Source organism: Nicotiana tabacum, chromosome 23, assembly GCF_000715075.1.
Source record: "Nicotiana tabacum cultivar K326 chromosome 23, ASM71507v2, whole genome shotgun sequence".
NCBI lineage: Eukaryota > Viridiplantae > Streptophyta > Magnoliopsida > Solanales > Solanaceae > Nicotiana > Nicotiana tabacum.
Genome location: NC_134102.1, coordinates 20,333,771 through 20,405,859, shown reverse-complemented (window position 1 = coordinate 20,405,859; position 72,089 = coordinate 20,333,771). Strand labels below are relative to the sequence as shown.

Below are 72,089 nucleotides of genomic sequence, written 5' to 3'. Positions count from 1 at the left end.
ATAGAGAGGGAGTAGCTCTTTCATGTATCACGAAATATTGACAAGATTGTGATTTGACAATGGCAGGGCGTAATTCCATTGGAAAAGCAGCTGGAATATTTCAAAGAATATAAAAGGAAGCTTGAAAATGCAATAGGGAATGAAAAGACAACTTTGCTAATAAAGCAAAGCAACATTTATTATAAGTGCAGGGACAAATGATTTCGTTGTAAACTATTATAATACCCCATATCGAAGACAAACCTATAAAATCTCTGCCTACCAGCAAATTTTACTGCAATTGGTGCAGCAATTTGTCCAGGTAAGTCTTTTTCTCATAAATTAAAGCCATGTAATTGTTTTAAATTTGAATTTAATATATATATATATATATATATATACTCCATATATTATTTTCAAAATTACAATAAGTTTAATATTAAAAACTGTGAAGATTGAACCCATCAAATATAAATTTGTGGCCCAAAGAACTTACTAATTTTAGACTAATTTGATATTTATATTTATAATTTGTAGTATAAATGAACTTTATGTAAATTGTTCTAGGGTTTGATGAACGAGGGAGCTCGAACGATCGTCGTCGCGGGAGTTCCGCCATTCGGGTGCTTGCCGGTGGTCATCACGATAGATTCCGCCGCCGCACTTCAACCCCGCTGCCGCCAATGTGTTGAGTCGTACTCTGCTGTTGCAAGAGAGTACAATTCGCTTCTTCAACATTTACTAAAGACTGCAAATTCATAACACAAAATTATTCTACCTCGATATCTACAATCCTTTAAACGACATGATACGAAATCTAGCTAAATACGGTGAGCGCCCAAAATTTTAATTTAATCGGTCGTAGCAAGTTGTCCTGAATTACTAATTTCACTTTTTATAAGCAGAGTTGCATAAGGAACCGACGGATGTAGAATGTAATTATTGAGTTCATCCGAACGCATTATACATTACGTAGTTTTTGCTTGAACCTATATACGTATTAAATTTTTTATTAAATAATATAAATAATCGACTTCGAACCCAATAAATCAAATGAGTTTTGGTAGAATTTCGAACTCAAACCCATAAAGGTCAAATTCTAAATCCCCTTAATTTGATCGGATAGTGTAAAATTCTTAGACACTGTAAATGTATATAAACTAGACTCTTCCTAATTAAGACCATACCTATAATTTTTGTAGGTTTTACTGAAGTTACAACGGGCTGTTGTGGAAGTGGATTTATTGAAGCTTCAATCCTCTGCAATCCAAAGTCAATTGTTTGCAATAATCCTTCACAACATATGTTTTGGGATTCAGTCCACCCAAGTCAAGTTACTTATCACAGTTTGTTCCAGGCCTTGCGTCCTACACTTGATTTTGCAATCAAGCAATAAATAATATCTTTGTGAAGAATTAGAAAGAAAAAAAAAACAAGTGATTGAAAATTGTTTTGAAACATGTATTTACAAGTTTGGATTATTATTGTGAACATACTAATTTCTGATTCTTCTCCCTTTTGTTTCCTTTATTTATTTCCTCCTTTGTAATTTTATGGAATATATTGCTCACAATAAAATCCTGAAGTAGATAAGTAATAAATACTTGCTCCGCAACTTTAAAGTTTTTTATCTCCTCGTTGAAGTTAGGTCCCATATGAGATAGCAAAAATTGGATAACATATTAAAATATAAGTTGACGGGATAGTACTATTCTGTCTTATACCATTATCATTTATATACATATCTATCTATACTATATTAAAAGCACAAAAGTCTTTAGCGAAATATTGTTCGCCCTTTTTACCCCTTAATCCGAGTCAAACCGAGAAAAAAAAAAGTCGACTATGGTTTGGTTTGATTTGGTTAGGTGTTGGAAAAAAACTCCGACCATAGTTGGATTGGTTTGGTTTTAACTAAAAAAAAGTCAAATCGAAACCAAACCAACCCGACATTATATGTATAGAAGTTTTAAATATATTTAATACATAAAAATATTTATGGTAGAGTAGTTTATAAATATTTCTTAAGCTTTTTCATAGTTTTATCTTTTAACGTATGGCTAACCCAATAACGAAAGTTTTATTAGGGGACTGGAGAAGGCTACCATGAGACAAAAGATCTTCTTTCTAAAGAGATTCGATTCGGAACTCTTCTATGTCCAAGGTTCAATATTGAAAAGCTTTTTCATAGTTTTATCTTTTAACGTATTATTTCAATCCCGGGCTTACAATTTTTGGATGTTCCAATAAGTTTTATAGTCCATAAATGTTAGTAACTCAAATAAATCCTAAGTCAAAATCAAATCAATACTAATGCTAATAAAAGACATTCAATTCAATTGTACTATGAATGAAAATAGTGTTGGATATCTATTTTTTTAGTTTTTCCATGGTTTAGATAAAATGTATAACTTATTTTTCTTTTAGTGGTTAGTCATGTAAATAATAGTACTTATTAGTCGTAATTTAAATTATATTTATTTTCATTATGGCTTATTAATAATATTTATTTTATGCGATTTTATTATCTTTATTGTTGAATATTTTAGTACAATGCCATGACTCATCTCATATTTATGTTATTTTATTGAAAAATACTTTACACTACTAGAATTTGAATTTAATTGACCGACCAAAGTTGATCGGTAATTTCTGACCAACTTTGGTCGGTATTCCTTTCCGACCCCTAAAATACCGTCCACACGTAAATGGTCGCGTTTTGGTCGGTTATTGGCCATTACCGATCAACTTTGGTCGGTTTTTTTGGTCGGTTTTTACCGGATTTCTAATAGTGTTATATAGCTCTGTCTTACTAGGATTAAAGAAATATTTGGAGCACAAATTTTATGTTTTGTACTATGAAGACTTTGTGGGAAAAAAATCAAAAAAACCCAAAAATCCGAAAAAAATCGAGATTAAAAAACTCGACTTTAATTGGTTTGGTTTGGTATTTAGATTTAATAACCCGATATAATTGGTTTGGTTTGATAATTAAAAAATGCGAACCAACCCGACATATGTACACCCCTATCTACAATACTGGAACTAATGGAATAGATGTTTACTGGAAGGTAGAAACTTGTCATATGTATTTCTCTTGAGATTGATATGCTTTCAAGGTGTTTTATCTATATACTATTTCTTTCTTAGAATAATATTTATTTGTTCTCTATTATGCAATTGTTTCTTCTCTTTCTTGGTTTATGTCAAAGTTATAAAGTTTTATAATAATTTATCAGAGCCTTTTGGCAAACTCAGATAAGATCTTGATTTCCAATCATATATAAATTTCTAAAATTTATAAGGGTTTGGGACAAGTTTAGTGGGTATTCAATTATAATTATTATAATAATAATAATTATTATTATTATTGTACTTATTTTTTCTCAAGAAATTTTGGAAGATTTGTTGGATGCTAGGAATTCTTTGTCCCGTTCTAAACTCATAGATATTTGATATTATTAGCAATACGTATTAAACTCAAAAAAAGGACACAAACTGTAATGACTCGATCGGTCGTTTTGAGCTCTAGCATGTCGTTCAGATGTCTGAGGCCTTGAGTAGCTTCACTTCAGGTATTATGACTTGTACATGTGGTCAGAATTGAATTTCGGGAAGTTCAGAGTTGATTTGGAAAAAAAAGTCTAATTTTGGAAGCTTTAAGTTGGAGGAATTGACTAAGGTTTGACTTTTGAGTAAATGATCTCGGAATCAGGATTTGAAGGTTTCAATAGGTTCGTATGGTGATTTTGAACTTAGGAGCGTATCCGGATTGCGATTTAATGATCCGTAGTGGAATTAGGCTTCAAATGGAGAAAGATAAATTTTTGGGAAGCTTGATCGGGAGTGGACTTTTTGATATAGGGGTCGGATTCCGATTCCAAAAGTTGGAGTAGGTCTATGGTGTCATTTGTGACTTGTGTTAATTTGGGGCCAATCGGATTTGATTTGATAGGTTTCAGCGTCATTTGTAGAAATTGGGAGTTCAAAGTTCATTAGGCTTGAATCTTTGTGCGATTCATGTTTTCGATGTTGTTTGAGGTGATTTGAGGGTTCGACTAAGTTCGCATGATATTTTGGGACTTGACGGTATGTTTGGTTGAGGTCCCGGGGGCCTCGGGGTAAGTTTCGGATGGTTAGCAGATCATTTTTGGACTCGACATGTTGGCTGAAGACTGTTGGTGTTTGTTGTTCTGTTTCCTCTTATGCGTTCACGAGAAAGGTCTCACATTCGCGAAGTGCATCTGAAGGCTGCTAAAGAATTGTTCTTCGCGTTTGCGAAGGTTTGGGCAGAGAGTGCATCGCGAACGCGAGAAAGGTGTCGCGTTCACGAAGAAGGGAGGAGGCAGCAGGGGACCCCATGCAATTGGTATATGCGTTCGTGGAGGGGAGGTCGCTGATAAGTAGGAATTTTGACCGCTTATTTGCTCTTCTTTACTTACGTTTTAGCTCAAAAATGCTTAAAGATATTCCCGAGAACTAATGAAATGTGCTTTCTTGCAGGAATATTGAAAAACGAGCCAAAGAAGTGAAGATCAAATCAAAAAAGAGTAAAATTGGACAAGAACCAAAACAAGGCAAAAAGGCTACAGTGCGGACCGCACAATACTGTGTGCGGCCGCAAACTCTGAAGATGCACTGATAGAATTTCTTAAAAGAGTGCGGACCGCACAATTATTGCGCGGGAAGACTAGATTCGGAGACTTTGGTTTGGGAGCTTAAAGATGTGCGGACCGCACTATTACTGTGCGGCCATAGGATGCCAAAATGCGGCCGCACTCATAAATGTGTGGTCCGCAGAATGAAGCTCAGATCCAGTCCAAGAGCAAGAGTGCGGCCGCACTCAGAAATGTGCGGTCCGCACAATTAGAGAAAGTGCGGACCGCATCTCACTTTTATGCGACCGCAGAAAGCCAACTTGACCAGTCAATCTCAAAGTGCGGACCACACACATAATTATTCGGCCGCACAACCTTCGCAGGGGCAATTTTGTCAGATATTTTCAACTGGGTATAAATAGATCTTTTTATCATTTTTAGGTTAAGTTGGGTACACTTGAACACTTAAAGCCATTTTTATTTACTGTATTGGATAACTTTGTGCTAGTTTAGCATTTAAATATTAGATTTTCTTTCCTTAATCAATTATTATGTATTTTGTCTTAGTTTCTTCTTTAATTTCTTCATTTTTTACGAGTATCTAAACCATTAGCTAGGGTTGTGACTCAATCCTAGTATGGGTACTTAATGGATGATTGATTTAGGGCTTATTTATGATTGGGTATATGATATTTAGCCTAGTTCTTGCTTGAATTTGAGAATTTATGGTTGCAAATGTTGATTCATGCCTAATTGACTTAGTTTTTACTTGAGAAAGTGAGACTAAGTCTAGGAAAACTTGGCTAACAAGAATTTGGGGTGAACTCAAGAAATTGATAGCCCTAATTAAAGGGTTGAATCTAGAGATAGTAAGACCCGACTTGAGCATTTATCACTTGTTTTGTGAGATACCCATTTGGACTTGAGAAAGCCAAATTGGGCAAAATCACTCAAACTACCGAGAGGTATAGAGTGAGTAACTGAGTGTGATTGCTATATTGTAGCCAGATCAACCAAACATGCCCTAAAGCTCTAAATCTGTTAGGTAACCAACTAGGCGGAAGTACCAACCTTAGATCTTTTATAACTTGAAAAACAACCAAAACCAAAAACACTGTCTCTTAGCTTTACAATTACAAGCATTAGCGTAAAAGTAGAAGTAGAAACAACAATTGAAAATGTGGAAGTGTAATTTTAGGCATGTCGTACATTCACAATAGGTATATACCTAATCCCACATCAAGCTCCCTGTGGAATGACCCCGACTCGCGTTGGATTTTTATTATTGCATCGACCACCTCGCAACCTAAATTAGTGGTGTGAGTTTGGGCGACATCAATGTTTGGCGCCGTTGCTGGAAAGCAAAATGGATTTAGCTATATATTTAGTTTTGTGTGTGACTTGTCTTCTTTTCCTTCCGGGTTACTAAACTTTTTGTGAATAGATTGTAGGTAAAAAAATGGCTCTCAACAATGATCCTCTCGGAAACATGACGTTGGGGGATGTGGACGTGGAAGATGACCCAGTTGAAGAGGTTCTTCTTGAACCTCAAGCAAATAGACGAGTCCGGCCGCCTCAAGACAACATTCCCGTTCCTCCCCTACATCCACCAAGTGCGACTGCACACCGGGTATTGCCGAATGAAGGGTACACAAGTTCCATAGTCCCGCACCGTATTAGGGCGGGCAACTTTCAAATCACAAATGTTATGCTTACATTGCTTGAGCAACGAGGATTCTTCACCCGGGCTCCGAATCAAAATGCGTACAAGAACTTGAAAGGATTTGTGGACACCTGCTGGGGGAGTAAACATACCAACATTTCTGAGGATGCTTTAAGGTTGAGACTATTTCCCTTTTCTCTACGGGGGAAAGCCTTGGACTGGTTAGAAAGATTGCCAAACCATTCTATCCATACATGGGATGAATTGGCGGAAACATTCATTGCCAAGTTCTTTTCTCCCGGGCATATGGCTACTCTTAGAGACGAGATTCTAGCACTCAAACAAGAATCCAATGAGCCTTTGCACGAGATATGGGAGAGGTACTGCACTATGGTGAAAGAGTGCCCGAATAATGACATGACCGAGGCTATGATTCAACAAACCTTCTACATGGGGATCAATACTACCAATCAATGCGTGGTCAACCAACTTACCGGTGGAAATTTCATGACAACACCATATGCCGAAGCTTGTGAAATCTTAGATGAAATGGCGGATACTTCATCGGCATGGCAAAGTTGAGCAAATGTTACTCAAGGTGATCCAAATGTGATTCACCTACATAAAGAACTGCACGATCATGGGCAAGCAATTGCCGAGTTGACCACTATAATGAATCAATTGGCCAAAGCTCACCTTCAACAGGTTCAAAGTCCTAAGCAAGTAAATACAATGGAAGGTGTCAATATGATGGTGAACAAGCGAAGGCAAAAGGGTCAACAAGTGCAAAACCGTGTAGAACAATTTGTGCAAGATGATAGTGGGTTTGACCAAGACGAATCATACAATGAGCAAGAGAAAGAAGTGCAATATGTGAATAACTACCAAGGGCAAAGGAACAACTCTCAAGGCCCGAATCATCAGAAATGGCGGTCTCAAGGAAATCAAGAAAATTGGAACAATCAAAACCACCAAGGCAATTGGAGTGATGGTACCAACAATCAAAGTAATTGGAACAATAACAATAATCAAGGAAATTGGAACAATCAAGGCAACCAAGGCAATTGGGGTGGCAACAATCATGGATATTGGGGAGGCAACAACCAAGGGGGTTGGAACGGTAACCAAGGGAATCGGGGGTAGGGCTCTCAAAGGCCCCCGATGTATCAACAACCAAACAACCCGCCTCCTTATTCGTCTCAAGGTTCTAGTTCTTCCAATAATGAGATAGACGGATTGAAAATATGTTCAAACAAATGATGGAGAAAAATGCCGACTCCGATGCTCAATTAGCCTCTCACAACACTTCAATCCACAATTTGGAAGTTCAATTGGGGCAAATCCCGCAAGCTTTAAACACTCATCCTAAGGGGGCACTACCTAGTGATACGGTGGTGAACCCGAAGGGTGGGAACAACACGGGACATGCCATAGCCGTAACAATAAGGAGTGGAAGAGGTAGAGATGCAACCATCTCAAATCAAAGAGGAATTGTGGATGATGATGTAGTGGTTCAAGAAGATGAGATTCCAAGCAATGTGGTTTAAGCAAATGAAGAAGTGAGAATTTTATTGATGAGAATGTGGAGGAGACCCAAGAAGAAGTGAACCCGTGTAGGGAATACGTGATTGACATACCGGAACTGGTAGTGCAAAAGGCCAAGGACTCCTCCTCCATACCCTCAAAGGCTCGCCAAGCAAAATAGTGAGAACCAATTCAAGAAGTTTATTGACATGATGAAGAGCTTATCCATTAATGTGCCATTGGTTGAGGCATTGGAACAAATGCCCGGTTATGCAGAGTTCATGAAAGATTTGGTGACAAAGAAAAGATCGATGAATTGTTAGACTATCAAGATGACACATCAAGTGAGTGCTATTGTGCACTCAATGGCTCCGAAATTGGAAGATCCCGACGCTTTCACAATCCCTTGCACTATTGGAAGCACCGACTTTGCCAAAGCTCTATGTGATCTGGGGGCGAGTATCAACTTGATGCCCTACTCGGTGTTCAAAACTTTAGGAATTGGGAACCAAGACCCACATCTATGAGGTTACAAATGGCGGATCGTACTATGAAGAGACCATTGGGTATTATTGATGATGTGTTGGTTCACATTGATAAGTTCATCCTTCCGGTGGACTTTGTGATTCTTGATTGCGAAGTGGACTATAAGGTGCCTATTATCTTGGGTAGACCTTTCCTTGCTACGGGGAAGGCTCTTATTGATGTGGAAGCCGGCGAGCTCACCTTTCGGGTGGGCGATAAAAAGGTGGTTTTCCATGTGTGCAAATCTATGAGGCAACCGAATAGCAACGAAGTTTGTTCGTTTGTGGACTTAGTGACCGAGGTAATTGTTGATGATGCTAGTGCAATGATGAATTTTGATGATACTTTGGAAGCCGTATTACTTATTCATGATGATGATGAGAAGAATGGCTATGTGGAATGTGTAAATGCATTACAACGAATTGAGTCGTATACTTATGAACCCCAAAAATTGTCCTTAGATATTGAGAACCGGAAGACTCCTCCAACAAAGCCCTCAATCGAGGAGCCTCCCACTTTGGAGTTAAAGCCATTGCCTTCACATCTCAGGTATGAGTTTCTTGGCCCATGTTCTACTTTACCTGCTATTCTTTCCTCTTGCTTAACTAACGTGCAGGTAGATTCTACTTTGGCGATGCTCCAAAAGAGGAAGAAAGCTATAGGATGGACATTGGCAGACATTCGGGGTATAAGCCCCACGTTGTTCATGCACAAGATTATTTTGGAGGAGGACGCCAAACCCTCCATTGAACATCAAAGAAGATTAAATGAAGCAATGCAGCAATAGGTAGTGAAGAAGGAGATCATTAATGGTTGGATGTCGTGGTTGTCTGCCCCATTTCCGATAGCTCGTGGACCTCTCCGATGCAATGTGTCCCAAAGAAAGGGGGCATGACTGTGCTAACAAATAATAAGAACAATTTGATCCCTACAAGGATGGTCACCGGATGGAGAGTTTGCATGGACTATAGGAAGCTCAACAAAGTCACTCGGAAAGATCATTTTCCACTTCCATTTCTTGATCAAATGCTTGATCGGTCGGTCGGACGTACTTTTTATTATTTCCTTGATGGATACTCTGTCTACAATCAAATTCTTATTGCTCTGGAGAACCAAGAGAATACTACTTTCACTTGTCCCTATGGTACTTTCGCATTCTCGCGGATGCCATTTGGGTTATGCAATGCACCGGCAACTATTCAACGGTGTATGATGGCCATATTCACCGATATGGTGGAGGATTTTCTTGAGGTTTTCATGGATGACTTTTCCGTGGTGGGGAATTCTTTTGATGAGTGCTTGGACAAGGTATTGGCAAGATGTGAGGAAACAAACTTGGTTTTGAATTGGGAGAAATGTCATTTCATGGTCGAGGAAGGCATAGTCCTCGGCCACAAAATTTCAAAGCATGGTATTGAGGTCGATAAGGCCAAAATTGAGGTGATCTCCAAACTCCCTCCCCCTACATTCGTGAAGGGAGTGAGGAGCTTTTTGGCTCATACGGGGTTCTATCGCCGATTCATCAAGGACTTTTCTAAGGTGGTAAACCCCTTGTGCAAACTTTTGGAGAAGGATTCCAAGTTCCATTTCAACGAAGATTGTGTGAAGGCATTCGAATTACTCAAATTTAAGTTGACTACTACTCCTATTATCACCGCATCAGATTGGAGCTTACCTTTTGAGCTCATGTGTGATGCAAGTGATATGGAGGTTGGAGCGGTGTTAGGGCAACATATCAATAAAATATTCCATCCGGTCTACTATGCTAGTAAGACTATGAATGATGCCCAAGTCAACTATACAGTGACCGAAAAAGAGCTCCTTGCTATACAGTCAACTATCACCTTGATGGGTACAAAGGTGATAGTTCATACCGACCACGCGACACTTAGATATTTGATGAGCAAGAAAGATTCTAAAGCAAGACTAATGTGGTGGGTGCTTCTTTTGCAAGAGTTTGATCTAGAGATTTAAGACCACAAAGGTAGTGAAAACCAAGTGGCGGACCACTTGTCTCGCTTGGAGGAGGAGGGGAGGCCACATGATGGCCTTGAGATAATGATTCATTTCCCGACGAGCAACTTCTAGCCATTTCTATGACCGGGATGCCATGGTTCGCCGACTTAGCCAATTATCTTGTGAGTGGCATTGTACCGAATGAGTTCTCTTCAAACCAAAGGAAGAAGCTCAAACGAGGATTGTCTTGACTATTATTGGGATGAGCCTTATCTCTTTCAGATTTGTACCGATGGTGTGATCCGACGATGTGTACCGGAGGAGGAACAAATGGAAATTCTTGAGGCTTGCCACTCTTCGCCATATGGTGGTCACCATGGTGGAGCTAGAACGGCAACAAAATTGTTGAGTTATGGATTCTATTGGCCTACTCTTTACAAGGACGCTAGCGATCTCATCAAGCGTTGTGATGAATGTCAAAGGGCCGGTGGGATTTCTAAGAAGAATGAGATGCCCCTCACCACCATCTTGGAGATTGACATTTTTGATGTGTGGGGCATTGATTTCATGGGTCCGTTCGTGATCTCTTATGGGAAAACTTACATATTGGTAGCTGTGGATTATGTGTCAAAGTGGGTGGAAGCCGTGGCTTTGCCCAGCAATGAAGCTCGGAGTGTAGTGACATTTTTGAAAAAGAACATCTTCACGAGATTTGGTACTCCAAGGGCCATTATTAGTGATGGGGGATCACATTTTTGTAATAAATCTTTTGATACCTTACTCACAAAGTATGGTGTCAATCACAAAGTGTCGACTCCCTATCATCCTCAAGCAAGTGGGCAAGTCGAAGTCTCCAACCGGGAGATCAAGAGTATTTTGTCGAAGACTGTGAATGCCAACCGGACGGATTGGTCAAAGAAACTTAATGATGCTCTTTGGGCTTATAGGACGGCTTACAAAACACCAATAGGTATGTCTCTGTATCGGTTAGTGTTCGGGAAAGCTTGTTACCTACCAGTGGAACTTGAGCACAAGGCTATGTGGGCATTGAAGAAGCTTAATCTTGAATGGGATATTGCTGCCAACTTAAGGGTGGCACAATTGAATGAGCTTGATGAATTCCGGTTCTATGCATATTCAAGTTCGTCCTTGAACAAGGACAAGATAAAGTACCTCCATGACAAGTACATCCGGAAAAAGGAGTTCAAAGAAGGCGATCTTGTGCTATTGTTTAATTTTCGGTTGCAAATGTTTCTGGGAAAGTTGAAATCCAAGTGGAGTGGTCCATTTGAGGTTGTGCGTGTGACACCCTTTGGTGCATTAGACTTGAAGAACAAGAATGATGAAGTGTTTCGAGTCAATGGTCACCGGGTGAAACATTATCTTGGCAAAGTTGATGATGGCCACGTTGTGGCGTTAATTCATTTCAAGTGATTGATGGTAACTGCGTCGTGCCGCGACATGCAACCCATGTGTCTTTTTCTTTTTCTTTCTTACTAGATAGGCTTTGTTTTGTCCTAACTAGTTTTTAAGTGTATGCAGGAAAGGATGTGCATTGCAGGGACTGTGCCAAAATTTGGCTAAGTGTTGAAAAAGTGCGGACCACACATTAATTGTGCGGACAGCACAATTCTAAAGGCAGTAGCAGAAATCACTCTGCGGCCACACAATTCTGTGTGCGGTCGCATAAGCTGGAAGACCAAAATTGCAAGTTCTCTGAAGTAGGCCTGTCAAAATTTATAGCCGATCTGTGGCCGCACTCACTTATATGCGGACCGTAGAGTTGCTTCAAGGTCCAGGTAAAGAGTGCGGTCCGCACTCGCCTTAGGTTTGGGGCGACTTGGTCAACCTATAAATAAAACCTCAAGGCACTATTCACAACTTTACCACTCTGAGTTCTTGAACCCTAAGCAAACACAGCGCACGATCAATTAGTCCACAATCTTCCTTCATTTCATCAGTGTAGATTCATACCTGCATATTTCATAACTTGTATGTTTATCACATCTTTAGATTTTGCAATTTCTTTTAGTTTTTGTTCTTTTGTGGTAGAGTTATTATTAGACCTAAAATATCAATTGTTAGTCATGGGTGCTTAAAATCATGTGGGTAGTTTCATATATGTTCATTAGGGACTGGGTAAACCATTAATCATGTTAATTTGTGCATGTCATGTCTAAATTGTGAAAAATTGCATGAACCCTAACCTTACTGTCGTAAATGCTCAAATTGTGCAGCCGCACACAAATTTGTGCGGTCCGCAGACCACTTGAATAGGACAAATATTATGCTTGAAAAGTGCGGACCGCAGTCAAAATTGTGCGGTCCGCAGAAAAATTGTGCGGCCGCATAAAAATTTAACTTCAGAGAGTCAGTATCTCAGGATTGGTCTTGTGCGGCTGCATTCAAAATTGTGCGGTCCGTACATCAGGATGTGCAGCCGCACTCAGAATTATACTGTCTGGACTTCAGGGGGTGCGACCGCACTTCAAAATTATGCGGTTCGCACTAGACAGCCTGCGGTCGCACTCAGAATTGTGCGGTCCACAGTGTCTCCTATGATGACTGTTGTGCTACAATTGTTCTGCAAATATTTGAATTGTTTTGAACTCAACTGACCTATGTACCTTGTATTGCAGACAATGGTTAGATCACGTGGTGGAGGCGATATATCAAAAGGGAGAGGTGAATCCTCCCGAGGCAGAGGAAAAGGCACTCGCCCTCTGCAAGTACAATCGAAGCCTATTGCTAAAAAGCCGACCACCGGGAGAGGAAGGGCCATAGATCCCTCAGAATCCAGTTCTTATGCCCCATCCAGGGAAGCCTCCGAGGGTCATTCAATGGAGGTCCAACCTGAGGCCCAGACCCAACTATCCCAACCTACTGGGCATTATCAATTGCGCGACGAAGCTACATCTAGTTCTTCTGGGGGTTCTGATGCAAGAAGCCAGGGTTTCGAGCCCTCCTCTACACCTACTCCTCCGGCACCAGTAGCTATTGATGTCGATGATGATGATGTCCCGGATGATGGTAGGGGGGGGGCACTCAAATGGGCGGACTTGAGAGGTCGAAGAGAAAGGAAATATGGGAGGATAGGTTCTTGAGCTTGACAACCTTCAATAGGTTTCGGGAATTGTGGCCCTAGAGGTCGCTCACACTTGAGCGACAATTCTTAATGAAGGGTTTGGATATTAATAATCCAAATTTCCTTAGACAGTTTCACGAGCGCAAGGGGTGGAAGTGGTTCAGCCACAGTGTTATCGATGCAAATGAGCACTTGGTCAGGTAATTCTATGCCAATGTGGCTCACATCAAGAAGGGGACAAAAGTGACAAAGGTGAGAAATTTGAAAGTCCGCTTCGACGCTTGCTCTTTGAACACTTATGTGGGATTCGAAGAAGTGGAGACAGTCCAGTACCTAGAGAAGTTGGCTCTGGGTGATGCAGCTCGCCCTTGACTAGCTGAGATTTTGGCTGCCCGAGGACCATCGCCACCATGGATTACAGCAGGAGTTCCTATCCTCCGGGCCACCCTCAATTTTGAATCTAAAGGGTGGAAAACCTTTGTGTGTAGCCGGATTGATCCGAGTTTGAATAAGAACAACCTCCCACTTCCCCGCGCAGTTCTGGTGGCTTATATTATGGTGGGATACCCGATCAATGTGGGTGCCATCATGTCAACCAAAATCATATTGGCGGTCCGAAAAAGTGAAAAGTCCTACCCTTATCCAAACACCCTCACAGAGTATTTCAATGATGCCAAGGTGGAGCCGAGGCCATATGACACAAAAGTAAAGGCCAAGAAGCCTTTTTCATGGTACCACTTGCAGGGTGCTGACAACCTAAAGTTCAAGGGTAAGGTCGCTACCACCGTTGGCCAGACTGATGAGCCATCGGTGGTGGGTTCTGAGGCTGCTGCTGAACCATCTATAGCTCCCATGCCTTCCACAGCAGTCGGGCCTTCCACCGGGACAGCCGAAATGCCACCACATTCATCTTCTAGGCCATCAGTTGCAGTACCAATGCTAGCCTCATCCACTTATCCTCTCGCTGCGCTGCGAGCCTCCCAAACTTTGGCGAGCCTCAACAACTGGATGCAGACAGCCACTTATAAGCTATGTGACATATCCAACATTGTTGTAGTACAGTTTTTTACCCCAGCAGCACCACAGGTCCCTCTGTCAGTGGAGGAAATATTGAAGAAGATTCTGGACAACCAGAAGACTACTATGGATACACTAGTGGCTCACGGGGGTGCTATTGAGGAGTTGACCAAGCAGGTGAAGAAGATTAGGAAATCCCAAGCTTCAAAGAAAGCAATGGAGAGTTTGAGAAAGGAGGTGATGAAAGCAGCAGCAGGTGATTTGCCGTTTGACCTACTGATGGAGACAGATCCATCAGTACGTGCTGGCCCAGCGGCACCATCAGTAGAGGTACCAGCTGGCTAGTCTGACGAGCCAGATCTCACTGCCCCCACTCCTGAGGAGATGCTTCAGATGCTCACCAACCCTGTTGTCCCGCAGCCCGGTGATGATGAGATACAGTTGGAGGAAACTGAGGGTGGTGATGTTGCCAGTCACCCTCAGACCACATAGGGAGTTTTCTTTACTCTCTATCCTCTTTTGTTTTGACTGTGCTAAGCATTGAGGACAATGCTTGTTCTTATTCTGGGGGGTGGTCTATTTTGGTTCATTTTGGATGACTATGATACATTTTGATGACATTTGATTACTTTTAGGCCTGTAATAACTTTAATACTCTTTTTCTTTTATTTTTTATTTTCTCCCTCATTATGTATATATTCATCCCTCATGTATATATTCTATTCCTCTCGGTTTGTATATTCATTTGCCTTACTTTCAGTAGTTTATTTCATAACTTTTTCATTTTGTTTTCTTAATAGTATAGCTTCTTAGTTACTTTATTAGCTTCTTTTTGATTTGTTAGCTTCTTTTTCTGTTTTAGTGAACAATAAGCCTTTAGTTTTCTTAATGCTACAGTTCTTTCCAAAGGTGGGTCTTGTATGAACTGGGTGACTCTTCCCAACGATGGATGGCGTGACAACCTTCTTAAGGGATCGAGTCAGTTTTTGATGATTAGGTAGAAACAAGTAGTATTAATGAATAAATAAGGGTCAAGAATGCTTCACTTGGTACCAACACACTTAACTACGCACTTATAATTAAAAATAAGTTTTTGTAAAGAAATAGCCCTAGTAGTGACCTTGTGACTCTTGTGTTGACTTAGACAATCATTGGGTGATTTAGTTGAACCATTAGCAATTTTTAATCTTGAATGCGATTGTTGTGGGCCCTCGACTCTATTCTCTTTGACAATCTGGTTGTGTGAGAGGTGAGGTATTTTGTTACAAGTCCAAGTACCCGTGCGAGTGGTCTAGAACTTGCCCCGAATGTGTTTCTAGACGAAATTTTAAGTTAGCCTGGCTTGAGAAGTGATTGTAGGCTTTCCTTGACCCGTTTTGAAACCTTCCATGGCCCACCAATGACATCATCCTTAGTAAACCCTTTTGAGCCTAAAGCCTTTTTATTCAATAACCGTATTACAAGCCTTTACCCGTTTTATAGTGACTCTCTCTTGGCACCCGAACTTTCTTTAGCACTCATGTGATTCAGATGGCAAAAATATAATTTTGGGGGAGAGACGAGGAGTTTAAAGATGGTCTCAAGGCACAAAAAGAGAAAAAAAAAATGAAGAATAGGAAAGGCAAAGAAAAAAAAAGGAAGAACAAAATAAAAACACAAAAAGAAAGTGAATAATGTAAAAGGATTGAAAAGATGCAAAAGAAAACAAAAGTTCAGAGCATGAATATAACAAAGAAGGAAAGTATGAATAGAATGTCAAAGAAATAGTGATGTCAAGTCTCTCTAATCCCCCTAAGGGAAAAGAAAATGACTCAAAGAGTCGGCAGAGTAAGAGCCAAAAAGAGAATATGAAGTGCTAAAGGAAAGATGAACCAATTCCATTCTAATATTTCCCTCCTTAGTCCAAAAGCCTTCATTACATGCTGAAAAAGCCCTACGTGATTTCAAGCCGAGCGAGCTTACATTAGTGGTGATCTACATGAGGGGCAAGCATATGGTACTTAGAGCCGGGCTTGTGACATTCTTTTGAGAGTGATGAGTGAATCTGTCTCGAGTCATTGAATTGTATTTTTCATTCGTGAGTGAGATGAGCTTCCGAAGAGTATAGGAGGAGGAGTTTGGGATCCACAGTGACCTACATGAAAGTGCGAGCTTCCTTGATGAACAAAGTTAACCTTTCATGCTCAAGTGTCACATTAGAGCCATTTGTGCTTTAACATTCAAATCATAAGCTTGATAATGATTCATGAGCGTGTGGGTAATTGTTGGTCCAATTGATTTGTGTTTGATTCAACTTAGGCCAGCTGAAATAGCCCTTTTTTCTAGTGGAGGTGGGAAATTGCCTTAATTGCTTGAGGACAAGCAAAAGCTTAAGTTTGGGGGAATTGATAAGTAGGGATTTTGACCGCTTATTTTCTCTCTTTTACTTATATTTTAGCTCAAAAATGCTTAAAGGTATTCCCGAGAACTAATAAAATATACTTTCTTACAGGAATATTGGGAAACAAGCCAAAGAAGTGAAGATCAACTCAAAAAGGAGTAAAATTGGACAAGAACAAAAATAAGGCAAAAAGGCTACAGTGCAGACCGCACAATATTGTGTGCGGCCGCAAACTCTGAAGATGCACTGATATAATTTCTTCACAGAGTGCGGAACGCACAATTATTGTGCGGCTGCAAAAGACTAGATTCAGAGACTTTGGTTTGGGATCTTAAAGATGTGCGGACTGCACTACTATTGTGCGGCCGCACTCATAAATGTGCAGTCCGCAGAATGAAGCTCAGATCCAGTCCAAGAGCAAGAGTGTGGCCGTACTCAGAAATGTGTGGTCCGCACAATTAGAGGAAGTGCGACCGCATCTCACTTTTATGCGACCGCAGAAAGCCAACTTGACCAGTCAATCTCAAAGTGCGGACCGCACACATAATTGTGCGGCCACACAACCTTCGCAGGGAAAATTTTGTCAGATATTTTCAACTGGGTATAAATAGATCTTTTTGTTATTTTTAGGTTAAGTTGGGTGCACCTGAACACTTAGAGCCGTTTTTATTTACTGTATTGGGTAACGTTGTGCTAGTTTAGCATTTAAACATTAGATTTTCTTTCCTTAATCAATTATTATCCATTTTATCTTAGTTTCTTCTTTAATTTCTTCATTTTCCATGAGTAGCTAAACCCTTAGCTAGGGTTGTGACTCAATCCTAGTATGGGTACTTAATGGATGATTGATTTAGGGCTTATTTATGATTGGGTATATGATATTTAGCCTAGTTCTTGCTTGAATTTAAGAATTGATGGTTGCAAACGTTGATTCATGCCTAATTGACTTAGTTTTTACTTGAAAAAGTAAGACTAAGTCTAGGAAAACTTGGCTAACAAGAATTTGGGGTGAACTCAAGAAATTGATAGCCCTAATTAAAGGGTCGAATCTAGAGATAGTAAGACCCGACTTGAGCATTTATCACTTGTTTCGTGAGATACCCATTTGGACTTGAGAAAGCCAAATTGGGCAAAATCACTCAAATTACCGAGAGATATAGAGTGAGTAACTGAGTGTGATTGCTATATTGTAGCCAGATCAACCAAACATGCCCTAAAGCTCTAAATCCGTTAGGTAACCAACTAGGCGGAAGTCGCAACCCTAGATCTTTTATAACTTGAAAAACAACCAAAATCAAAAACACTGTCTCTTAGCTTTACAATTACAAGAATTAGCGTAAAAGTAGAAGTAGAAACAACAATTAAAAATGTGGAAGTGTAATCTTAGGCACGTCATACATTCACAATAGGTATATATCTAATCTCACATCAAGCTCCCTATGAAATCGACCCCGACTCGAGTTGGGTTTTTATTATTGCATCGACCGCCTCGCAACTTAAATTAGTGGTGTGAGTTTGGGCGACATCAGTCATGTTCGCGAAGTGAGGGGTCAGCGAAGCATCGCATTCGCGAGTGTTTGGACACGTTCGCTTAAAAGGGATTTTGGTCAGAAGCATTTTTGTGCTTCGCGGACGCGAGGATGCTTCCGTGTTCGCGAAGAAGGCACACCTGGACAGAATATAAGTTTCAAAAACGAGGGTTTTGAGTTCATAACACAAAATTGATTTGGGTGCTCGGTAGAAGGCGATTTTTGAAGAGATTTTCACGTGGGAGTTTGTGGTAAGTGATTCCTAACTAGTTTTGGTTAATTTCCATGATTTTGCCTTTGATTCCATCATTAAATTTGTGATTTGGGGTGAAAAATTAGGGAAAATGAAGAAGAGTTCTTAGGCTAGATTTTTGAGATTTTGAATGGGACTTTGATATCGGATTTGAATAAGTTTGGTATGGTTAGACTCGTGGTTGAATGAGCTTTCGGGTTTTGTGATTTTTGTCAGATTTCGAGACATGGGCCTAGGGGATGGCTTTGAGACGATTTTGGATTTTGATTAATAACTTCATAATTTTTAATGAAATTGATTCCTTTAGCTCGTGTGGATTTTATTGCATTGTTTATGGCTAGATTCGAGGCATTTAGAGGCCGTTTCGCGAGGCAAGGGTGTGTTGGAGTAGAGATTTGCTCGTATTGAGGTAAGTAACAATTCTAACTTTGGCTCTAAGGGTATAAAACCCCGTATTGCGTGTCATGTATTTGGTTTTGAAGTGACGCACATGCTAGGTGACGGGCGTGAGGGCGTGCACTGTAGGAATTACGACTTGGTCAAATTCCGTGGAACCGTGTAGTTATATAATCTGTTGTTATCTGTACATTCTCCATGTATTAGAAAAATTTAACCATAAATCATGTTTAGACTATGTGTTGGCATTGTAGGGACCCACAGGGGTCGTGTACATATTAAATTATCTGCTAAATTATTATTTGTACTCGGTCAGAGTTCATTTGTATTTTACATCTCTGTCTCTATTGTTCATTTTTGATGCATCATATCATTGCTGTCTGGGCTGCTAATTATGAGTTCTGAGAGCCCGAGAGACTGGAGAGGTTGACGACTGAGTGAGGCCGAGGGCCTGATTGTGAGGTATTATACTATAGCACGTGAGTTGTCCGTGCAGCACGTGATTTGTCCGTACGGATCTAGATATTATACTATAGCACGTGAGTTGTCCGTGTAGCATGTGAGTTGTCCATGCAGCACGTGAGTTGTCCGTGCGGATCCAGATATTATACTGTAGCACGTGAGTTATCCGTGCATCATGTAAGTTGTCCGTGCAGCACGTGAGTTATCTGTACGGATCCAGTTATTATACTGCAGCACGTGAGATGTCCGTGCATCACGTAAGTTGTCCGTGCAGCACGTGAGTTATCCATGCGGATCCAGATATTATACTGTAGCACGTGAGTTGTCCGTGCATCACATAAGTTGTCCGTGCAGCACGTGAGTTATCCGTGCAGATTATAGCTCTTGGGTTGATGGAGCCCCTTCGGAGTCTGCACACACCCCCAGTGAGCGCAGGTACCTATTGAGTGCGAGTATCGAGTGTTGAGTGCTGAGTGAATGGGAAGGTTGAGTGACTGTGGCCTTGAGAGGATGCATTTGATTTCATTATTGTTGCATTAACTTCCATGTATCATTGTTTGAAATTTCTAAAAGATACTACACTCTGTTTCACTTAAACTGGTCATGAAATAACTATTGACTTAATTTATAGAACTTGAGAGCATGCCTACTTCCTTATGTTGAAATCACTGTAATCGAACTATAATTGTGAAGCTCGTCATTACGTTCAATTCGTTATTTAGTATTGTTACTTGCAGATTTGGTTGTACTCATACTATACCCTGCACTTCGTGTGCAGATCCAGGTGTTCACGAACACAGTGGGTGTTAATTTCCACGCACAGTTGATCTTCTGGAGATTTCGAGGTAGCTGCGGGCGTTTCGAAGACCTTGTTTCTCCTTTCCCTATCTTTCCACTTATTATATTTGGTTTCAGATTTTCATAGACAGTATTTATCAGACTTGTGATGTATAGATGCTCATGTACTCAGTGACACCCCGATGTTGGAGATTTCCGCGTTGTATTTTGGATTTCTATCCTGTTTATGGGAAGTTGTTATCATTTAAACTATTTTAAATTTATTTTCTGTTAAGTGTTGGAGATATTTCATAAATGTCGGCTTGCCTAGTACCATCGGTCAACTTAATTACTCATTTTGGTTACTTTAAAATCATATTTTCCATTAATTAACTAGTATAGAAGCTACTACTCGTAGAAAACCCCATGATATTATTTTTTCAATTCCTGTATAAAAATATAAATCTCAAGGTGAAATGATAATAATTGCATGAACTACAATAAGGAACAATCAGTAGAAACTTCCAAAATTCGGTATCACAAGTACATGAGCATCTACTAAGGAGTACAATAATAATATAATAACCGTCTAGAATACAAGTTAGACGGGGAAAATAAATAACTCTGATGGAGACTCTGTATGCAGCGGATCGTAACAAGAAAATGTAGCTCACCGAAAAGTCCCTGCAAAAGTCGCGCCTCTGCACCTAGAGGACTACCAAACAAATATATATGCATGCATGCACAATAAGTACAGCAAGTGTAGCATGAGTACGTAAATCAACGCGTACCCAGTAAGTATCTAGCCTAAACCCAGAGAAGTAGTGACGAGGGGTCAACATCGATACTTACTAGTGGTATAATAAGACAGATACAGTAGAAGTAACAGTTGTGAGGCAGAGTAAATAAACGAAATAAACAAGTATAAATACCATGTACAATCCTCCTCTCAACAATAAACCCAGGCTCTCAATTAGCAGTTACTTCCTAAACCGGAGTATATATATAAATACATAATGGGCCTCCCCAAATAGGTCATCACAATTCAAATCAGGAAAAACTCACAGATACACAGGCTTCTTGTCAAATATTGCGTACGATTCCATATGAGTATTTTATAGAAATGCCGAGGCGTACGGCCCGATTCCATCATACTGTGTGCACTGCCGAGGGTCGAACGACACGAACCATAGATGCATCTATTATACTGCCGAGGTGAACGACCCGCTCCCATGAGAGTGTGGTACATAATCCTGTCGAGGCGAACGGCCTGATCCCATTAGAATAAGAAACATTAACGAGTCCTTGACCCCACTCACGAATAAACGTGTGATTTATAAATTTTAAGGAAGATCTTTCGATGAAAACGCATAGCGCGGGAGAAATTTCGCAAGACGAGCACAATTAATCTGTGGCTAACCATGAAGCCCGTCAAATCTCTACAATAGCAAGTCTATCACTCTACGCAAGTCTAGTCTCAAGTCGTAATGCCAAATAAAGGAGTTAAACGAGCAAAGATAACCCTTATAGTACAATTATGGCATGGTGTGAACATAAGTCCACCTGGACAATAACATGAATTTGGCTCTGTACGGATTCTCGTCACCTCGTGCGTACGTAGCCCCCGCAACAAGTAGCACATATCAAATATATCACCTAGGGGTAGTTTCCCCTCACAGAGTTAGACAGGAGACTTACCTCGCTCCGAAATTCTATAACCGGCTCCAAAGCCTCTCTAACACCTCAAACTTATGCCCGTCGATCCAAAACTAGTCAATCAATATGCAAACCAATCAAAATATACTCTAATACCCATAATTAATAAATTTAGACAATTTTCAACTCCGCTCGAATAGTCAATAAAGTCACGTGCTAGGATTCCGAAATGTTTCGAAGATAAACTTTATCCATAACACTACGAACTCAAATATGTGATTTATTCTCAATTTTATATCTAATTTCGTGGTCAAAATCCAAAAATACCAAATTCTAAATTTTCTACCAAAATATCAAATTTTTACTAATTTCCATATTTAAATCCATATATAAACCATGTATTAAACTTATAATAAAACTAAGATGGAGGACTACGAAAAATAATTGGAGTAAGCACAAAGATCACACATATCCACTTAAACGTCCATTTGAAACTAAGCTCAACAAAATACTACGTGGAATCAATAAAGATTAGCTTAAAAAAATAACTAAACAAAATCCAATAAAGCACATACACACTGATAATGAGCAATCAGAGACGAAGTGAGAGAAATCCCAAAACAATTTCATGTTCCCCTTTTTAATAATCAAAACTATCGTCCAATTTATGATCTTATTAAACTAATCAAACTCACGATGAGAAGGAATTTCAGCACATATCACTCTTACGAAATCCAAAAAAAAGAAAGAAAAAGTCAAAAATTATTATTATTTATATTCCACACAACAAGCACAAATTAAGCAAAAAAAAAATAATCAAAACGTGATGAAACATAACAAATAAACCACTAATTTATGATATACGAAGTAAAAATTAAAGCAAGATAGAAAAAAGGAAAGGACCTTTGTATTATATAATTTTGTCTTGAATGTAATTGCACTTTGAATTGGAATAAAGCACATATTACTACGTACCGGATCTCAGCCTCAACCACTCGACATCAACTCAACCGACGAAATCGATCTCCATTACGTTGTTTTGATAGATTAATTTCAACCCAGCTAGATTTGGATAGAATATAGCCACTATTTATGTTCAAAAGGAATCTGAGGAAGATGAGTGATTGTGAGATTTCAAGCTCTTTTTTTTTTTTTTTTTTTGCTGTTTTTTCGTATCTTCCATTTTTCTGTTTCTTCCTTACTTTCACGTCCTCCCCTCTTTATTGTTGCCTCCTAGTCCTTTTGTGGAAGAATCAGCCGCATTATTTTGCTTTTAGATCCTTTTACTCAAAAGTCAAATCTTAGTCAATTATTCTAACTTAAAACTTTTGAAATTAAATTTTTTTTTCCAAATTAACTCCGATTTTTCCGAAATTAAATTCCTACCACGCACACAAGTCATAATACCTGAAGTGAAGTTACTCAAGGCCTCAAACCGGCGGATGACGCGCTAGAGCTCAAAACGACCGGTCGGATCGTTACATTAAATACACCATTTAATACTATTTATGTAAATTTTTAAAAATTATTTATTCATAAAAAACACGCGCAAAGTGCGTACCCTAAGACTAATATAATATAATACAACAAAAACTTGATATTATATTTTTTTGGATTATATTATATTATATTATATCATATCGTATTGTTCCCTTAGTGACTTTAGTCTATCAAAAGAGTATGCATTTTGAGACAATTTAAATTCTTATGGGCACTTCGCCAAACTCTTAACTATATTATATTTCTTGCTACGCTGCAGATTGATCTCTCTCCTAGCTGGCTGAGGCTACGTTCATTATTTCCCATATAGTTTGACATGTAGAAATATCTTATAGTTGTCCATAGTCACCTAGTAGCGGAAAAACTGCATCAAATCGAAAAGTCAAATCAAGTCGATTAAAAAATCTGACTGGGTTTGATTTGGGTTGGGTTGGTTTGGTATTGAATAAAACAACTCGAACCAAACCGATATATAAATATATAATTTTTATATATATTTTTATAACTTTATATAGAATTTTTTTTAAAAATATCTAGAAATATTTGTGATGATCTCATGGGATGTAATATTTATTAGAACTATAAAGTACATTCATTTTTATTCACCTTAATTAATGACTGATTTGAACTTCTATCACACTTTCTTATCAAGTATTATTGAAATGTATCAATCTATTTGTTCTTCCATATTCATATGTCAAGATCTATTAAACTCTTATATCTTTTTCGATATGTGATCAAGATCTATTAAACTTTTATGTCTTTTTCGAATTTAAAATGGTAGTTTATGGGTAATTATTAAAATAAAATAGAACATATTATTATTTAGGTTTCATATAGATTTTTGTATAAAAATTTGATTAAGCTTGAAATACATCAATGAAAAATTATTGTTCGACTAAGAAAATAACTATCATGTGTTACTAAAAAAATTCTCCCATAAGAATATTTTAATAGATCATATGCTTGTCAATTTTTTAAAAATGTATATTCACTTATCAAAACTTTATTTATAACTCTAACAAAGTAAGTTTAAAATAATATTCATGTATCAAAAAGAACCCGTCAAACCCGAAAATACCGACAAAATCGAATCAATCCAGCCGATATAGATGGTTGGTTTAGTTTTGATAAAAATCGAACCAACGCGGCTTATGTACACCCCTAGTAGCAACTTATCTCGTCCAGGAATGAGTCTCGACGCAAATAACAACTTTGTCTTTTGAAAGGTTGAAGAACATACACCAATCAATGAATCAAACATATCTAGTATGAATGTCAAATGGGTTGGTTGAGCTTAATCTTGGCGGATAAAAATGGGTTGATTCAATAAATAGACGAGTCAATGACTCGCCCAAAAGTTATTTGGGTTGAGATTAGATGGACTAAGTTAAGATTTTTTTTCTTTATATATAATGTAGGGTTTTACATGGACCCTACCATGTATATTATAAAATTCAATAATAACAAAAGGAGGGGACGTAAGCCAAAACCTCAGGAAACATAAAGAAATACCATACAAACTTTAAACCACTTTACCCGGTTCATAAATAGGGGCGGTCCAACGGTGTTTGGGGCCTAAAATCAAACTTCAATGAGGGGCTCTAAGTTTTTTGTTATTAAAAAACTCATTTAGTAAAATTTTATTTAAAGTTTATTTTTCTAGTTTTTTGAGATGTAAAATTATTAATAATTTATTTATAATCGATTTCTTGACTAGGATTATATATGTTTCCACTTTCTAAAATTATTATTCAATTCTTTTATGATTTCCTAATTTTTTTAAAAACCTCTGACCCACCAATTTCTTCTTCTTCTTCTTGGATTTCATTGTCGTCTGGCTCAATTATATTAGTGATTTGTTCATCTACCACAAAATTTTTCCTAATTTTTTATTTAAATTTTTTATTGTTCGCTAAAAATGTATCAAGCACTCCTTTTTGGGATTGTATTAAAGTTCCAATTCTTTTATTTTTTGGCATTTTTAATACGCGGATTCATATTTTCTTGTTGACATATTAAAATTCATAATAAATAAATAAAAAGATGATACATATACTTACAAACAAAAGATATCAAAAAATAACAAATTCTAGATGCAAAGTAATAAGAAAAGTACAGAACAATTGAACCTGGTTTAACAAACAGTCATAGATAACTTGATATTACTTTTGCTGCTTCAATACTTTTGGTGTAATGCCGGAAAAGCTTGACAAAAAAGGGTTGCAATTGCCTTTTGCTATTTTACTTGACAAAATATTTTATGAGATAGTGGACTTGTAAAGAAATATAAAGTAATCAAAGTAATATGTGCCTCATGATAATGATGATAGTGTATAAAGGAGTCAAAAAACATATTCACACCTAAAGTTTAGGGCTGAATCCCAAAAGTAATTATTCATATTACCAAATTATCTCTTATTTCCTTTTTCATGAAAAATGCACTTTTTCTCTGATATACTAGATATTTTTTAAAAATAAATTATCATACGGAGCTATTTAATATTAGAAAGTTTCGGGCACCCTATAAATATGGGGCCTCAAGCAGTTGCTTGAGTTGCCTTACCATCGGGCCGCCCCTGTTCATAAAGAGATCTAAAGGTTGTGCTAGATCTGCAACTTGTACCTAGCAGCATCACAAAATAAACTGATTTCTTCCTCTATGACAAAAACAATTCAGAGGTAAGGAAAATAAGGCCAGGTCAAGATAAGCTAAAATTTGGGTCATAGTTCAACCCTTCCAAATAATGTATGTTATTTCTTATCAATTGTATAATTATCAAATAATTTTTTTTTTTTGTTATAGTTATATATAACATATCAAATAAAAAAAAATTGAAGATATTTTAGCAAAGTTACTCATGAATCAATTTGGGCTAAAAATTAGCCAAACTTTAGATGGACTAAGATAAGCTGGATCAAGATGAGCTGAGTTCAACAAATGGACGGATAAATAACCGGTCCAACCTTGACCGGGTTAGGCGTGTTAAATGGCTTTTGGCTCAAATTGTATCGAATATAGCTTATATATATATATATATATATATATATATATATATATATATATATATATATATATATATGTATATATATATAAAATATGTACCTTGCGTATAAACTTTTATCATTTACTACTCCAGTGGAGTACTCAAAACAGTGACACACCTACTCACTGAGGAGGGTCATTGCTGCTTAGGATTGTGACTTTACAAGAGAAATGCAGGTGCATCTTTGGAGAGAAAGGGCTCACTCCCAATTGGCTTGCAACTACTTTCATTTATTCTACGGCTGTAATAAAATATGGGGGGAAATTTGCTTTCTATTTCAGAAATAACAATTCCCAGTATCAAGCATGAGGCGTAGGTTTGAAGGAAATGTACACTTTAATTTATACTAATAGTTTATTTATTTTGAATTATAATTAATACATATGAATTTATAAATATAATTAATATACAATAGATGTGTATTAAACCACGTATGGAGGTCATAATATAAGTGTCTTGTCGTTAAATTATTTTGTGACAGAATGAAAAAAAGAAGAAGACATAAGTAGATACTAAGTTTATTTAATTAATTTACTAATAGTCAGTCGTTAACACTAAAAACAAGTAAATCTTATACCGCAATCAACAAAAATTGTGATTAAAATAACTATGCTCTAATATATATTAAACTAGTGTGAGATCAACTATACGAATTATACTCATTTCGTTCCATTTTTCATTTCATTAATCCAATATTAAATTCAATGGTGTTCTTTAATACCAAGAGTTCTTTAGAACTACTAGCGGCACAGACATTTTTAAATAGGCAGAGTCAGAGCTTAAAGTTTATGGGTTCAGAATTTTAGTTTTTTTAAATTATTTAGTTCTAATTAAGTTAATAATTTATATATATTCAATAGATTTTTTAAGATAAATATTGAATTTAGACCCAAGGTACTTGATTCGACCGAAGCTACCCGCCACTGTTTCTGAACAGACTAATTAAGAGATTGACTTCGAGCAAATGCTGAACACAGACAGTCAGTGGCGGAGGTAGAATTTTTACTGAGGGGGTTCAAAAAAGTAAAAGTTAAAAAATTAAAAGAGAATGTGACCAGTAGGTATTGAACTAGTGACTCCCTTGACCATTGAGTAATGCTTTTAATTAGGATATGTTAACTAGTTTTAAAATATAATATATAGAGGCATAAGTCGGATTTTGTCTATATGTACGGTGTAATTTTCCGACAAAGTAGTTTCGGGTGAACCTCCTTCCGTCCCACAAATCCGCCCCTGCAAACAGTGATTGTGATAATTAATTTACTGAATAAATAATTAATTTATGAGATGAAATAATCCAACTTAGTCAATGCTTAAGAAAAAAATTGAAAGTCGATAATTTATAGTACTTTGTACTTCATGGTTGTTTGAGCATATCGTGTAATTGGAGATTTGAGCTTGAAACTTGGGATTTAATAAATAAAGTTAAAAATACAATTATATATTACCAGTGCAAATATTAAGAGCTGAGTTTTTTTTTTTTGAAGAATTAATCTAAATAGCCATGTTACTTAATCGCTTAAATTAAAAGTAATTGACGAACATATTAAATATATATATATAATTCATATTATATAATCGTATATAATCAAATATGTATATAGATTGAAAAAGTTAATAATAAATTCGGTCAAATATTTGTGTAAATATTTTTTTCTGAGGGACCCATTAAAAGGCTGTGAATAGCAAGGAAATTTTATGGCCGACCAAAATGAGAGGGGAGATAGGGTAAGATGTGGAAGTGTAACAGTGGGTTGCCATTGGTCTTGAAGTCCTACTGCTGTTTGCTGGTGAGTTGTTCTTTGCATTATTCTATAGTTGAAGGGAAGTATTGAAACTTGTAAATTAGTTTTTGACGTTGTGTTGAAAAATAATTTTTGAAATTTAAAATTATGTTTGGATATGCATTTTATTTGAAAAAAAGTTATAGTTTTGTGAGTAGAAGAAAAAATTTACCCAAAAACCAATTTTTGGGAATTTGATTGTTTTAAAAAAAAATACTGATCATATTCCATGAACAAACAACGTTTTCAATTTATTTTTTTTAAATTTTTTTTTGAAAAAAAATAGCCAAAATCTATGACCAAACGAGAGCTTATGTTCAATTAGAAATAGTCTTAGATAAGGAGTTCAAGAGAAAAATCTGGACAAGTTTAGAGGGTCGTGAATGACTTCAGCCATTAATCAATCTTATAGTATGTTAAGTACTGATTCCAGACTATTACCAGAGGGAGTGGAACCATTTCATATAGTTCAAGCCTCCTAAATTATATTTGAACCTTTTTCCTCAAATATTTGTCATGATAATTGAAGATTTTGAACAATATCAATGTTTCTCATTACTGCATAAATGCCACTTTTCTAAAAACCTGTGCAGTTCAAATATATATATATATATATATATATATATATATATATATATATATATATATATATATATATATATATATATATATACACACACACACACCACTATTTATATTACATAATCGACTACTCCAAACTATTTCTTATTACATTTTATTACTTATTCCTATTCCATTTTGTCCACCATATATTCATTATTACCTTATGAACTTTAGAATAATTTATGTTTTCTTGATTCTCTCAATTATCTGATTTTCATGATTTTTGTCTAAATTCTATTTAAATACACCTCAATAATTTATGCTGACAAAATATGATAACAAAAGATTGCTTAAAGAAACATGACAATAGAAACTTATTAAGAAATCTTCTAAATTTTACCTTTGTCAATGGTATATCCAAGAAGTAATACACTTAAAATACTAGAGTAGATTTAATTTATCACTCAACGAGAATGTATCGTATTATCAATCATTTGTTTCATCTTCTGATAGTATGCAGGCATAAATATCTTTTATGTAACTTGCTGCCATGTGTGACCACTATACATGTTCTCCATACCAACCATCCGGTAGCCCCCATCTATGCAACTCTTTATTGGAGTTGTCCACTGTAACACCGGTGAAGGGAGTAGAGTCACATTCGTTTGCCTCATATTGCAGGGCAACCTTGCCCATAATACATTTCAATTTGTTTAGACTATGATGTCATTTTGTTCTAAAGGCCAAATTGATGTCACGCATTAAATGACATTGTACGTCAAATCAAATATTATGCTACATGCCAAAATAACCTAGTCAAATCAAAGATCAAAGATAATGTGTCACATATACAAGTAACATCTTCAGAATAGTCAAATGTTGTTTTATCATTGCTTGATTGATTGATTGGTGATTCAAGTCAACCAATTAAATTAAAGTAAAATAATTTATTTTCACTTTTTCCTCCCACGACTATAAATAGATGCCCTCATAACTTACAGAAGAGACCGTAATTTATAACAAGAACTAAGAGAAAACTCGTGGATTTTTATACTATAATTTTTATATAAAATGCAAGTATTTAAGCATTCAAAAATAAAGATGAAGGTTCAAGATGTAAGAAAAATAGTAGATAATATTGACGAAGAACCAATCTTTCATGTGCGCGAAGCCACTTTATTTTACTAGCTCTTTACAAGCCCAACAAAGAGCAATTCATTATAAAGAGAAGAAAGAGACTTTTCACAACTGATGAGGGACACTTTATCTTTCACAAAAAATAAAGAAGTAAAGAAGGAAAAATCTTTAATTTTGCATTGCCAAGTATAAATAATACCAACAACTTCAAGTATTTAGATTAAAATACATCAAATTTAATGCTATTAGACTATATTGGTCCGCCGTTGACCCTAAAGTTTATGTTCTTTTAACCTCCAAAAAAAAAGATAAGTACTACTCTCAATCGTGCCTCATCCCTAGGCTTTTATGTGAGGGATGATAAAGGTGATGTGGTGTATGCTAGGGCAGTAGACCTGGGAGTGACAACTAATGTGGTAGTTGAAGCTAAGGCCATTGTTCAAGGGTTGGAATACTGTGTGGAGCATGATCTTCACTCTTTCATATTGGAGACTGACTCATTGGTGATGAAGAAGGTGATAGAAGGGGAATGGGATCCTCCTTGGGTAATTGCACAGGATGTGAAGAAAATTATAGAGATGAAGGACAACTTCAATGTGATCTTTCAACATGTGTTCAGAGAAGGCAACGCAGTGGCGAATTTTATAGCTAACATTGTGTTTTCTTTTGCAGGTACATATGAGTTTCATTCATTCTTTGAACTGCCTAGTGCGGGGAAGAGGTTGATCAATCTAGACAAATCTCAATCACCTAACCTTAGGATTAGGATAGCAAAGAGAAGAACCCCAGATTGATGGCTTCACAGGATTGGACTCTGCACAAACCTGTATGTTATAAGCAAGTGTGGGATGGCACAATTTATCCTACTTCTGATATGTCCAAATGCTAAGAAAAATGATGAATCCATCATATGGTATTTTTGGAGATTGTTGAATCATTTCTCAGTGGTATTAGCATGCTTTCATGCTCAATCTGAGGATGGTTTAGCAATGTTTAGAATGATGTCTACATTAAAGGTTCTAGTAGGGAAGGATCTGAGCTTACAAGATCACAAAAAGGCACAGTTTCAAAGCCTGGCCTTTGCCTTGCAAAGCCTGCTTAAAGCCAGCTCATTTATGGCTATTGCCTTGCAAGACGGCCTAAAGCCAGCTCATGCCTGGCTTTTGCCTTGCAAAGCCTGCCTAAAGCCAACTCAAGCCTAGCTTTTGCCTTGCAAAGCCTGCTTAAAGCCAGCCCAAGCCTGGCTTTTGCCTTGCAAAGCCTGCTTAAAGCCAGCTCATTTCTGGCTATTGCCTTGCAAAGCCAGCCTAAAGCCAGCTCATGCCTGGCTTTTGCCTTGCAAAGCCTGCCTAAAGCCAGCTCAAGCCTGGCTTTTGCCTTGCAACGCCTGCTTAAAGCCAGCCCAAGTCTGGCCTTTGCCTTGCAAAGCCTACCTAAAAGCCAGGCTCCTCTTCTACATATTAATTTTGATGAGTGAGCACATGATTAATACTTGGACAAAATAAGTTCACTGCATATGGAGATCATATAGTAGCTACAATTGGAAGACTATGCTGGCTTCAACTCTGTGGTGGAGATGTTTGGAATTCATTTTATCCTATGGACAGTATACCCTGGCGTCCGATGAGAGCTTGATACGTGCTGCTTGGTATTTGCCAATGGCAATTGGATTCACATACACTAACAGGAGAAGGAAGCATTCGACTTATTATGTTGTAATAGCTAGTTCATTAGATTTTAGCTTGTCTATCTTTTTAATAGCTAGTAACTTCATGCAACTTCTATTTTGGTTTGGACATCTTGTAAGATTTGGACCCATTTTGAAATTTTATTTATATATTAGCCACTAGGCAAGTACTGCCTAGTGGTATAGTTGCAAAAAAAAAAAAAAAAGTCGTGCTTCATCTATTTATTTTTTTTTTGCCTAGACACTAATAGAGAAACACAAATTTCCGACCGATGTTCCAGTAGAAAATCCATCGAAAATTAATTTTCGACAGAAAGTCCGTTGGAATTGTTTGCAAATGAGTATAATTCCGACAGACTTCTGTCATAAATTTGCACTTTCAATTGAGTTTTAATTGTATACTGTATATAAAGATAGTATAAATTTTTTTTATACTATTAGTGTAATTAGTTATTACGTACTATATTTTCAAAATTATCAAAGCGTATATAAACAGTTAGCCTGTATGATTACAGATAACTTAACTTAAAAGTAATAATTATATCAATGCTCTAAATTAATTTGACTTAATTATATGATATCATTGCAACATAATTTAAAATCAATAAATTTTCTCTCTATTGTCATGCATAATTTACACTGAATCAAACAAAAGAGAGGATTTGATTCGGGGTTTGGTTGGTGGGGGGACCCATTAAAAGGCTGTGAATAAATTAACAAAGGAAATTTTATGTGGTTCTAGTGGCCAACCAAAGTGAGAGGGAAGATAGGGTAAGACGTGGAAATGTTATATATACATGGGTTTGCCATTGGTCTTGAAGTCCTAAGATACTGCTGTTTGGTGGTGAGTTATTCTTTGCATTATTCTATTGGAATGCGAGTCTTGGAATAATGATAAAATTATCTCCATATAATTTATAGATCACGGATTAGATAGATTTGAGCTGTGAAAACAGTCATTAATACTTGCATCATGATAGGTTATCTACATCACACCCCTTGGAGTGCGACCCTTCCCCAAACTCTACGTGAACACGAAATGCATTGTGCACCCGGACTTTCATTTTTTAATTTATGTTTAGTGACACTGCATAAAATTTATACTATTAAATCATCTAAAATACTGCACACGTAACACTGTACAATAAGTGAATTTAATAACTTGTATAATATATAAGAATTTACAATAATGATGGATGAAATCTTTCGAATCAAATCTTACATTAGCAAATAATGGTGTTTGGCTAGTTCATGCCTTAAAAAATTTAGGAACCTAATATGGAGTTACCTAAATCAAGAAATTAATTTTTGAAGTGACGGATAGGTGGAATGATTTTGAATGACATTGTACGACTGTCACGACCCAAGTTAGGATTATGACCGGCACTTAGGAGCAAGTGCCCCCAAGTAAGCCTCATCGGTATTTTACAGAAAATCGGACAGAGTTGCCCCTATTTTTGGACTATCCCAAAAATTTTCATGTCTCAAATCAACAACCAAACACTCGAATATCAATCCAAATAATAATAACTTTATCAATTAACCCAAACAAATATCTACCATTAATAGTCCACCCACTTACAGCTAGAAATACTAATTTATCTCCAACTTTAATAATAAAGAGCGATACCCAACATAAGTCTATAATAACAAACGAATACTCATAACACTAAAAAAATGACTATGGGGCCACTCTAAGAGTTCAAAGAAAAGACCATAACAATAAATAAAATTTTCGCCCATACGAACAAGTGCGAGTCTCACCAAGAACTATCAACCCGTGCGCTCTAATTAACGTAATCCTCGCCCGCGTCAACTGCTGTCTCTGTAAAAAAAATTAACGAGGAATGAGTCGCTAGCTCAGTGAATAATAACATTGAACCACAACCGTTTTTATTAGGGACAAGTCAGAAAATATGCTAGTTTATTAAACAAAAATATTATAAGAATGCCTTTTTGAGAAACAATAAATAATTTTCATTCTCGTCATGTTTTTTCTGTAATATAATTCAATTGACAATTCAGTAATAAGCTCGGTAGACACTGTATAATATCAATATTCATATTTGGGAGGTTTCAATGAACGGATCATATAATCGGTATAACTGTGTACTTCTTCGCAAGAAGTCAAATATAACGGTAGTCCCTACTCAAGAAAAATCAGGAACGGTATGCTAGTTCTACCTTTCTACTAGCGAAGGCTATAACGGTAATCGGTAATTACAAAGTGCACCAGGTCTAACGAACTCGTCGTTAGCTACGGAATCCTTCAATGTCTACTCCCATTTATACTTGTCTCTGTAATCCGTATATACTCGTAGAAAATATTTTAAAATAATATAGGGCATTTCGGTTCTTATCAAATCATGAAATTTTATTTCGATAATAGTAAATTCAAGTAACGGTAAAACAAATCTAGTGACATCGGGAATATTAAAAAAACGGTAATCATCTCAAATTACTATTTCGGTATCATATCGAGTAAAAGACTTGTCTCGCATGCAACTCGAAATAATCGGTAACATATTCATATTAAAAATTATGTGTAAATAATGCAAGTTATGAAAACACAAATTGCAGTAAGATTACTACTCACAGTACTTGTATCGATATACCAAACACTTCACCTCGAGCAATCCGTATAACTTCCTTCAATCAATATAGAACCACATCAATATCGATCTCGTGTTAATTGCCTCATTTAGGCTAAATTCATCACTAATTTAGAATACCCAATCCTCCGAGTTTTATATTTTATCATCAATTGGCTGAATTATATTTACCCATGCAATGAGTAATTTAAATTAGTCCAAAATCTTTTATATAAAAAGGTATTTATGTAGTATATTCCATGTACTGTTCAATTTCTTTAATCGTGTGCATAAGTTGAAACTGAAATAATATTATTGTCCATAATATTCCTTATTAATTTGTACTTATCTTTTGTACTCAATACTAGACTTACCACATTCAAAGCCAAATTAAATAATGTCCATTGCAATACAGTTAAACACCAAAACTCAATTCTTGCACCCTAACTTAATTTACACCTAACAAAGATCATATATAATGAGACTAGTTTAAGTACAAATACATCAATACCCTTCTTTTTCCAAGTGAATTTATCCTACGGTAGCATTGAGCCAACTTCTAATTGCATAATTTGCCCAGAATAACTCTTATTGGTATTAAATTTCTTATACCTTGTGAAACCCTTCAAATATATAAACTGAAATAAAAAGAATTACCAGAAGAAAAGAACCCAAATAAGAAATTGGAGTATTACCCGTAAGAGTCAGTATGTATTTAAAATTTCTCAAAGATTTAGTTTCAGCCTCTTTATTCTTCTTCTCCTTTGTTTCCTCCTCTTATGGTTTTTTTTCTTTCTTTCTTAGTGTTTCGCTTCTGTTGTTTAGCAGCAGCTTTGCTGCGTCCCTTTTTCCTTTTTCTCGTTTCTCTTTCCAGTGGGCTTTAGCCCATTCTCCTATTATCTCTTTTTTTTTTTTAAATTCTAGTTAAAGACTTCTATGCCCTTATTAATATATAGGGTATTACATTCTCCCCACCTTATGAAATTCGGTCCCCGAATTAAATTCTAGTACGTACCTGTAGATTGAAATATATGAGGATACTTGATTCGCATACCTTCTTCCACTTCCCACGTAGCTTCTTCAATTGTATGATTTCTCCATAAGACTTTCACGAATAGTATTTCTTTTGACCGTAGTTTTCTTACTTGTCTATCAACAATAGTCATCGTCTCCTCATTATAAAATAACTTCTTATCGAGCGGTATAGTCGGTGCTTCAAGCACCTGAGATGAGTCTGATATACATTTTCTTAGCATTGAGACATGAAATACTGGATGAATAAAAGATAACTCGGGAGAAAGTGCCAAACGATAAGCAACAACTCCCACTCGGTTTAGTATCTCATGCGGTCCTATAAACTTGGGGATCAACTTGCCTCTTTTACCAAACCGCATCACATCTTTCTTAGGGAAGATTCGTAGGAACACTTTGTCCCCAATTATGAACACTAAATCTTTTCTTCTCTTATCTGTATAAGACTTTTGTCTGCTTTGAGCTGTGAGCAATCTCTGCCTAATTAATTTGACCTTGTCAATAGCTTCTTGCACTAAGTCAGGTCCCAATAAGTTAGTCTCACCAGCTTCAAACCATTCGATAGGAGAACGACATCTTCTACCATACAATGCTTCGTACGGTGCCATTTGAATACTGGACAAGAAGCTATTATTGTAAGCAAATTCATTTAAAGGTAGATAAGCGTCCCAACTACCTCCAAACTCAAGAATGCAAGCTCTCAACATATCCTTCAAGATCTGTATAGTACGTTCAGACTTCCTGTCTGTTTGTGGGTGAATTGCAGTACTAAGATCTACTCGTGTACCCAATGCTTTTTGAAAAGATTTCCAAAAGCGTGAAGTGAACTGTGATCCTCTATCAGAGATGATGGATACTGGAACTCTGTGAAGTTGGACAATCTCATTCATAAATATTTGTGCATATCTTACTCCACTATATGTTGTCTTCACTGGTAAAAAGTGTGATGATTTTGTCAATTGATCTACAATCACCCATATGGAGTCATAACCTCTAAGGGTTCGTGGTAGACCGGCGATAAAGTCCATAGTAATTCTTTCCCATTTTCACTCTGGAATCTCAATTTGTTGTAACAGTCCCGCGGGTCGCTGATACTATTTGACCTGCTGACAAATCAAATAGTTAGAAATAAATTTAGCAACATCTTTCTTCATACCTTCCCACCAATAAAATTACTTCAGGTCATGGTACATTTTTGTGGATCCAGGATGTATAGTGTATTTAGAGTTGTGGGCTTCTTTAAGAATAACATGCCTCCACCCATCTACGTTTGCGACACATAGCCTGTCACCCATTCGAAGAACACCATCACTTTCAACAATTATATCCTTGTTTTTACCAGCTAAGGCCTAATCTCTGTATTTGCATAATCACGCATCCTCATATTGGGTGGCCTTAATGCGCTCAACTAATGAAGACTTAGCCTGAGCACAAGCCAACAATGCCTATGAATTTCCGACACTAAATCTGATACCTGTATCTTCTAGTCTTTGAATAACTTTGGCCAAAAGTCTCTTTGCAGGAACTATATGTGCCAAACTCCCCATTGATTTTCTGCTCAATGCATTAGCCACCACATTGGCTTTTCCAAGATGATACAAAATAGAATAGTCATAGTCTTTGAGTAGTTCCATCCACCGACGCTGCCGAAGATTCAAATCTCTCTGCTGAAAGATATACTTCAGACTTTTATGGTCAGTATAATTCTCACAAGTTTTGCCGTATAGGTAATGCCTCTAAATTTTTAGAGCAAATACAACTGCAGCCATCTCCAAATCATGTGTAGGATAGTTTTGCTCGTGCTTTTTCAATTGTCTCGAAACATAAGTTAGAACGCGTCCATTTTGCATGAGAACACATCTTAATCCCACCCTCGAGGCATCACAAAATACTGTAAATCCTCTAGAACATGATGGTAAGGATAATATTGGTGCAATTGTCAAACATATTTTGAGTTTCTGAAAGCTCTGCTCACATTCCTCCGTCCATTGAAACTTTGTATTTTTCTGTGTTAGCTTAGTCAGTGGCGCTGCTATTCTGGAGAAATCCTGCACAAAACGCTTGTAATAACCTGCTAAGCCTAAAAAGCTGCGAATCTCTGTAGGAGAATTAGGTTTGAGCCATTTCTGCACTGCTTCTATCTTCTTAGGATCTACCATAATTCCATCTCTGGTTACAACATGCCCCAAAAATGCTACTAAGTCTAGCTAAAATTCACACTTTGAGAACTTAGTATAAAGCCGATGTTCTCGAAATGTTTGCAATACAGTCCTCAGACGATTCTCGTGTTCACCTTGGCTACGAGAATATATCAGGATATCATCAATAAATAATATTACAAATCTATCCAGAAATGGCTTGAAGACCCTATTCATTAAATCCATGAATGCAGCTGGAGCATTAGTCAGTCCGAAAGGCATCACAAGAAACTCACAATGCCTGTATCGAGTTCTGAAAGCAGTCTTAGAAATATCTTCATCTTTGATTCTAAGTTGATGATAACCAGACCGAAGGTCTATTTTTGAAAAGTGGGCAGCTCATTTAACTGATCAAACATGGCATATATACGGGGCAAAGTATATTTATTGCGTATTGTTATCTTGTTCAACTGCCTGTAGTCAATGCATATTCTTAGAGATCTGTCTTTCTTCTTTACAAACAATACTGGTGCACCCCATGGTGATACACTAGGTCTGATAAAACCCTTATCTAATAAATCCTGCAACTGTTGCTTTAGCTCCCTCAACTCTACTGGTGCCATCCGATATGGGGGTATCGATATGGGATGTGTGTCAGGTGGCAAATAAATACCAAAGTTTATTTCTCTTACTCGAGGTAATCCTGGTAAATCCTCAGAAAATACATCCGAAAATTCTCTCACTACTGGTATATTTTCTATACTAATTGTTTCCTTTATTGTGTCATTTACAATAGCTAAGAGACCCAAGCAACCTTTCTTCAGAATTCGTTGAGACTTCATAAAATATACAACTTTGCAAGTCTTTGGAACCTGATCCCCTTTTAGAATAAAACTGGGTTCGTTTGATATCTTAAACTTAACTATCTTTGCATGAAAATCGAAGATAGCATAGCAAGAAGACAACCAATCCATTCCCATCAAGCATGTGAAACTCAATCATATCAAGTACAATAAGGTCAGCTAGAGTATCTTTACCCTCAACCCGAATCTGACAAGCACGATACACGTACTCATCTAATAGAGACTCTCCAACAGGAGTGGCAACTAGAAAAGGATCATTCAATAGCTCGGGCTGTCTACTAAACCTCAAAGCAAAGTACGAGGACACATAGGAGTGAGTAGATCACGGATCAATCAACGCAAGTACATCAAATGAACAGACAGAAAGAATACCTGTAACCACAATATTCGAGGCCTGAGCATCCTGTCTAGTAAATGCAAAAACTCTCGCCTGACCTCTACCAGTATTCCCTTGCCCTTGATTCACAATAGCACGATCTCCAGCACCTCGACCTCTATTTCTTGTACCTGTAGCACCTGAAATATTACTAGTAGTCTGAGTAGGTGCAGCTGGCTGGATAGAAGCTTGGCTGAAATTCCTCGGAGGCTGAGGGCAATCCCTCAAGTGATGTCCTAACTGACCACACTGAAAACACTCTCTAGTCAGAACACGACACTGGCCCAAATGTGATCTACCACAGGTCTGGCAGACTGGAGTGGTGGCATATATCTGCCCAGAATTATGATGTCCGGATGATGATGGTCCCCCAGTACCCTATTTGTAATGTGGTCTGTGAAGACAAGTGTGTACCTATATGAGAACCCTGTTGGTGATGTCCTTGACTTCCTACTCTACGATTTTCACTAAAACCGCCATTGAAAGATCCTCTTGTCTTGGCCTTCTTACGTAATTCACTAGTTGCACGCTCATCACGTACCTTATTTTAAATCTTTCTAGCAAGATCGACTGCATCAGTGTAGGACAAAGTCTTTATCTGTGGGGCTCCTGCAGTGTATAGATGACCAACCAACCCATCAATAAACCTCTGAAGTCGAGCTTCATGGGTAGGCACTAAGTAAGGAGCATATCTGGCCAGATTACAAAACTTCATGTTGTAGGTTGACACATCCATATCTGGAGTCTGAACCAATCTCTTAAAGTCTCTAGCATATTTTTGCCTCAGGCTATCTGGAAGAAAATGATCCATAAACAACTTACTGAACCCGTCCCATGTTAGTGGGGCTGCTCCTACTGGCCTTCCTAGCAATATAATTTCATACCATGTGTTAGCCATATCCTCTAGTTTGTATATTGCGAGCTCCACGACCCTCTCACTAGAACATCCTAGAGCATGCAATGCCTTGAGTGTCCCATCCAAGAAACTTTGAGGATCTACTGAATTGTCAGAACCTGTGAATTTTGGTGATTTTAATTTCAGGAACTCTTGTAGGGATACTTTCTTACTCCCGAAAGTCTGAGTCTGTGCAGGTGCTTGTGTCTGTAAAGTAGCCTGAGGAGCTGAACTTCCACCCTGAGTAGGCACCAGTGCCTCTATCACATTCAATAACCTTGCCACTGCGTCTGCAGGTACGGCAACAGTAAGTACAACAGTTGGCACTGGTGATGGAGCATCATGAACTCCCTGTTCTTGCACTTGATCTGGCATAGTAGCTTGGGGTTGACTTATGTTTCCAACTTCAGGTTCAGGAGCATCCTATCTTCTAGTTTTATGAACCCCAACTTGACCGCCACCCCGGGTAGTACCACGTCCAGCACCACGTCCAGCAGATGAGGGTATGCGTGTCCTAACCATCAGCGAAAGAAATACTCCAAATTCAATCACAAGTTATCTCAACGCATGATCAAAGAATAAAAGAAAGGAAAACATTCCTAGATGGTCAGTAGCCTCAAGATCATAAGTATGGGCGCCTACATAACCATGAACAAGACTCTACTAAACATTGCTCCATGACTCGGGACTTAAAGCCTAATCTCTAATACCAACTTTGTCACGACCCAATTTAGGATCATGACCGGCACTAAGGAGCAACTGCCTCCAAGTAAGCCTCATCGGTATTTTACAGAAAATCGGACAGAGTTTTTCCTATTTTTAGACTATCCCAAAAAATTTCCTATGTCAAATCAACAACCAAACACCCTAATATCAATCCAAACAACAATAACTTTATCAATTAACCCGAACAAATATTTACCATTAATAGTCCACCCACTTACAGCTAGAAATACTAATTTATCTCCAACTTTGATAATAAAGAGCGATACCCAACATAAGTCTATAATAATAAACGAATACTCATGACACTAAAAGAATTACTATGGAGCGACTGTAAGAGTTCAAAGAAAAGACCATAACAATAAATAAAATCTTCGCCCACGCGAACAAATGCGAGGCTCACCAAGAACTATCAACCTGTGCGCTCTAATTAATGAAATCCTCGCCCGCATCAACTGTTATCTCTGTAAAAATAATTAGCGGGGAATGAGTTGCTAGCTCAGTGAGTAATAACACTTAACCACAACCATTTTTATTAGGGGCATATCAGAAAATATGCTAGTATATTAAACAAAAATATCATAAGAATGCCCTTTCAGAAACAATAAATAATTTTCATTCTTCTCATGTTTTTCATGTAATATAATTCAATTGACAATTCAGTAATAAGCTCGGTAGACACTGTATAATATCAATATTCATATTTGGGAGGTTTCAATGAACGGATTATGTAATCGGTATAAATTTGTACTTCTTCGCAAGAAGTCAAATATAACGGTAGTCCCTACTCGAGGAAAATCAGTAACGGTATGCTAGTTCTACCTTTCCACTAGCGAGGGCTATAACGGTAATCGGTAATTACAAAGTGCACCAGGTCTAACGAACCCGCCGTTAGCTACGGGATCCTTCAATGTCTACTCCCATTTATACTTGTCTCTGTAATCCGTATATACTCGTAGAAAATATGTTAAAATAATATAGGGCATTTCGGTTCTTATCAAATCATAAAATTTTATTTCGATAACAGTAAATTCAAGTAACGGTAAAACAGATCTAGTGACATCAGGAATATTAAAAATAACGAAAATCATCTCAAATTACTATTTAGGTATCATATCGAGTAAAAGACTTGTCCCGCATGCAATTCAAAATAATCGGTAATATATTCATATTAAAAATCATGTGTAAATAATACAAGTTATGAAAATACAAATTGCGGTAAGATTACTACTCACAATACTCCTATCGAGATACCAAACACTTCACCTCGAGCAATTCGTATACCTTCCTTCAATCAATCTTTAACCACATCAACATCGATCTCGTGTTAATTGCCTCATTTAGGCTAAATTCATTACGAATTTAGAATACTCAATCCTCCGAGTCTTATATTTTATCATCAATTCGCCGAATTATATTGACACATGCTATGAGTAATTTAAATTAGTCCAAAATCTTTTAAATAAAAAGGTATTTATGTAGTTTATTCCCTGTACTGTTCAATTTCCTTAATTGTGTGCATAAGTTGAAACTGAAATAATATTATTGTCCATAATATTCCTTCTTAATTGGTACTTATCTTTTGTACTCAATACTAGACTTACCACATTCAAAGTCAAATTCAATATTATCCATTGCAATACAATTAAACACCAAAACTCAATCCTTGAACCTTAACTTAATTTACACCTAACAAAGCATATATAATGAGATTAGTTTAAGTACAAATATATCAATACCCTTCTTTTTCCAAGTGAATTTATCCTACCGTAGCATTGAGCCAATTTCTAATTGCACAATTTTCCCAGAATAACTCTTATTGGTATTAAATTTTTTATACCTTGTGAAACCCTTCAAATATATAAACTGAGATAAAAAGAATTACCAGAAGAAAAGAACCCAAATGAGAAATTCAAGTATTACCCGTAAGAGCCAGAACATATTTAAAATTTCTCAAAGGTTTGGTTCCAGCCTCTTTCTTCTTCTTCTCCTTTGTTTCCTCCTCTTATGTTTTTTTTTTCTTTCTTTCTTAGTGTTTAGCTTCTGTTGTTTAGCAGCAGCTTTGCTGCGTCCCTTTTTTCCTTTTCTCGTTTCTCTTTCCGGTGAGCTTTAGACCATTCTCCTATTATCTCTCTGTTTTTTTTAAATTCTAGTTAAAGATTTATATGCCCTTATTAATATATAGGGTATTACAACTGCCTATCATATTTCAATCATTTTTGGAATCTTCTACGAAAGAATTTTCTTCCAACCATATATACACACCACGTATAAGGACAAAATTATATTTTTACTATATATATGGACGAAGTTAGAGGGGCAGAAAGGGTTATCCTGATTTCCGTCGCCAAATATTCACAATGTATATATATAATAATTTTTGTATGTATATTTAATAGATGTTACGTACACCCTCTTAATGAAAATTTTGCTTCTGGCTGCCAATGATCATGAGTCCTCAAAGATCAGATGTTGTACTCTTAATTCGCATTATAAAAATTCTACGTCCCAATTTACATAAAGAATTAAGCAGTTTGACCCTTGTACTCTGAAAATATTCACATAAACTAGAACAGTAGGAATAATTGGAAAAGGTTGCCTAATATATCTTCCATGTTGCCAAAAGATCACCTCTATATACAAAGTACGACTACAAAGTAAAGCATTCCTACATATTCTAATGTTCTTTAGGCATGGTTAAAATAAGTGTGGGCTTAGACCAGAATTTGCTGGACTGCATATTGCACAGCTCGATCTTACTTCTGCCATTAAATTTGTTTCTGTCGCCAACTGCAATAAGGTCCACTGCTATTATTACACGACATATTTTTTCCCATTATATGTACATAAATGGCTCAAAGCTCATGAATATCTCAACTGTTTTTCCAAATATTTAGCCACAATGAGTTCTGTTTGCAACTTTGTCCAGCCTGTTATTCTCTTCTTGCCCATTCTTCTTATTATCATTTCCGAAAGTAGAGCTCAAGCTCAAACATTGACTGATAATAAAATTTTACAAAAATGGCCATTCAACAATTCAGTTTCAGTTGTTTTGGTGTTCGGAGACTCTACAGTTGATTCCGGCAATAACAACTACATAAGCACGATTTCTAAGTGCGATTTCTCACCCTATGGAATGGATTTTCTGAACCACATTCCCACAGGAAGGTTCTCCAATGGCCGCCTCGTCACAGATTATATTGGTAAGACTGTTAGTGTATATAACTTAAATCCTTATGTTATGTATGCAGATAGTGTACCAGTTTTTTATATTATCAGTATAGTTTAACATGTTATACATAGTAGTAGTTATTATTTTTACCAAGTCACTGTTAAGTGATATAATTACGTAAATATTTACTGTCTATGCATAGAATTAATCTCTTTTTTTAGTTTAACTTCTACAAAACTAATAGTGTACTATTGGGTTATTTAAAAGTAAATACTGATCACTACTATAATAAATGCAAGCGGAAGAGTTTAAGTTCTATATATGTATTGACCTAAGTAATATTCATACTTTTAGGTCACTTGAAAATTTATTGCACGTAATAACTCTATTTAACAGCATTTGTTGGTGATAAGTAACCTATTATAATAGGTAAGTAATGATGTAAAATAATTGTTACACTATCAATATATATAACTTCAATCCTAAAGAATTAGTAATTTGAAAAATATAGCAAGTTAAATTATACGAATAATGTAAAATTTTCTCTTTCAAGTGAATATGTAAATCTTTTTTTTTTATTTATATTTTGCTGTCTATTTTGTAACAGTCTCGTACATGGGAATCAAAGATTTCGTGCCAGCCTATTTGGACCCGAGTCTTAGCTTGGACGAGCTCATGACCGGAGTTAGTTTCGCCTCCGGTGGCTCTGGCTTCGACCCTCTCACTGCTCAACTTAGCGTGCGTCTTTCTCTCTCTTATTGAAAATTGTCCACTGTTAGCAGTGGGAAGCCAGTATATATATATACATATAAAAGAAATTTGATATATTTTACACAATATAATTTTCCAGCAAAGGAATGTTAATTGACCCCCCTTGTATAATAGTAGCTCCGCCACTGATTTGTTAGACTTGTAATAGGTATATATTGTGGTTAAATTGAGTTCTATAATTTCTACGGCTCAGGTTAATAATTGCCGATATCAAAAGAAGAAGAAGAAGACTAAGGGTTTCATAACATTTTCCGATCTCACTAGACCTAATTTAGTCGGAACAGAAATTTTTTAAGAAAAAACAGACGCATTATAAACGCTGAAAAAGATAATGTTTTCCTATTTCAACTTGTTGTAACAGGTTATTAGCGTTATTTTTCATCTCACGAAATATTAATAAGATTGTGATTTGACAATGGCAGGGCGTAATTCCATTACAAAAGCAGCTGGAATATTTCAAAGAATATAAAAGGAGACTTGAAAATGCAATAGGGAAAGAAAAGACAAATTTGCTAATAAGCAAAGCAACATTTATTATAAGTGCAGGGACAAATGACTTCGTTGTAAACTATTTTAATACCCCATTTCGAAGACAAAACTATAAGGTCTCTGCCTACCAGCAATTCTTGGTGCAATTGGTGCAACAATTTGTCCAGGTACGTCTTTTTCACATATATTAATGCCATGTGATTGTTCTAAGTTTGAAAAAGTTATTAATATTTTTATATTTACACAAGTCATTTTTAAAATACTTTTTATAAAAATTATGCAAAAAACAATTCACGGGGATATTGTACTTTGAATCAGTCTTAGCTTTTTGGCACAGATAATAATTTGGAGACCAAATATTTATAATGATAATTTATGAAGTGAGGAAGGATTGTGTCAGGTGTAAGGTGTTGCTACTTAATTAAATGTTATTGGAGACATCGACACGACCCTTTGCACTAGGCTTTTCCTTTTTTGCTTCTTTTTTCCCATAACATCCTTTAAAACACTTGAGAATGGTCAACTTTGTGTTTTTTTACATTGGATCTGCAATTACATTAAAGTTTTTTTTATCGGTCACGAAAAATTAATACAAGTCGATAAATTGTCATTCAATTATTGAGTTCACTATCGACCTCAAATTTGGCACAATTTAAATAAAAAAATGTCTAATAAAGTTATTTTCCTAAAACGCTAAATTTGTCTGGCCTGGTCGCCTTGATTGTTTTCAAACAAATCTAATGTTAGACCAAGTCTTGTCTGCCGATAATAGTTGAAAGCCAAACGGGTAACAGGGAGAGGAGATTAACATATGGTAACTTTACTTGACCTTTAAATAGTGCATCTATGCCGTGAGGTTGACAAGAGAGAGTTGCTTATGTGCTAATTAAGCACCATCCACTTCTAACTCTAAGATTACGGGTTTGAGTTTACAAGGGAGCAAAGTGAAAAGCTCTTGGAGTGGAGTTTGAGGTCAAAACGTGGGTTTGCGAGTGGGGCAGTGCCCATTCTCCCTGTTGATCTTAAGTTTTAAACTGGTTTGTATTCCATAAAGTGTCACTAGTCCAAGCAGTGGCGAATACAATCTTGTGCTGCTGATTTAACCGAATCTAGTATTTTCATTATAAAATTCAAACGGTTTCAATTTAATGTATTTGATATATAAGTTGTATTAATAAACTTTATGTTAATTGCTAGGGTTTGATGAACGAGGGAGCTCGAACAATCGGCGTCGTCGGAGTTCCGCCATTCGGGTGCTTGCCGGTGGTCATCACGCTGAATTCCGGCGGTGCACTTCAACCCCGCCAATGTGTTGAGTCGTACTCTGCCGTTGGTAGAGAGTACAATTTGCTTCTTCAACATTTGCTAAAGACTATGCAAATTCATGACACAAAACTATTCTACTTCGATATCTACAATCCTTTAAACGACATGATAAGAAATCCAACTAAATATGGTGAGCGCCAAAAACTTTTGCATTTTCGATTTACTAACTAATTAAATACACTGATAGTATAAAGATTGTTTATACGCACTAACAATGTATCAATTTAACTACTCGCAGTTCTTAATCATGAAGTTACTACTTCCACTTATTATAAATAGCTATATATGGGGTGGATATAAAGTATAAGCTTCAGGTTCATCTAAACTCATTAGACATGATGTAGATGTGGTTCGGGGTATGTATATGTGTTAAAAAATCATTTAGTAAATGCAATATAATTAATTTTGCACATAGTAGATCGAATGAGTTGGTGGTATATAAAATCATGAACCAACAATAACAGATTCAGTATAATCATACAAATAGAGTCTGGAGAGGGTAGTGTGTACGTAGACTCAACCCTACCTTGTGAAGGTAGAAAGGCTATTTCCGACAGACCTTCGGTTCAGTAAAATCCTGAACGGAACACGTAAAATTCAAATCTTGAATCCGCCTTCAATTACATAAAATTTGACGTTATAGTGTAAAAAATCTTTTATATGTCGACTCTTCTTTCTTTTTTTTCCTTTTTTTTTTCCAAGTATATTTCATTTGTTTCATTTTGGTCCATCCAACTTTTCCTAATTAAGAACATGGATGCTAACATTTTTGTAGGTTTTACTGAAGTTACAACGGGCTGTTGTGGAAGTGGATTTATTGAAGCTTCAATCCTCTGCAATCCAAAGTCAATTGTTTGCAATAATCCTTCACAACATATGTTTTGGGATTCAGTCCACCCAAGTCAAGTTACTTATCACAGTTTGTTCCAGGCCTTGCGTCCTACACTTGATTTTGCAATCAAGCAATAAATAATATTTTTGTGAAGAATTAGAAAAGAGAAAACAAGTGATTGGAAATTTTTCTGAAACATGTATTTCCAATTTTGGATGATTATGGTTGACATACTAATTTCTGATTCTTCTCTCTTTTGTTTCCTTTATTTATTTCCTCCTTTGTAATTTTATGGAATTTATTGCTCACAATGAAATCCTGAAGTAGATAAGTAATAAATACTTGCTCCGCAACTTTAAAGTTTTTGATCTCCTCATTGAAGTTAGGTCCCATATAAGATGGCAAAAATTGGATAATATATGGTTTAGAGGTCAGACAACTAAATTTTACACGAAGGTGAAATTTGTATATCATTGAATAAGACGAAGTATCTTTAAAAATTATCTTTACCCTAAGTTATATCAAACATTAACATATCATAGTTATAAAAGAAATTAACGGGGGTAAAACTTAATCTCTCATAGTTCCAAATTAAAGAAAAAAAATCCAAAAATAGTGTAACGACCCGGCCGGTCGTTTTGAGTATTATAATCCCATTCCCCCATTTACTGCTCAAATTATGCTTTAAAATTATTTTATGACTTACCAGGTTAGTTGGTTCGGGTCCGGGAGGATTTCGGAGTGAAATGAGACACTTAACCTCTTAATTGAAAACTTAAATTGGAAAATTGGCAGGATATTGATTTATGTGTAAACGACCTCGGAATTTAATTCTGACGATTCCAACAGCTCCGTATGGTGATTTTGGACTTAGGAGCGTGTCCGAAAAATTATTTGGAGGTCCGTAGTGGAATTAGGCTTGAAATGGCGAAAGTCAATTTTTTGGAAAGTTTGACCGGGGGATTAATTTTTTGATATCGGGGTCAAAATCCGATTCTGAAAATTTTAATAGGTTTGTTATGTCATTTATGACCTGTGTGCAAAATTTAAGATCAATCGGATTTGGTTTGATAGGTTCCGGCGTCGTTTGCGAAAACTTGAAATTTCAAAGTTCATTAGGCTTGAATTGGGGTATGATTCGGGGTTTTAGCGTTGTTTTATGTAATTTGAGGGTTCGACTAAGTTCGTATGATATTTTAGAAATAGTTGGTATATTTGGCTGGGGTCCCGAGGGGCTCGGGTGTATTTCGGATGGTATTCGAATTATTTTCCTTCATTTTGGCACTACTGGTAGCTATTGTTTGCTGGTGTTTCAGACCTTCTTCGCGATCGCGAAGATTAGGACGCGAAGGCTTAGTTGAGGCAGTGTTGATTTTGTTCTTCGCAATCGCGTGAGGTCAACCGCGATCGCGTAGGTTGGGCTAGTCTGTGCTACGCGAACGCATAGAAGAGGCCGCGATTGCGTAGGGGAAACTTGAGAGGAAGCTGGGCCACGCATTTGCTCTATGCGATCGGGTGAAGAGGGATGCGATCATGTAGAGCTGGAATCTTGTGCATCGCAATCGCGTGTGATTGTTCGCGATCGCGTAGAGTTAAACCTGGGCAGTGAAAAACTGTTCTTCGCGATCGCGTGTGATTGTTCGCGATCGTGTTGAGCAAATGACTGGGCAGAAAGTTTAAGTTCTGAAAATGGGACTTCGTCCCATTTTCCATTTTTGACGGATTAGAGGTCGAGAAGAGGCGATTTTTGGGAGATGTTCAGAAGAAATAACAGGGTAAGTGTTCTTAACTCAATATTGGTTAAATTACTCGAATCCATGGTTATTTTTAACATTTAATTGGTGAATTTTGTTGGAAAATTATGAAAACCCTCTTGGTTTAATTTGAAGATTTAAGGGTAGAGTTGATGTCGGATTTGAGTAAAATTTATGTGGTCGGACTCGTGGTTGAATGGGCGATCATATTTTATAACTTTTGTCGGGGTCCGAGACGTGGGCCCCACGGCGACTTTTGAGCTAAATTTCGTATTTTGTTGGAAAATTAGTATTTTCTTATGGAATTAATTCCAATAAATTTTATTGACTAAATCGAATTATTTGTGGCTAGATTCGAGGTGTTTGGAGGCCAATTCACGAGGAAAAGACATTGCAGAATAAAGAATTATACGGCTTGAAGTAAGTAACAGTTTTAAATTTGGTCCTGAGGGTATGAAACCCCGAAATATGTATTGTGTGATTGGTTTTGAGGTGACGCACCTGCTAGGTGATGGGTGTGTGGGCGTGCACCGTAGGAATTATGACTTGGTCAAATTTCATGGGACTGTGTAGTTGAATTATCTATTGATATCCGTACATTCTCTGCGTGTTAAGGAAAAATGGAGCTGAGACTCGTATTAAAAATTATGCTTAGACATATGCTGTTATTATTGGTATCCATTGGGGTTATTTCTATGGTTGAATTATCTGTTCAAATTGTAATTTCACACTCAGTCATATTTATTCATTTCACATCATATCTCAGTCTTTGTTACTATTTATTGATGCATCATATTATCATTTGGGGCTGATTTTTATGACACCTTGAGCCCGAGAGACTGGAGAGGTTGATGACTGAGTGAGGCCGAGGGCCTAATTTTGAGGATATTTATGGATCGGGTTGCACGCCGCAATATATTTTTATTGATTTATTCCATGATTGGATTGATATAGCACTTGGGTTGAAGGATCCCCTCCAGAGTTTGTACACACCTCAATGAGCGCCGGCACCTACAGAGTACAAGTGCCGAGTGAGAGTGATGAGTGACTGTAACGAATGAGTGACTGCGAGGAAAGAGTGACTGTGAGGTTGGAGTGAATGGGAGGACTGAGTGACTGTTACTCTGAGAGGATGCATTGATTTCATTATTTGCTGCATTTCAGCTGTCATATATCACTATTTTGGAAATTTCGGAAATACATTATTTTTTGTTTCGGTCAAACTTGATATGAAATTTCAGTGAAATCTTAAATGTTGAACTTGAGAGCATGCCTACTCTTTTATATTGGAAAGTACTGTATTTGGACTTAGTTGAGAAACTCGTCACTACTTTCAGTTATTTATTTATTATTGTTAGTTACTGAGTTAGTTGTACTCATACTATACCATGCACTTCGTGTGCAGATCCAAGTGATCTCGGATACAGTGGGTGTTGATTCTTGCACACAGTTAAATTTTCAGAGATTCAGAGGTAGCTGTTATGTTTCGCAGACCTTGTTTCTCCTTCCTTATCCTTTTGTTTATTGTATTTGGTCTCAGATTATTGTAGATCACGTTTTTCAGACTTGTAATGTATAGATGCTCATGTACTCAGTGACACCATAGTTTTGGGTATGTGTGTGTGTATCGGTATTTGCGAGACTTGTGGATTGTGGTTAAATATTATATTTTCAAACTTAAAAGAAATTGTGGTTTATTAAGGTTGTCGTCTTGCCTAGTATCAAGATAGGCGCCATCACAACATGTTAGGATTTTGGGTCATGACAAGTTGGTATCAGAGCCTAGGTTACATAGGTCTCACGAGTCATGAGCAGGTTTAGTAGAGTCTTGCGGATCGGTACGGAGATGTATGTACTTATCTTCGAGAGGCTGCCGAACCCTTAGGAAAATTTAAATTTCTTGTACTCTGTCTTGCAAATTTGTTGATTCCAGAAACTAAATTTTTGTTATTCTATTCTCTCACAGATGGTGAGAACACGTACTACTAGATCGGACAGTCAGTCACCAGTGCCACTGACTAGGGCCGCGAGAGGCCGGGGCCGAGGTAGAGGTCGAGGTGTAGCTCGTACCACAGTTGGACATGCACCTGTAGTACCACCAGTTGCTCCAGCTCAGGAGAAGATTCCAGATATAGCTGAGCCGACAGGACTAGCTTAGGCACCAGTTGTGCCCATCGAGATTCCAGGCGTTCATGAGACTTTGGCCCAGATATTGACAGTTTGCACTAGTCTTGATCAGGTGGTTTTGGCTCAAGCCGCACCAGCCACTTCTCAGGTCGGGGGAGGTATTCATACCCATGTTGCCCGTACACCAAATCAGGTAGTGCAGGGACTTCAGATACCGGGGGCAATACCAGCCTAGCTAGTTGCAGTTGCTCAGGCCCCGGTAGTCCCTGCAATGGTAGATGATGAATAGAGGAGACTTGAGAGATTTGGAAGGCTTCGACCCCTATCATTTAGCGGTGCTGAGTCAGAGGATGTTAAGGGTTTTCTGGATAAGTACCAGCGGATGCTTCGGACAACGAGTATTCTGGAGACCAGTGGGGTCTCGTTCACTACTTTTCAGTTTTCTAGAGCTGCCTTCAGATGGTGGAAGACTTATGAGAGGCGCAGGTTGGTCGGTGCTGTACCACTTAGCAGGAATTCTCCGTTCTCTTTTTGGAGAAGTTTGTGCCGCAGTTTCGCAGAGAGGAGCTGCGTAGACAGTTTGAGAAGTTACGTCAGGATGGTATGTCTGTGATGTAGTACCAGATGAGATTTTCTAAGTTGGATCATCACACAGTTTGGTTGGTTCCCACTGATAGGGAGAGGATTAGGAGGTTCATTGATGGCCTCAGTTATCAGCTACAATTACTTATGACTCGGGAGAGAGTATCTAGTGCTACTTTTGATTAGGTAGTTGACATTGCTCGGCAGATAGAGATGGTCCATAGCCAAGAGTTTGGAGAGAGGGAGGCTAAGAGGCCTCGTGGTCCAGGTGATTTTAGTGGTGTTCCTTCCGGGGGTTAGTTTTACTGCGGTAGGGGTCGTCCTTACAAACACTCTCAGACGGATCGTCCAGTTCACTATAGTGCATCATCCAACCATGGTTCATATAGTTCTCATTAGGGTCAGTCATCTCTCAGTGCCCTGCCAGCCTAGAGTTCGTCCCGTGCTCCTTCAGTTCAGGGTTCATTTGCACCGGGTGCTTCTAGCAGTTATTCTGGTTCTCGGGGACCAATTCAGTTAGCACCACCACCAGTACCGGGGAGCTACTTTGAGTGCGGGGAATTTGGGCATATGTGGAGACAATGTCATCGTCGCTCGGGCGGTCCAGTGTAGTAGAGAAGTCAGACTACGACTTCAGCACCGGTCACTTCACCACCTGCCCAGCCAGCTCGTGGTGGGGGTCAGTCAACTAGGGGTCGCCTCAGATGGGGAGGCCGATCAGGTGGCGGTCAGGCCCGATTCTATGTTTTTCCTGCCAGGCCAGACGTCGTTGCCCCAGATGCAGTGATCACATGTATTGTCTCAGTGTGCCACATGGAAGCTTCTATATTATTTGACCCTGGTTCCACTTATTCATATATATCATCGTATTTTGCTCATTATTTGGAGATGCCCCATGAGTCCTTATTTTCACCTGTTCGTGTATCTACGCCAGTGGGCGATATTATTACTGTGGACCGTGTGTATCGGTCGTGTGTGGTAACTATTGAGGAACTGAAGACTAGAGTTGTTCGTTTATTACTCGGTATGGTTGATTTCGATATAATTCTGGGTATAGATTGGTTGTCTCCATGTCATGCTATTCTGGACTGTCACGCAAAAATCGTAACATTGGCGATGCCGTGGTTGCCGAAGGTCGAATGGAGGGGTTCTCTAGATCATGTTCCCAACAGGGTAATTTCTTATTTGAAAGCCCAACGTATGGTTGGGAAGGGGTGTTTGTCATATTTGGCTTTTGTGAGATATGTTGATGCAGATACTCCTACTATTGATTCAGTACCGGTAGTGAGAGACTTTTCGGGTATATTTCCTACAGACTTGCCGGGTATACCGCCCGACATAGATATTGATTTCGGTATTGACTTGGTGCAGGGCACTGAGCCCATTTCTATTCCTCTGTACCGTATGGCACCATCTGAGTTAAAAGAATTGAAAGAGGAACTTCAAGAACTTCTTGATAAATGGTTCATTAGGCCTAGTGTGTCTCCTTGGGGTGCACCGGTTCTTTTTGTGAAAAATAAAGATGGTACTATGCGGATTTGCACTGATTACAGGCAATTGAACAAAGTTACAATCAAGAATAAATATCCTTTGCCGCGTATTGCTGACTTATTTGACCAACTTCAGGGAGAAAGGGTATTCTCCAAAATTGATTTGAGATCGGGGTATCACCAATTGAAAATTCTGGATTCGGATATTTTAAAGATGGAATTTAGGACTCATTATGGCCATTATGAATTTCTTGTTATGTCTTTTGGGTTAACCAATGCCCCAACAACATTTATGCACTTGATGAATAGTGTATTACAGCCGTATCTTGACTCATTTGTCATGGTATATATTGATGATATCCTGGTATACTCACGTAGCAAGGAGGAGCATGCACACCACTTGGGTATTGTATTGCAGAGGCTGAGAGAGGAGAAACTTTATGCCAAATTCCCTAAGTGTGAGATCTGGCTTAGTTCGGTGGCATTTTTGGAATACATAGTGTCCAGTGAAGGGATTAAAGTGGATCCAATGAAGTTAGAGGTAGTTCAGAGTTGGCCCAGGCCATCTTCAGTTACTGAAATTCGGAGTTTTCTCGGCTTGGCCGGTTATTATCGTCGCTTTGTGGAGGGATTTTCATCTATTGCATCGCCTATGACTAAATTAACCCAGATAGGTGCTCTGTTCAGGTGGTCGAATGAATGTGAAGAAAGCTTTCAGGAGCTCAAGACAGTTTTGACTATAACTCCAGTATTGGTGTTGCCTACAAGTTCAGGGTCTTATACTGTGTATTGTGACGCGTCGCGTATTGGTCTCGGCGCAGTGTTTATGCAAGACGGTAGGGTGATTGCCTATGCGTACAGACAGTTAAAGGTACATGAAAAGAATTATCGGGTCCACGACCTTGAGTTAGCAGCTATTGTTCACGCCTTGAAAATTTGGCGGCATTACTTGCACGGTGTCCATGGTGAGGTTTATATCGATCACCGGAATCTACAACATCTGTTTAAACAAAAGGATCTTAATTTGTGGCAGCGAAGGTGGTTAGAGTTGCTTAAGGATTATGATATCACCATTCTCTATCATCCCAGAAAGGCCAATATGGTGGCCGATGCCTTGAGCCGTAAGGCAGAGAGTTTGGACAGCTTAGCATACTTACCGGTAACAGAGAGGCCTTTAGCCTTGGATGTTCAGGCCTTGACCAACGATTGGATGTTTCCAAGCCAAATCAAGTTCTTGCTTGTGTTGTTTCTCGGTCTTCTTTATATGATCGCATCAGAGAGTGCCAATATGATGATCCACACATGCTTGTACTTAAAGACATGGTTCAGTACGGTGATGCCAAGGAAGTCACTATTGGGGATGACAGAGTATAACGGATGCAGGGCAGGCTATGTGTGCCTAATGTAGATGGTTTGCGTGAGTTGATTCTCTAGGAAGCTCACAGTTTACGGTACTCCGTTCATCCAGATGCCGCGAATATGTATCAGGATTTGAGGCAACACTATTGGTGGAGGCGAATGAAAAAAGATATAGTTGGGTTTGTAGCTCGGTGTTTAAATTGTCAACAGGTAAAGTACGAGCCTCAGAGACCGGAAGGATTACTTTACAGACTTGAAATTCCGGAGTGGAAATGGGAGCGTATCACCATGGATTTCGTAGTTGGACTTCCACGGACTTTGAGGAAGTTTGATGTTGTTTGGGTGATTGTGGATCGATTGACTAAGTACGCGCACTTTATTCCAGTAGGTACTACTTATTCTTCGGAACGGTTGGCTGAAATTTATATCTGCGAGATTGTTCGCCTACATGGTATGCCAGTGTCCATCATATCAGATCGGGGCACCCAATTTACATCTCAGGTTTGGAGAGCAGTGCAACGAGAATTGGGCACACAGGTTCAGTTGAGTACATCATTTCACCCTCAGACGGACGGACAGTCCGAGCGCACTATTCAGATATTGGGGGATATGCTATGCGCTTGTGTCATTGATTTTGGAGGTTCTTGGGACCAATTTCTGCCACTGGCAGAGTTTGCTTAAAATAACAACTACCAATCGAGCATTCAGATGGCTCCGTATGAAGCTTTCTATGGGAGATGGTTTCGGTCTCCAGTGGATTGGTTTGAGCCGGGTGAGGCTAGGCTATTGGGTACTAATTTGATTCAGGATGCTTTGGAAAAGGTTAAATTGATTCAGGAGTGGCTTCGCACGGCGCAGTCTAGACAGAAGAGTTATGCCAACTGGAAGGTCCGTGATGTTGCTTACATGGTTGGGGAGAAGGTTATGCTCAAGATTTCACCCATGAAGGGTGTGTTGAAGTTCGAGAAGAAGGGAAAGTTGAGCCCTCAATATATTGGGCCTTTTGAGATACTTAAGAAAATTGGAGATGTGGCTTATGAACTTGCATTTCCACCTAGTCCATCAGGTGTTCATCCAGTATTCCATGTATCCATGCTCCGAAAGCATGTCGGGGATCTGTCTCATATTCTGGATTTCAGTACAGTACAACTGGACGGTAATTTAACTTATGATGTGGAGCCGGTGGCTATTTTAGACCGGCAGGTTTAAAAGTTGAGGTCAAAGAATATAGCATTAATGAAGGTATAGTGGAGAGTCCATCCAGTCGGAAAAGCCACTTGGGAGATTGAGCAAGAGTTGCGGAGCAAATATCCATACCTATTTGAGACTCTAGATATGATTCTAAACTCGTTCGAGGACGAACGTTTGTTTAAGAGGGGGAGAATGTAACGACCTGACCGGTCGTTTTGAGTATTATAACCCCGTTCCTCTATTTACTGTACAATTTATTCTTTACAATTATTTTATAACTTACTGGGTTAGTTGGTTCGGGTCCGAAAGGATTTCGGAGTGAAATGAGACACTTAGCCTCTTAATTGAAAACTTAAGTTAGAAAAATTGGTCGGATATTGACTTATGTATAAACAACCTCGGAATTTAATTCTAACGATTCCAATAGCTCTGTATGGTGATTTTGGACTTAGGAGCGTGTCCGAAAAATTATTTGGAGGTCCGTAGTGGAATTAGGCTTGAAATGGCGAAAGTCAGATTTTTGGGAAGTTTGACCGGGGGGTTAACTTTTTGATATCAGGGTCAAAATCCGATTCTGATAATTTTAATAGGTCTGTTATGTCATTTATGACTTGTGTGTAAAATTTGAGGTCAATCGGACTTGATTTGATAGGTTCTGGCATCGTTTGCGGAAACTTAAAATTTTAAAGTTTATTAGGCTTGAATTGGGGATATGATTCGGGGTTTTAGCGTTGTTTGAGGTAATTTGAGGGTTTGACTAAGTTCGTATGATGTTTTAGGACTTGTTGGTATATTTGGCTGGGGTCCCGAGGGGCCCGGGCGTGTTTCGGATGGTATTTAGATTATTTCCCTTCATTTGGCACTGTTGGTAGCTGCTGTTTGCTGGTGTTTCAGACCTTCTTCGCGATCGCGAAGATTGGGACGCGATCGTGAAGGCTTAGTTGAGGCAGTGTTGATTTTTTTCTTCGCGATCGCGTGAGGTCAACCGCGATCTCGTAGGTAGGGTCAGTCTATGCTATGCGAACGCGTGGAAGAGTCCGCGATCGCGTAGGGAAAACTTGAGAGGAAGTTGGGACACGCGTTTGCTCTATGTGATCGCGTGAAGAAGGATGCGATCTCATAGAGCTGGAATCTTGTGCATCGTGATTGCGTGTGATTGTTCGCGATCGCGTAAGGTTAAATCTGGGCAGTGGAAAACTGTTCTTCGCGATCGCGTAGAGCTCGGGAAGAGGTAAGTTTTTGGACATTTTCAGAGAAAACAACGGGGTAAGTATTCTTAACTCAATATTGGTTAAATTACTCGAATCTATGGTTGTTTTTAATATTTAATTGGTGAATTTAGTTGAAAAATTGTGAAAACCCTCTTGGTTTAATTTGAAGATTTGAGGGTCGAGTTGATGTCAGATTTGAGTAAAATTTGTATGGTCAGACTCGTGGTTGAATGAGCGTTTATATTTTGTAACTTTTGTCGGGTTCCGAGACGTGGTACCCACGACAACGTTTGAGCTAAATTTCGGATTTTGTGGCTAGATTTGAGGTGTTTGGAGGCCAATTCACGAGGAAAAGACATTGCAGAATAAAGAATTACACGGCTTGAAGTAAGTAACAGTTTTAAATTTGATCATAAGGGTATGAAACCCCGAAATATGTATTGTGTGATTGGTTTTGAGGTGAGACACATGCTAGGTGACGGGCATGTGAGCGTGCACCATAGGAATTGTGACTTGTTCGAATTCCATGGGACTGTATAGCTGAATTATCTGGTTATATCTGTACATTTTCTACGTGTAAGGAAAAAATGTAGCTGAGACTCGTATTAAAAATCATGCTTAGACATATGCTGTTATTATTGGTACCCATTGGGGTCATTTCAGTGGTTGAATTATATGTTCAAATTGTAATTTAATACTCAGTCATGTTTATTTATTTCACATCATATCTCAGTCTCTGTTGCTATTTATTGATGCATCATATTATCATTTGGGGATGATTTTCATGACATCTTGAGCCCGAGAGACTGGAGAGGTTGATGACTAAGTGAGGCCGAGGGCCTAATTATGAGGATATTTATGGATCGGGCTGCACGCCGCAATATGTTTTTATTTATTTATTTATGCCATGATTAGCTTGATATAGCGCTTGGGCTGAAAGAGCCCCTCCAGAATCTGTACACACCCCCAGTGAGTGCCGGTATCTACTGAGTGCGAGTGCCGAGTGATGAGTGACTGTGAGTAATGAGCGACTGTGAGGAAAGAGTAACTGTGAGGTTGGAGTGAATGGGAGGACTGAGTGACTGTTACTCTTAGAGGATGCATTGATTTCATTATTTTCTGTTTTGGTCAAACTTGATATGAAATTTCAGTGAAATCTTAAATGTTGAACTTGAGAGCATGCCTATTTTTTTTATATTCGTGGGATTATACTGGGTTGTTGTTGTTGTTGTATTTGGACTTACCTGATAAGCTCGTCACTACTTTCAGTTCTTTATTTATTATTGTTACTTACTGAGTTGGTTGTACTCATACTACACCATGCATTTCGTGTGTAGATCCAGGTTATTCCGGATACAGTGGGTGTTGATTTTTGCACACAGTTGATTTTTCGGAGATTCAGAAGTAGTTGCTATGTTTCGCAGACCTTGTCTCTCCTTCCCTATCCTTTTGTTTATTGTATTTGGTCTCAGATTATTATAGACCACGTTTTCCAGACTTGTAATGTATAGATGCTCATGTACTCAGTGACACCATGGTTTTGGGTATGTGTGTGTGTATCGGTATTTGCGAGACTTGTGGATTGTGGTTAAATATTATATTTTCAAACTTAAAAGAAATTGTGGTTTATTAAGGTTGTCAGCTTGCCTAGTATCGAGATAGACGCTATCACGACAGGTTAGGATTTTGGATCGTGACAACTCTTAAATATGCATTGGAGCAATAATAGTCCTCCTAATTTTCGAAAGTGGTGCAATTTTAGATTTGGTGTATAGAATCTGTTAAGAATTAATGGAATACTTGCACTGAATTGCACATGCACCTAATTTAAAAAATAGAAGAAAAAAGTGAAAACGTATGATCATTTATATCTAACCAAAGTAGCAAAAACTTATATAAATTTTATTTCATAAATTTTAATGATTATATATTTGAATTTATGATCAAAATTAAGAAGTTTGCTTTCTCGAAATTCAAACACTTACATAAATTAGGATAAAGGAATAACATATCTTATTCTGGAATCAAAAGTGCACCAATTTCGATAACTACAAGGCCTATTAATGCTCCAATGCATATTTAACGGATGATTTTGAATTTAAATCCAAAGATAAGGGACTGTTTTGGACCTTTCTCTTTTGAAATTCACTAACAATATTTCCAATCACCTTTGTCTATACATGAAATAAGCATATATATCCAAAACCTTATCATGGTTAAAAATCTTTAATTACTGGATATAAAATATAGGAAGATCGGCACAAATAGGATCATTAAGACCGTTATTTAATTTTATCCTCGTATAAGAAATTTGTGCAAAAATAACTAATGGGTCATAACTTTTTCACAAGTTATATATGTCTGGGTGGAAAAATAAAAAGTTATGCATTGGTACAAATTTTTCTATCTATACTATATTAAAAGCACGAAGGCCCATAGCAAAATGTCGTTCGTCGTTTTTACCCTTTAAAAATAGAGTTTACACTGGACAAAATAGTCAATTTAATTAAATTTCCTAATATTTTAGGACATTAAATCAACTAAAATTGTACTCCTTAAATGATTCCTTATTTGAATTATGTATGAAGTCTTAATATTTTAGGACTTCAAAATTAATAAATATTTTACCTTATATAAATCAATTACATTTACAAGTACATATTCCCTTATTCATCAATTATGATTTGGACGTGTGAGGAAGAGTTTTAAACTATGTTAGAAAGGTATAAAAGTTTTCAATAGAGAAAAAATCTAATTAGTTGACTTTAAAGTATTATTATGTAAATTACTAAATATTCAATTTTATCCAAATAAGTTTAAGCAATAATTGTCTTTTGAAGGTTACTAAAAATGGTGAATGTTTTTGGATTATTTTTGTGTAAATTATTGAAGAAAATGTAGGCCAAGACAAATTTATAAGTGCATTCGAAGTAACAAGCAGAAAAATAATCAAATACAAAAAAGATGGTATTCCTTGAAAACCCATATTAATTATTGAGATACGTACAAATTGTTTTACTAAAGTATTCGAATACATTGTAATAGTAACACTAAACCTAATTGTGATAAAAGTCTGTCACAAAAAATATTTAACTAAATGTAGTTTTTCAAATTTGTGGGTTCAAACAAAATTTAATAGTTTGAATACAATATTAGATCATGAAATGCTAATAATTCTCATAACATATTCAAAAAAATATGCACTTTAAATTCACATGAAACACATGTGCGATGTTGTCACGACCCAAAACCAACCCGTCGTGATGGCGCCTAACGTGGTACTAGGCAAGCCGACTATTCAGACATTTTCAACACTTTAAATCTTTGAAAGATACTAAAACATTTTAAATAAAGGAAATTCTCTTAAAATAGAATAGGAAATCATAACTCAATACATAAATTCTTCCCAAAATCGGGGTGTCACCGAGTACATGAGCATCTACGAAAAAAAATAAAGTTTGGTACACTGTCTAATAAGCAATACTGAATAAATATACTGAAAGATAATGGAGGAGAGTCAAGGTGTGTGAACGCCAAGCAGTTACCTCGATGATCTCCGAAGGTCTGGACTCTGCAAGTCAGCAACTGTCGTGACCGGAAGCACCTGGATCTGCACACGAGGTGCAGGGTGTAGCGTGAGTACAACCAATTCAATAAGTAACAAATCTAACCTTTGGACTGAAAGTTGTGACAAGTACAATTATTATGGTCTACTTTCAACATTTAACAATACAGAAAGTTAAAGAAAATATGAAAATGATATCTTAGATATTTATATTCTACAAGTGAAGGTACAAGAATTTAGACATGCTTCCAACAAGAATTTAGACATTCTTTCACATTTCACAACAAAACTTAACATATAATAGGGCAGATCCACCCCACATGCAAATAAAACAGGGTAGATCCAGCCCAAATACAAATAAACATGGCAGATCCAGTCCAAATGTCATATCTGCTATCATTGAGCCCACTGTGGGTGTGCAGATTCTGGAGGAGCCGATCCAGCCCAAGCGCTATAACAAGCCAAATCCTGGCATCAATCAATAAAGCTTGTTGCGGCGTACAGCCTAATCCCATAAATATCACTCACAATAAAACCCTTAGCATCACTCATTCACTAATCTTTTCAGTCTCTCAGCTCACCAGAATCATGTTATTCAGCCCACACAATAATAATATGACGTAGCAAATAAGGACAACAGAGACCGAGATAAATTATGAAAACAATAGCTGTGACTGAGTATAAAATGGCAAGTTAAGAAAATAGTTCAAAATGTATCTTAAAAGGAATTTCTAACATGATTGACAACTCAATTATTCTATCACATGGTAAAAAGTACGGGTAACAGCAAGCTTAATCAATTATTCAGTTCCCTGGAAATCGACCGAGTCACAATTCTTACGGTGCACGCCTACAGGCTCGTCACCTCAACACCAATCACATAATATAAAATTCGGGGATTCACACTCTCAGAACCAAGTTTAGAAGTATTACTTACTTTAAACCGTGTGAAACTCTACTCCAATAAGCCCCTGCCTCGCGGAACGACCTCCAAATCCCTCAAATCTAGCCGCAAATAATTTGATACAATCAACACGATCTAAAGGAATTAATTCCATATGAAATTACTAAGCTTTTAATTAAAGTCAAAAAGTCAACTCAAAAGTCGGCTCCGGGGCCCACATCTCGGAATCCAATAAATGTCACAAAATCTGGATGCTCATTCCTCCACGAGTCTAACCATAATAAATTTATCAAAATCCAACACCAAATCGACACTCAAATCCCCAATTTAAACTCTCCAAATCCCTAGCCTCAAACCCCCAAATTCCACCTTAAAACACACACAAACTAGGTGAAAAATTCAATGGGAAAACAAGATTATTGAATAAAAGTTTTCATAAGTGACTTACCTCAAGAAACCCCTCAAAAATCCTCTCAAAAATCGCCTTAAAACGAGTTTGCAAAGTCCAAAATGAGAAAAATCACGAAACCCTTCGGATTTAAACACTACCCAGTTATCCCGCTTTTGCGGTACCGCTTTTGTGGTCAATCATCCACATATGCGGAGCTCACTTAAGCTCCTAGACTCTGCACCTGCGCACCAAAATCCGCACCTGCGGAAGCGCTTCTGCACTCACACGTCCGCTTCTGCGGAAAAGCCTGACCCCCTTCAGCCTCTCTCATTCTCCGCTTATGCGATCAACCTCGCGTAGATGCGCATCCGCATCTGCGGAACTAAGGAATTTTATTTTCTACAAACGAAGCCGAAACCTATCAAATTACATCCGATTGACCTTATATTTTGTACAAAAGTCACAAATGACTCCACGGACCTACTCCAACTCCCGGAACTCCAACCCGAGCCCGGTAACCACAAATTCCACTTCGGTCAAACTTCCAAATTTCCAACTTTCACCTTTTCAAGACTAATTCATCTACGGACCTCCAAATTACAATCCAGATATATTCCTAAGTCCAAAATCACCCAGCGAATCTAAAGTAGCCATCAAAACTCTATTCCGGAGATGTTCACACAAAAGTTAACATCCAGTCAACCATTTCAACTTAAACTTTCAACCTTGAGATTAAGTATCTCAATTCATTCCAAACCCTTCTCCGGATCCGAACGAACTACCCCGGCAAGTCACATAGGAGCTATACAACATAAAATAAGCAGTAAATATGGGAAATGGGACTATAACTCTCAAAACGACTGGCCGGATCGTTACATCCTCTCCCTCTTAAACAAATGTTCGTCCTCAACGGGTCTAGGAACCTCCTAATCCTCTCCCTCTCAGTGGGAACCAACCAAACTGTGTGACGAGCCAACTCTGAAAATCTCATCTCATACTGGGTCACAGACAGGCCATCCTGACATAGCTGCTCGAACTTTCTTCGCAGCTCCTCCCTACGGGTCGGTGGCACAAACATCTCCAAGAAAAGAACTGAGAACTCGTTCCATAAAAGTGGTATAGCACCGACTGGCTTGCTCCTCTCATAGGCCTCCCACCATATGAAGGCAGCCCGAGTAAACTGAAAAGTAGTGAATGAGACCCCACTGGTCTCCATAATACCCGTTGAACGAAGAATCCGCTAGTACATATCCAAGAAGTCTTGGGCACTCAGACTCAGCCCCACTGAATGATGGAGGCTAGAGTTTCCCAAACCTCTCAAGTCTCTTATGCTCATTCTCACTCATAACGGGACCCGCCTGGGCCTGAGCAGCTAAAACCGGTAGGGTTGGCAATACCTCTGGCGTCTGAAGTCCCTACATCACCTGCTCTGGAGTACAGGTAGCGGGGGTATGAGTACCTCCCATGCTTGAGAAGTGATGGCGTGGTCTGAACAGAAACTGCATGTTCAAGGCTAGTGCACGCAGTCAAAATCTGAGCCAAAGCCTCCTGAAGCACTGAATCACAATGAGCACCGGTGGTGCCTGAGTTGTATGAGTTGCACCTCTGCCCCTACCGCGACCTCAGCCTCTCGTGGCCCTAGCTGGCGGTACTGGTGGATGTCTGTCATGTACGGTAGCACGTATCCTCCCATCAGTGAGAGAATAAAACAACAGAAGTTTAGTTTCCGGAATCAACAAATCCGCACGACGAGAATACAAGAATGTGAATTTTCCTAAGGGTTCGTTAGCCTCTCGAAGATAAGTGCAAACGTCTCCGTACCGATCCGCAAGACTCTACTAAACCTGATCATGATTCGTGATACCTATGTAAACTAGGCTCTAATACCAACCTTTCACGACCCAAAACCAACCCGTCGTGATGGCGCCTATCGTGGTACTAGGCAAGCCGACTATTCAGACATTTTCAACATTTTAAATCTTTGAAAGATACTAAAATAGTTTAAATAAAGGAAATTCTCTTAAAATAGAATAGGAAATCATAACTCAATACATAAACTCCTCCCAAAACCGGGGTGTCACCGAGTACATGAGTATTTACATAAAGAAACAAAGTCTGGTACATTGTCCAGAGATAAGGGACTGTTTTGGACCTTTCTCTTTTGAAATTCACTAACAATATTTCCTATCATCTTTACCTATATCCAAAAACTTATTTAATTACCTATGTCCAAAAACTTATCATGGTTAACAGTCTTTAATTACGTGATATAAAATATAGGAAGATCGGCACAAATAGGATCATTAAGACCGTTATTTAATTTTATCCCCGTATAAGAAATTTGTGCAAAAATAACTAACGGGTCATAACTTTTTCACAAGTTATATATGTCTGGGTGGAAAAATAAAAAGTTATTCATTGATACAAATCTAGCTATCTATACTATATTAAAAGTACGAAGACCCTTAGAGAAATATCGTTTGCCGTTTTTACCCTTTAAAAATAGAGTTTATATTGAAAAAATAGTCAATTTAATTAAATTTTCTAATATTTTAGGACATTAAATCAACTAAAATTTTAGTCATTAAATGATTCCTTATTTGAATTATGTATGAAGTCCTAATATTTAGGACTTCAAAATTAATAAATATTTTACCTTATATAAATCAATTACATTAACAAGTACATATTCCCTTATTTATCAATTATGATTTGGACGTGTGAGGAAGAGTTTTAAACTATGTTAGAAAGGTATAAAAGTTTTCAATAGAGACAAAATCTAATTAGTTGACTTTAAAGTATTATTATGTAAATTACTAATTATTCAATTTTATCCAAATAAGTTTAAGCAATAATTGTCTTTTGAAGGTTACAAAAAATGGTGAACATTTTTGGATTACCTTTGTGTAAATTATTGAAGAAACTGTAGGCCAAGACAAATTTATAAGTGCATTCGAATTAACAAGCAGAAAAACAATCAAATACAAAAAAGATGGTATTTCTTGAAAAAAACATATTAATTATTGAGATACGTATAAAAAAGTTTACTAAAGTATTCGAATAGATTGTAATAGTAACACTAGACCTAATTGTGATAAAAGTCTATCACAAAAAATGTTTAACTAAATTTAGTTTTTCAAATTTGTGGTTTCAAACAAAATTTAATAGTTTGAATACAATATTAGATCATGAAATGCTAATAATTTTCATAACATATTCAAAAAAATATGCTCTTTAAATTCACATGAAATACATGTGCGATGTACATTTATAAAAGCACGAATCTCTAATGCAAAATTTTGATAGACAAGCCGACTATTCAGACATTTTCAACACTTTAAATCTTTGAAAGATACTAAAACAATTTAAATAAAGGAAATTCTCTTAAAATAGAATAGGAAATCAGAACTCAATACATAAATTTCTCCCAATACCGGGGTGTCACTAAGTACATGAGTATCTACGAAAAAAACAAAGTCTGGTACATTGTCTAATAAGCAATATCGAACAAATAAACTGAAAGATAAGGGAGGAGAGTCAAGGTGTGCGAACGCCAAGCAGTTACCTTGATGATATCCGAAATTCTGGATTCTACAAGTCAGCAACCTCCGTGAAAGGAAGCACCTGGATCTGCACACGAGGTGCAGGGTGTAGCGTGAGTACAACCAACTCAATAAGTAACAAATCTAACCTTTGGACTAAAAGTAGTGACAAGTCCAATTATTACAAAAAATATGACAATGATATCTCAGATATTTATATTCTACAAGTGAAGGTACAAGAATTTAGACATGCTTCCAACAAGAACATAGACATGCTTTCAGATTTCACAACAAAACTTAACACATAATAGGGCAGATCCAACCCAAATGCAAATAAAACAGGGCAGATCCAACCCAAATGCAAATAAACAAGGCAGATGCAGCCCAAATTTCATAACTGCTAATATTGAACCCACTGTGGGTGTGCAGACTCCGGAGGGGCCAATCCAGTCCAAGTGCTATAATAAGCCAAATCCTTGCATCAATCAATAAAGCCTGCTGTGGCCTGCTGCCCGATCCCATAAATATCACTCACAATAAAACCCTCAGCATCACTCAGTCACTAATCTCTTCAGTCTCTCGGCTCACCAGAATTACGTTATTCAGCTCACACAATAATGATATGACGTAGCAAATAATGACAATAGAGATCGAGACATATTATGCATACAATAGCTGTGACTGAGTATAAAATGGCAAGTTAAGCAAATAGTTCAACATGTATAAAGGGCAGCCCGGTGCAGTAAGCTCCTGTTATGCGCGGGGGCGGGGAAGGGCTGGACCACAAGGGTCTATTGTATGCAGCCTTACAATATGTATCTTGACCGGAATATCTAACATGATTCACAACTCAATTGTTCTATCACTTGGTAAAAAATACTGGTAACAACAAGCTTAATCAATTATTCAGTTCCCTGGAAATTGACCAAGCAACAATTCGTATGGTGCACGCCTACAGGCTCGTCACCTGGCACATGCGTCACCTCAATATCAATCACATAACATGAAATTCGGGGTTTTACACTCTCATAACCAAGTTTAGAAGTGTTACTAACCTCAAACTGTGCGAAACTCTACTCCAACAAGCCATTGCCACGCGAAACGACCTCCAAATGCCTCGAATCTTGCCACAAATAGTTTGATACAATCAACACGAACTAAAGAATTAATTTTATATGAAATTACTAAGCTTTTAATTAAAAGTAAAAAAGTCCACTCAAAATCTGGTTCTTGGGCCCACGTCTCAGAATCTAATAAAAGTCACAAAATCTGGAAGCCTATTTTGCCACGAGTCCGACCATATTAAATTTACCAAAATCCAACACCAAATCGACACCCAAATCCCCAATTTAAACTCTACAAATCCCTAGCCTCAAACCCCCAAATTCCACCTTAAAAACACACAAACTAGGTGGTAAATTCAATGGGAAAACAAGATTATTGAATAAAAGTTTTCACAAGTGACTAACCTCAAGAAACCCCTCGAAAATCCTCTCAAAAATCGCCTTAGAACGAGTTTGCAAAGTCCAAAATGAGAGAAATCACGAAACCCTTCGGATTTAAACACTACCCAGTTATCCCGCTTTTACGGTCAATCATCCGCATATGCAGAGCTCACTTAAGCTCCCAGACTCTGCACCTGCGGAAGCGCTTTTGCGCTCACACGTCCGTTTTTTCGATCAACCTCGCACAGATGTGCATCCGCATATGCGGAACTTCTTTCGTGCCTGCGATACCTACACAGTCCTTCCCATGGCTGCACCTGCGCTTCCTTGCTCGCAGCTGCGACCAAAGCTCCGCAGGTGCGATTGCACTAGAAGACTCCCAGCGTCAACAATCTTTCAAACTCCAAATAAGATCTGTTAACCATCCGAACTCCACCCGAGGCCCTCGGGACCTCAACTAATTATACCAACAACTCCTAAAATACAATAAAATCTTAGTCGAGCACTCAAATCACATCAACCAACATCAAAAACACTAATCACACCCCAATTCAAGCCTATTAAAACTAAGGCATTCCAACTTCTTCACACGACGCCGAAACCTATCAAATCACGTCCAATTGACCTCAAATTTTGCACACAAATGACACCACGTACCTACTCCAACTCCCGTAACCCCAACCCGATCCCAGTAACCACAATGTCCACTCTCGGTTAAACTTCCAAATTTCCAACTTCCGCCTTTTCAGGCCTAATTCAACTACAAACCTCCAAATCATAATCGGGATACGCTCCTAAGTCCAAAACTACCCAGCGGAGCTAAAGGAACCATCAAAACTCTAATACAGCGATGTTTACACATAAGTCAACATCTAGTCAACCATTTTAACTTAAGCTTTCAACCTTGAGACTAAGTGTCTCAATTCATTTTGAAACTATCTCTGGACCTGAACCAACTACCCCGACAAGTCACATAGAAACTATACAACATAAAATTAGCAGTAAATGGGGGAACTGGGACTACAACTCTCAAAATGACCGGTCGGGTCGTTACTTCCCCCCCTCTTAAACAAATGTTCGTTCTAGAACGAGTCTAGAAACGTACCTGAGTCTCAAATATGCGTAGATATTCTCTATGCATCTCCCGCTTGGTCACACAAGTAGCCTCCTCAACTAGCTAGCCTCTCTACAACACCCTCACTGAAGTTATGTCATTTGACATCCACTTTCGAACCTGCCGATCTAAAATGGCCATCGGCTCTACATAATAAGTCAAATCACCATCCAACTGAACCGTGTTGAAATACAAAACATGAGACGGATCACTGACACACCTCCGGGTCATAGAAACATGAAATACTGGATGCACACTCCACAAACTAGGTGGCAAGGCAAGCTTGTAAGCCACCTCTCTAATCCTCTGAAGTACCTCAAACGGCCCAATATACTGAGGGCTCAACTTACCCTTGTTCCTGGATATCATAACACCCTTCTTGGGTGAAACCTTGAGCAATACCTTCTCCCCAACCATTAAAGCAACATCACGAACCTTCCTATCGGTGTAATGCTTCTGTTTAGATTGCGTTGTGCGAAGCCGATCCTGAATCAATTTGACCTTGTCCAAAGCATCCAAAACCAAGTCAGTACCCAATATCCTAACCTCCCATACAAAGCCTCATACGGAGCCATCTGAATGCTCGACTGGTAGAAAATGTTGTAGGCAAACTCCGCGAGCGGTAGAAACTGATACCAAGAACCCCCTAAATCAATGATACAAGCGCGTAGCATATCCTCCAATATCTGAATAGTGCACTCAGACTGCCCATCCATCTGAGGGTGAAATGTTGTACTCAACTCAACCTGGGTGCCCAACTTTTGCTGCACGGCTCTCCAAAACTGTGATGTAAACTGCGTGCCCCGATCTGAAATGATGGACACTGGCACATTCTGAAGGTAAACAATCTCGCAGATGTAAATCTCAGCCAACCGCTCCGAAGAATAAGTAGTCCCAACTGGAATGAATTGCGTGGACTTAGTCAGCCGATCCACAATCACCCAAATAGTATCAAACTTCCTCAAAGTCTGTGGGAGCCCAACTACAAAATCCATGGTGATACGCTCCCATTTGCACTTTGGAATCTCTAGACTCTGAAGCAATCCACCCATTTTGTGATGTTCATACTTCACCTGCTGATAGTTAAGGCACAGAGCTACAAACCCCACTTTATCCTTCTTCATTCTCCTCTACCAATAGTGCTGCCTCAAGTGCTGATACATCTTCGTGGGCCTCCTTAAGAATCAGCTCACGTAGCCCATCTACATTGAGCACACAAATATGTCCCTGCATCTTCAACACCCCATCATCCCTAATAGTAACATCCTTGGCATCACCATGTTGAACCATGTCCTTAAGGACAAGTAAATGAGGATCATCATACTGGCGCACTCTAATGCGATCATATAAGGTAGACCGAGAAATCACACAAGATATAACTCGGTCGGGATCCGAAACATCTAATCTCATGAACTAGTTAGCCAAGGCCTGAACATCAACTGCAAGTGGTCTCTCCCTAACAGGAATGAATGCAAGGCTACCCATACTCACCGCCTTTCTGTGCAAGGCATCGGCCGCCACATTGGCCTTCCCAGGATGATACAAAATAGTAATATCATAGTCCTTTAGCAGCTCCAACCATCTCTACTACCTCGAATTTAGTTCCTTTTGTTTGAACAAATTCTAGAGATTCTGATGATCCGTAAATACCTCATAAGACTTATCGTAGAGATAATGCCCCCAAATCTTTAATGCATGATAGATGGCAGCAAACTCCAAATCATGGACGGGGTATTTCTTCTCATGAGGCTTCAACTGACGCGAAGCATAAGAAATCACTCTACCCTCTTGCATCAAGGCACACCCAATACCGATCCGAGAAGTATCACAATACACTATATAAGAGCCTAAAGGTGAAGGCAAAACTAGAACCAGAGTTATGCTCAAGGTGGTCTTGAGCTTCTGAAAGCTCCCTTCACACTCATCCGACCACCTGGATGTAGCACCCTTCTAGGATAATTTGGTCAAAGGCGATGCAATAGACGAGAAACCCTCCACGAAGCGACGATAATATCCAGCCAAGCCGAGAAAGCTCCGAATCTCCGTAGCTGAGGACGGTCTGGGCCAACTCTGAACCGCCTCAATCTTCTTCGGATCCACCTGACTCCCCTCACTGGACACCACGTGCCCCAAGAACGCCACCGAACTAAGAAAAAACTAACACTTGGAAAACTTGGCATAAAGCTTCTCCTCCCTCAACCGCTGCAACACAATCCTCAAATACTAGGCATACTCCTTCTGGCGATGAGAGTACACCAGGATATCATTAATGAATACTATGACAAACGAGTCGAGATAAGGCTGAAATACATTGTTCATCAGATGCATGAATGCTGCTTGTGTGTTGGTACGATAGTGCCATACGATACAGATGGATATAAATGGGTTGAGTGCCTGGCACTAGGTCAATACCAAAATCAATATCCCTATCGGGTGGCATGCCCGGTAGGTCTGTAGGAAACACAACCGGAAAATATTGCACCACCGGAATAGAGTCAATAGTAGGAGTATCGGCACCCACATCACTCACAAAGGCCAAATAAGATAGACACCCCTTCTCAACTATCCATTGGGTCTTCAAATATTAAATCACTCTGCTGGGGACATAGTCTAGGGAACCTCTCCACTCGATCCTTGGCAAACCCGACATCGCCAACGTCACGGCCTTTGCGTGACAATCTAGAATAGCATGATATGGAGACAACCAATCCATACCCAAGATCACGCCAACATCAACCATACTAAGCAATAAGAAATCAACTCTCGTCTCTAATCCTCCAATAATCACTACACATGACTGATATACACGGTCCACAATAATCGTATCACCCACTGGCATAGATAATGAACAGATGGAACTAAGGACTCACGGGGCATATCCAGATAATGAGCAAAATACGTTGATACATACGAATAAGTGGAACCAGGGTCAAATAATACAGAAGCATCTCTGTGGCACACTGAGATAATACTTGTGATCACTGTGTCTGAAGAAATGGCGGCTGGCCTGGCAGGAATATCATAGAATCGGTTCTAACCACTACCTAATCTGCCTCCCACTCTTAGGCGACACCTAGCTATATGATCTCCACCCGAGCTGGTAGGGCGGGTGGTGAAATAACTAGTGTTGAAGTTGTGGCCTGACAACTCTACTGAACTAGACCTCCCCGAAGGCGGGGACAGAACCTCATCACATGAACCAACCCTCCACACTCAAAACTTCCCTTCTCGCAAAATGGTGGTAAATACTGAGGCGGACCACGAGAACCAGTATAACTACCAAAAGAACTTGATGTAGACGAACTCTGAACTGAAGGTGCACAAGATGAAATTTGAGCTGGGAGGGCACTGAGGGATGACTGTCCCCGTCTAGCACTTTATGAAACATGGCTGGATGATGCACCATGATGAATTGGATGAGCCATCTGAGCGGGCCTATAAAGGCCACCCCTGCCATGGTAGAACTGACCCCAAGAAGGAACACCGCTGAAACCACCCGATCCATGAGGCCTCTTGGCCTCCCTCTCCTCACACTCCTGACTACGGACTATCTCTAGTTGCCGAGCAATATCAACCACCTCATCGAACCGAGCACCAGATACACTCTCCCGAGTCCTAGCAAAACATAACTCATAGGTGAGCCCATCAATGAACCTCCAAATCCTCTCCCTATCAGTGGGAACCACCCAAATTGCGTGACGAGCCAACTCTGAAAATATCTTCTCACACTGGGTCACAGACAGGACATCCTTATGTAGTTGCTTGAACTGCCTGCTCAGCTCCTCCCTACGGGTCGGTGGCATAAACTTCTCTAAGAATAGAATGGAGAACTCGTGCCATGAAAGTGGTGTAGCACCGACTTGGCAGCTAATCTCATAGGCCTCCCACCATCTAAAGCCATCCCCAGTAAATTGAAAAGTAGTGAATGAGACCTCACTGGTCTCCATAATACACGTTGTGCGAAGAATCCGCTAGCACCTATCTATGAAGTCTTGGGCATCCTTAGACTCAGCCCCGCTGAATGATGGAGGCTGGAGTCTCCCAAACCTCTCAAGTCTCTTCTGCTCATCCTCACTCATAACAGGACCCGCCTGGGCCTGAGCAGCTGCAACCGATTGGGCTGGCAATACCCACGGCATCAGAAGTCCCTGTATCACCTGCTCTGGAGTACGGGCAGCGGGGGTCTGTGTACCTCCCCCTGCCTGAGAAGTGGTTGGCGCGGTCTGAAAAGAAACTGCCAGAGCAAGGCTAGTGCACACAACCAAAATCTGAGCCAAAGCCTCCTGAAGGCCTGGAATCACAATGGGCATGGGTGGTGCCTGAGCTGGCCCAACTGGCTCAACCACATCTGGAACTTGCTCCTGAGTTAGAGCAACTGGTGGATTTGAAAGTGTTGCTCTAGCTTCTGTACAAGCTGCACCTATGCCCCTACCACGACATCGGCCTTTCGTGGCCCTAGCTGGGGGTACTGGTAGTTGTCTGTCCTGTCCGATAGCACGTGTCCTCGCCATCTATGAGAGAATAGAACAATAGAAGTTTAGTTTCCGGAATCAAAAAATACGGACGATGAGAATACAAGAATGTGAAGTTTCCTAAGGGTTCAGCAGTCTCTCGAAGATAAGTACAGACGTATCCGTACCGATCCGCAAGACTCTACTAAACCTGATCATGATTAGTGAGACATATG

At 38.3% G+C, this 72,089-nt stretch overlaps 1 protein-coding gene and 1 long non-coding RNA gene across 2 annotated transcripts; one reads left to right on the top strand and one right to left on the bottom strand.

The window, feature by feature from the left end:
* Window positions 1–20,648: 20,648 nt before the first annotated feature.
* On the bottom strand, window positions 20,649–23,027 carry LOC142177642 (uncharacterized). Its single transcript, XR_012706219.1, has 2 exons — window positions 22,776–23,027; window positions 20,649–21,913 (listed from the first exon to the last, which is right to left on the bottom strand). It is a non-coding gene; the product is annotated as an uncharacterized LOC142177642 (long non-coding RNA).
* A 19,951-nt stretch (window positions 23,028–42,978) lies between these two features.
* LOC107782546 (GDSL esterase/lipase At5g45960-like) lies at window positions 42,979–47,019 on the top strand. The gene is made up of 5 exons (XM_016603427.2): window positions 42,979–43,340; window positions 43,917–44,047; window positions 44,503–44,736; window positions 45,767–46,025; window positions 46,671–47,019. Exons 1-5 carry the CDS (start codon window positions 43,040–43,042, stop codon window positions 46,862–46,864), a joined length of 1,119 nt encoding a protein of 372 aa, XP_016458913.1. The 5' UTR covers window positions 42,979–43,039; the 3' UTR covers window positions 46,865–47,019.
* The last annotated feature ends 25,070 nt before the right edge of the window (window positions 47,020–72,089 follow it).

Coding starts and splice junctions, on each gene's coding strand:
- LOC107782546 (XM_016603427.2), top strand. CDS start 43,040: ATGAGTTCTGTTTGCAACTTTGTCCAGCCTGTTATTCTCTTCTTGCCC. Junction 44,048..44,502: donor CTCTCACTGCTCAACTTAGC/GTGCGTCTTTCT, acceptor TGACAATGGCAG/GGCGTAATTCCATTACAAAA. Junction 44,737..45,766: donor TGGTGCAACAATTTGTCCAG/GTACGTCTTTTT, acceptor GTTAATTGCTAG/GGTTTGATGAACGAGGGAGC.